The following is a 72,089-nucleotide window of genomic DNA, read 5'->3' on the forward strand; positions in this document are numbered from 1 at the left end:
CTGTTCTTCACAAGTCTCACTGTCAGCCCGAGCTATGGAAACACAACTGCACTAGATTTAACATTAACATAAAACACTGGCGACACACTGTTGTGGAGGTTGTCAAAGTTGCGTCAATTCAAATCTGGCATTAGGAACAAAAGAGGTCAACACGACTTCTAAGATATACTAGTTATTTTAATTAATGCAAAAACCTTCAATGGTAAATATGATGTTTCGTATATACGGGCTCTTCGAAATACCCCGCAGGGCACTTCAGAGAACTAAATCCATTGTTTCAGATTGTTCTTCAAATACTCTTACAGAGAGAGTTTCCCACCTCTCTGCTGGCCAATCAGAGTAGAGACTTGAGCGTGGTTTAGACTTACTCAGCCTATCCGTTGGCGCACCGGCTGTTCCCTGCCTCTTCTGTTACCAGGCATACGTTTATCATAACAACCTGTCATAGTGAGAAGAGCCAGCTCCCCTAGACACCATTCCTACGTCCAAGGATAGTTCACAGATCACAAAGAACCAGTATAGTCTAGCATTTGGAGACACAAATCCTTATCTCATTTTACCCCCGAAAACAGCTCTTCACATCAATCACAGCTTGCCAGGTGACACAACCTACATTAGCCCAGTCAAGAATGCATTCTTTCTAAGTTAGTCATCCCATCAATTAGGAGAATAATAAATCCCCAATAAGGTACAGTTGAAGTCGGAAGTTTACATACACCTTAGCCGAATACATTTAAAAACTTAGTTTTTCACAATTCCTGACATTTAATCCTAGTAAAAATTCCCTGTCTTAGGTCAGTTAGGATCACCACTTTATTTTAAGAATGTGAAATGTCAGAATAATAGTAGAGAGAATGATTTATTTCAGCTTTTATTTCTTTCATCACATTCCCGGTGGATCAGAAGTTTACATACACTCAATTAGTATTTGGTAGCATTGCCTTTAAATTGTTTAACTTGGTTAAACGTTTCGGGTAGCCTTCCACAAGCTTCCCACAATAAGTTGGGTGAATTTTGGCCCATTCCTCCTGACAGAGCTGGTGTAACTGAGTCAGGTTTGTAGGCCTCCTTGCTCGCACATGCTTTTCCAGTTCTGCCCACACATTTTCTATAGGATTGAGATCAGGGCTTTGTGATGGCCACTTCAATAACTTGACTTTGTTGTCCTGAAGTCATTTTGCCACAACTTTGGAAGTATGCTTGGGGTCATTGTCCATTTGGAAAACCCAATGTCTTGAGATGTTGCTTCAAAATATCCACACAATTTTCCTTCCTCATGATGCTATCTATTTTGTGAAGTGCACCAGTCCCTCCTACAGCAAAGCACCCCCACAGCATGATGCTGCCACCCCCTGTGCTTCACGGTTGGGATGGTGTTCTTCGGCTTGCAAGCACCCCCTTTTTCCTCCAAACATTACGATGATCATTATGGCCAGTTATTTTTCACAGTTATTTTTCATCAGACCAGAGGACATTTCTCCAAAAAGTACGATCCTTGTCCCCATGTGCAGTTGCAAACCATAGTCTGGCTTTTTTATGGCGGTTTTGGAGCAGTGGCTTCTTCCTTGCTGAGTGGCCTTTCAGGTTATGTCAATATAGGACTCGTTTTACTGTGGATATAGATACTTTTGTTCCTGTTTCCTCCAGCATCTTCACAAGGTCCTTTGCTGTTGTTCTGGGATTGATTTGCACTTTTCGCACCAAAGTACGTTCATCTCTAGGAAACAGAACACGTCTTCGACGGCTTCGTGGTCCCATGGTGTTTATACTTGTGTACTATTGTTTGTACAGATGAACGTGGTACCTTCAGGCGTTTGGAAATTGCTCCCAAGGATGAACCAGACTTGTGGAGGTCTACAATTTTTTTTCTGAGGTCTTGGCTGATTTCTTTTGATTTTCCCATGATGTCAAGCAAAGAGGCACCGAGTTTGAAGGTAGGCCTTGAAATAAATCCACAGGTACACCTCCAATTGACTCAAATGATGTCAATTAGTCTATCAGAAGCTTCTAAAGCCATTACATAATTTTCTGGAATTTTCCAAGCTGTTTAAAGGCACAGTCAACTTAGTGTATGTAAACTTCTGACCCACTGGAATTGTGATACAGTGAATTATAAGTGAAATAATCTGTCTGCAAACAATTGTTGGAAAAATGACTTGTGTCATGCACAAAGTAGATGTCCTAACCGACTTGCCAAAACTATAGTTTGTTAACAAGAAATTTGTGGAGTGGTTGAAAAACTAGTTTTAATGACTCCAACCAAAGTGTACGTAATCTTCCGACTTCAACTGTAAGTCTCCATGGAAATGCGGCATTAGAATTTGTCTACTTTCGTAGCGCAAATTAACACTTTTATAACGTCAATAAAAATGTAAACAATAATTCAACATAGAGCCTATATAAGTCTTTCCATTTCCAAGAAGGTAAAAATATCTGACTCCATGACCAAGTAAAAAACAGCTTTCATTTTTTTATTTTTTATTAAACATTTTTATTCCTCTTACTTTATGTGGATAGCTTGCTATCGAAAACACGTCTTGTAGATTTCCATTGCAGAATGTGCTATTATCAAATAAATAAGCATCACCTCAGAATGACATTCAAATAATTTATATTCAACACAAAATAGATTTATTACAAACATTTTGTAATAAAAAAAAAAAAAGTACTCCCTTTTTTTTGCACATTGTACGTCACCAACAGAGGGAAAACTTGGTGTATGGAGTCAAAGACAGGTCTGATTATAAAAAGCATGTCTGTCTTTTTACATTTTATAGGCTACAACATATACCAGGCACTATATACCAGGCACTTAACAGGATTTATTTTGCTGAAAATGAAGCACTAGTATCTTTAAATTCTACAATTACGCTGCACCATAACACAACAGAAAAACTATAACTTAGAAATTATGATATAGCTGATTTGATAAGAGCAGATTGAACACAACTTGTGTATGTTACTTGCCTTTGGGAAGTAAATAATGTATATAAATAATGTAAATGTCATTACATAGTCCCTATTCCTTATAGACTCCGTGGCCAGTTTATTAGGTGCACTACTCTGTTCACGAAAATGCTTCGCTCCTTCTGACAGTCACGTGGCCGTGGCTTGCTATATAAAGCAGGCAGACAGGCTTTGAGGCATTCAGTTACTGTTCGATTGAACGTTAGAATGGTCAAAACGAGTGACCTAAGCGACTGAGCGTGGTACGATCGTCGGTGCCAGGCGCGCCGGATCCAGTATCTCAGAAACGGCCGGCCTCCTGGGCTTTTCACGCACGACAGTGTCTAGGATTTACCGAGAATGGTGCGGCGATCAAAAAACGTCCATTGAGCGGCAGTCCTGTGGGCGAAAACAGCTCGTTGATGAGAGGTCAAAGGAGAATGGCAAGAATCGTGCAATCTAACAGGCGGGCCACAAACAAGACAATCATACCGGGTTCCAGTCCTATCAGTCCATGGTCCCATCCTGCCTGGTGTCAACGCTACAGGCTGGTGGTGGTGGTGTAATGGTGTGGGGAATGTTTTCCTGGCACGTGTTAGGTCCCTTGATACCAATTGAGAAACGTTTCCATGCTCCGAAGAATTCGGGATGTTCTGGAGGCAAAGGGGGGGTCTGACCCGGTACTAGATGGTGTACCTAATAAACTGGCCACTGAGTGTATATATATATATATTTGCCAAGATGATTGCAAAGAAAACCCTTATACTGCACAAATACAGCAGATCCAGATCCCTGAAAGTACTCATTGAATGGTAAGTGTTGCCTACTACCGTGTCTTAATGTAATGTAAACTGTAAAGTATTTTGTCTGTAATGTCTACTACCGTGTCTTAATGTAATGTAAACTGTAAAGTATTTTGTCTGTAATGTCTACTACCGTGTCTTAATGTAATGTAAACTGTAAAGTATTTTGTCTGTAATGTCTACTACCGTGTCTTAATGTAATGTAAACTGTAAAGTATTTTGTCTGTAATGTCTACTACCGTGTCTTAATGTAATGTAAACTGTAAAGTATTTTGTCTGTAATGTCTACTACCGTGTCTTAATGTAATGTAAACTGTAAAGTATTTTGTCTGTAATGTCTACTACCGTGTCTTAATGTAATGTAAAGTATTTTGTTCTGTAATGTCTACTACCGTGTCTTAATGTAATGTAAACTGTAAAGTATTTTGTCTGTAATGCCTACTACCGTGTCTTAATGTAATGTAAAGTATTTTGTCTGTAATGTCTACTACCGTGTCTTAATGTAATGTAAACTGTAAAGTATTTTGTCTGTAATGCCTACTACCGTGTCTTAATGTAATGTAAACTGTAAAGTATTTTGTCTGTAATGTCTACTACCGTGTCTTAATGTAATGTAAACTGTAAAGTATTTTGTCTGTAATGTCTACTACCGTGTCTTAATGTAATGTAAAGTATTTTGTTCTGTAATGTCTACTACCGTGTCTTAATGTAATGTAAACTGTAAAGTATTTTGTCTGTAATGCCTACTACCGTGTCTTAATGTAATGTAAAGTATTTTGTCTGTAATGTCTACTACCGTGTCTTAATGTAATGTAAACTGTAAAGTATTTTGTCTGTAATGCCTACTACCGTGTCTTAATGTAATGTAAACTGTAAAGTATTTTGTCTGTAATGTCTACTACCGTGTCTTAATGTAATGTAAACTGTAAAGTATTTTGTTCTGTAATGTCTACTACCGTGTCTTAATGTAATGTAAACTGTAAAGTATTTTGTCTGTAATGTCTACTACCGTGTCTTAATGTAAACTGTAAAGTATTTTGTCTGTAATGTCTACTACTGTGTCTTAATGTAAACTGTAAAGTAGTAGTAAGTCTTTTTAGTTATGCGTACGGACTCCAGGAAGAGTAGCTGTTGGCATGGTGATCTGAATAAAGGTAGTTAAAGTAGGTCCAATAGAGAACAGTTGAAACGACAGTAGTACTGTGGCGAGACGGAGAGATCGTCTCAAGGCGGTGTAAAGACTAAACGTTACCATGTAAAGTTTAATAAGAGTCAGCTTCTTTGGTAACAGTTCATTCAGGTGAACATAAATGTTATTCTATGTCCAAAACAGACCCCACATAATCCCGCTTGGAATTATTGAATATCAAATCGAAACCTCCTCCATCAATATGTAACAATTACTTTGCAGTTGAGCAGCAAAATGTAACAGTGAACAAATGTAAAACAATAAAAAAAATAAAGTTAACGTAACAGACAATCAGGGTTGGGGTCAATTCCAGTCAATTCAGAAAGTAAACCAAAATTGCATTGAAAAGCATTGAAGAGAATTGGAATGTCAGCGTACTTCCTGTATTGACTGGAATTAGCCCTGCAGTTAGTGCCAGTAAAACGGCAAATTGGGCCCCGGCCATTGACGCTTCTCTGGAGGTTAACGTCAGAGCTAACACATCGGCTGCTGATGGTGATAAGAGCAATCAAGCAACTTTATTAAACATGCCAAACAGACATGTGATCATACAGCAGTAAAGGCAACAGTGGTGGCGTTCCTGGAGGGATTCACATTCCTGTCAAACATATGCAGACGGACCAGGCTACCTGTCTACTGTACAGGCTACCTATCTGGCTACTGTACAGGCTACCGTACAGGCTACCTATCTGGCTACTGTACAGGCTACCTATCTGGCTACTTGTACATACAAGCACACTGCACCAATGGAGTGAGGATAAACTTAAAGTATAAAGGTGTAGTCCCACTGGACGGACGGTCTTTGGTTTAAGAGCTTAAGTCTAAGTGCTAGTCTGTCCTTGGGTAAGAGCGGTCCTTGGGTAAGAGCGGTCCTTGGGTAAGAGCGGTCCTTGGGTAAGAGCGGTCCTTGGGTAAGAGCGGTCCTTGGGTAAGAGCGGTCCTTGGGTAAGAGCGGTCCTTGGGTAAGAGCGGTCCTTGGGTAAGAGCGGTCCTTGGGTAAGAGCGGTCCTTGGGTCTTAAGCGCTAGTTTGACCTTCAGGGCCACCGTAGCCATCAGGATGGATCCAGGAGCTCCAGCAAAGCCCCAACTGATCCGAAGTAGCCCTGACGACAACAATCACGTTAGTTTAGTTTACTGCAGATCTCTCACTTCTCATGGTGTTTGATATACAAACTGAGCAGATGGGATATGTTGTTGTACTCCATCAAGGATTGACCAAGGAAGAGCTTTACCTTGTGTCTTACTTTAGTCCCTGTTCTCATGGTGTTTGATGTAGAGTTACCAGTATGTGTATCTATAATACCTCTTCTCATGGTGTTTGATGTAGTTACCAGTATGTGTATCTATAATACCTCTTCTCATGGTGTTTGATGTAGTTACCAGTATGTGCATCTACACTGCCTTCAGAAAGTATTCACACCCCTTGACTTTTTTTCCACATTTTGTTGTGTTACAGCCAGAATTTGAAATTGATTACATTGAGATTTTCTGACACTGGCCTGCACGCAATACCCCATAATGTCAAAGTGGAAATTATGCTTTTAGAATTTTTTTTAAATTAATAAAAAGCTGAAATATCTTGAGTCAATAAGTATTCAACCCCTTTGTTATGGCAAGCCTAATTACATTTCATTAACAAGTCACATAATAAGTTGTATGGACTCACTCTGTCTGCAATAAGTGTTTAACATGATTTATTAATGACTACCTCATCTCTGTATCCCACACACATACAGATAATTCCCCTGTAGCTCAGTTGGTAGAGCATGGCGTTTGCAACGCCAGGGTTGTGGGTTCGATTCCCACGGGGGGCCAGTATGAAAACATTTATGCACTCACTAACTGTAAGTCGCTCTGGATAAGAGCGTCTGCTAAATGACTAAAATGTAAATGTAATAATTGTAAGATCCCTCAGTCAACCAGTGAATTTCAAAACACAGATTCAACCACAAAGACCAGGGAGGTTTTCCAACGCCTCGCAAAGAAGGGCTCCTATTGGTAGATGGGTAAAAATGCAAAAAGCAGACATTGAATATCCCTTTGAACATGGTGAAGTTATTAATTACACTTTGGATGGTGTATCAATACACCCAGTCACTTCAAAGATACAGGCATCCTCCTAACTCAGTTGCCGGAGAAGAAGGAAACCACTCAGGGATTTCACCATGAGGCCAATGGTGGCTTTAAAACAGCTACAGAGTTTAATGGCTGTGATAGGAGAAAACTGAGGATGGATCAACAACATTGTAGTTACTCCACAATACTAACCTAAATGACAGAGTGAAAAGAAGGAAGCCTGTACAGAATAAAAATATTCCAAAACATGCATCCTGTTTGCGATAAGGCACTAAAGTAATACTGCAAAAAATGTGGCAAAGAAATGACCTTTGTGTCCTGAATACAAAGCGTTATGTTTGATGCAAATCCAACACAATATCACTTAGTACCACTCAATATTTTCAAGCATAGTGGTCGCTGCTATGAAAAGCCAACTGACATTTCCTCCTGAGGTGCTGACCTGTTGCACCCTCTACAACCACTGTGATTATTATTTGACCTTGCTGGTCATCTATGAATGTTTGAACATCTTGAAGAACGATCTGGCCTTAAATGGCCATGTACTCTTATAATCGCCACCCAGCGGCACAGCCAGAAGAGGACTGGCCACCCCTCAGAGCCTGGTTCCTCTCTAGGTTTCTTCCTAGGTTCCTGCCTTTCTAGGGAGTTTTTCTTAGCCACTGTGCTTCTACATCGCTTGCTCTTTGGGGTTTTAGGCTGGTTTCTGTATAAGCACTTTGTGACATCTGCTGATGTAAAAAGGGCTTTATAAATACATTTAATTAATTGATTATGTTATGGGTATGCTTGTCGCCGGCAAGGACTGGGGAGTTTTTCAGGATAAAAAAGAAACGGAATGGAGCTAAGCACAGGCAAAAACCCAGAGGAAAACCTGGTTCAGTCTGCTTTCCAATAGACACTGGGAGAGAAATACACCTTTCAGCAGGACAATAACCTAAAACACAAGGCCAAATATACACTGGAGTTGCTTACCAAGATGACATTGAATGTTCCTGAGTGGCCGAGTTACAGTTTTGACTTAAATCTACTTGAAAATCTATGGCAAGACCTGAAAATGGCTGTCTAGCAATGATCAACAACCAATTTTTTAAATAATAAAATGGGCAAATATTGTCCAATCCAGGTGGGCAAAGCTCTTAAGAGACTTACCTAGAAAGCCTCACAGCTGTAGTCGCTGCCAAAGGTGATTCTAACATGTATTGACTCAGGGGGTTGAATACTTATCTAATCAAGATATTAGTGTTTCATTTTGCATTAATGTTTGACAAATGTTAGTTCATTTTTCTTCCACTTTGACAGAGTATTTTGTGTAGATCGTTGACCAAAAAAATTGACAATTAAATCCATTTTAATACCACCTTGTGACACAACAAAATGTGTTTGTTAAAAGTCAAGGAGGTGTGAATACTTTCTGAAGGCACCATTCAGACTGAACCAAGCAGATACATCGTCAAGGTACATTTTAAAACATATTGTTCTACTCCATCCCATCATTGTTTTCCTCCAGGCCTCAGGGACGGACTGAACTCCTTACCTCGTGCCTGAGGAACAGGGCTTTCAGCTGGCCTTTAGACCAATAGTCCATGGCATAGGCCAGCAGCTTCATGGACAGGGTGTTCACCCTCAGGAAGTTCCCTACGAACACCACCCTCTCAATGTTCTGGCCAGAAATACAAACAGAGGGGTACGTTGACACTTTATTTCTTACATGGTTCATGGTTGTAAAAACGGATGATTACAATGGGTCATTTCAGCCTTCCATTCATTGAAATATCTTAAGATTAAGTCTAATTTCTCAAATCAATGACAACAGACATGAAACAACACGCGTTTCAATGCAGACTGGCTGAAGCAGAGCCCCGTGCCTTCAGAGCCCTGTACAATGCAGACTGGCTGAAGCAGACCCCAGTGCCTTCAGAGCCCTGTACAATGCAGACTGGCTGAAGCAGAGCCCCGTGCCTTCAGAGCCCTGTACAATGCAGACTGGCTGAAGCAGAGCCCCGTGCCTTCAGAGCCCTGTACAATGCAGACTGGCTGAAGCAGACCCCAGTGCCTTCAGAGCCCTGTACAATGCAGACTGGCTGAAGCAGAGCCCAGTGCCTTCAGATGCAGACTGGCTGAAGCAGAGCCCCGTGCCTTCAGATGCAGACTGGCTGAAGCAGAGCCCCGTGCCTTCAGAGCCCTGTACAATGCTGCTTGATCCAGATTCCACAAGGCAGCATCATAAAGAGGCTGAAGGCAAAGAGAGAACATCCAACACCACCCTGAACATCCAACACCACCCTGAACATCCAACACCACCACCCTGAACATCCAACACCACCACCCTGAACATCCAACACCACCACCCTGAACATCCAACACCACCACCCTGAACATCCAACAACACCACCCTGAACATCCAACACCACCACCCTGAACATCCAACACTACCCTGAACATATCTCTGTGTGATGTTAATCTGTCTCCACGGTCTTCAGAGCAGCACTATACCGCCACAACATGCAAACAGTGTCTGAAATTGAAGCCTATTTCCTATATTTATTATCAGTATATTTATTCACAATTTTAATAGTAGAAATACACTATGGCAGTTTAGATATAGTGCACTACGTTGGACCAGGACTCTAGTAGTGCACTATGTAGGGAATAGGGTGCCATTCTCTGGTCTAAAGTAGTGCACTATATAGGGAATAGGGTGCCATTCTCTGGTCTAAAGTAGTGCACTATGTAGGGAATAGGGTGCCATTCTCTGGTCTAAAGTAGTGCACTATATAGGGAATAGGGTGCCATTCTCTGGTCTAAAGTAGTGCACTATATAGGGAATAGGGTGCCATTCTCTGGTCTAAGGTAGTGCACTATATATGGAATAGGGTGCCATTCTCTGGTCTAAAGTAGTGCACTATATAGGGAATAGGGTGCCATTTCATAGTGAAGTACCTCGTTGAGCGCAACCATCCTGGTGATGGAGCCGATGTTATTGGTGATGGAGACCAGGGTGGCTCTGGCTAGGTCCTCTTTAGAGATGGACTCCCGCTTCTCTTTACACACCATGTTCCCAAAACTACAAGACAGAAATACATGTTCCCAAAACTACAAGACAGAAATACATGATGTTCCCAAAACTACAAGACAGAAATACATGATGTTCCCAAAACTACAAGACAGAAATACATGATGTTCCCAAAACTACAAGACAGAAATACATAATGGCCAGAGCGATTTACAGGAGCAATTAGGGTTAAGTGCCTTGCTCAACGGCACAGACAGATTTTTCAGTTAGTCGGCTCGGAGATTCGAACCAGCAACCTTTCCTTTACTGGCCCAATGCTCTTAACCGCTAGGCTACCTGTTGCAAAACATTTTGCTACTGTATGCACTAATGAATACACCCCTGGTAACGGTTTACCTGGAGGCCACACCCCTGGTAATGGTTTACCTGGAGGCCACACCCCTGGTAACGGTTTACCTGGAGGCCACACCCCTGGTAACGGTTTACCTGGAGGCCACACCCCATGTAACGGTTTACCTGGAGGCCACACCCCTGGTAACGGTTTACCTGGAGGCCACACCCCTGGTAACGGTTTACCTGGAGGCCACACCCCTGGTAACGGTTTACCTGGAGGCCACACCCCTGGTAACGGTTTACCTGGAGGCCACAACCCTGGTAACGGTTTACCTGGAGGCCACACCCCTGGTAACGGTTTACCTGGAGGCCACACCCCTGGTAACGGTTTACCTGGAGGCCACAGCCCTGGTCCTGCTAATGGTTTACCTGGAGGCCACAGCCCTGGTCCTGCTAATGGTTTACCTGGAGGCCACAGCCCTGGTCCTGCTAATGGTTTACCTGGAGGCCACAGCCCTGGTCCTGCTAATGGTTTACCTGGAGGCCACAGCCCTGGTCCTGCTAATGGTTTACCTGGAGGCCACAGCCCTGGTCCTGCTAACGGTTTACCTGGAGGCCACAGCCCTGGTCCTGCTAACGGTTTACCTGGAGGCCACAGCCCTGGTCCTGCTAATGGTTTACCTGGAGGCCACAGCCCTGGTCCTGCTAACGGTTTACCTGGAGGCCACAGCCCTGGTCCTGCTAATGGTTTACCTGGAGGCCACAGCCCAGCCAGGGAGGCCGAAGCGCTCGTAGTCCCCTCCGTAGATGTCCCGTACTAGCTTATCCACGCGTGTGCTCTCCCCCTGCGACGCCATCTGCAGAGCCTCCTCGAAGCTGGAGCAGCCAGTCAGTAAACAGCACAGCCCCAGGAACGTCCCTCCGCCCAGACTGCATGGGAAAACACAGGACACTGTTATAACCATATTATTAAAAGCACTCCAAATGTTCCAGGCTCTTCCTTCCCAGGCTCCGGGGAGACGTTTTCCCCTAGATATAGATCTAGAAACAACTTCCCCTCCCCAAATTCTAACCTTTAACCAATGGTGGTTGAAATTCAAATCTGGCCCAAAATCAGCGTCTAGGGGAAACACCACTCCACTCCAGTGGAACAACTTCCTGTCTCCTCCTCTTGACTCTAGCCATGCAGCACAGAGGACTATTATGGCAGACAGGGCCTGAGCAGCCAGACTCAGTGAAAGAGTCTCTTTCAGGGCAGGCAGACGGGGAAACCACCAGGGACAACACACAGAGACGAGGGGAGCAGCCATAGCCTGGGTACCAGTCTGTTTAGCTCCATAGCCTGGGTACCAGTCTGTTTAGCTCCATAGCCTGGGTACCAGTCTGTTTAGCTCCATAGCCTGGGTACCAGTCTGTTTAGCTCCATAGCCTGGGTACCAGTCTGTTTGGCTCCATAGCCTGGGTACCAGTCTGTTTGGCTCCATAGCCTGGGTACCAGTCTGTTTGGCTCCATAGCCTGGGTACCAGTCTGTTTAGCTCCATAGCCTGGGTACCAGTCTGTTTAGCTCCATAGCCTGGGTACCAGTCTGTTTAGCTCCATAGCCTGGGTACCAGTCTGTTTAGCTCCATAGCCTGGGTACCAGTCTGTTTAGCTCCATAGCCTGGGTACCAGTCTGTTTAGCTCCATAGCCTGGGTACCAGTCTGTTTAGCTCCATAGCCTGGGTACCAGTCTGTTTAGCTCCATAGCCTGGGTACCAGTCTGTTTAGCTCCATAGCCTGGGTACCAGTCTGTTTAGCTCCATAGCCTGGGTACCAGTCTGTTTAGCTCCATAGCCTGGGTACCAGTCTGTTTAGCTCCATAGCCTGGGTACCAGTCTGTTTAGCTCCATAGCCTGGGTACCAGTCTGTTTAGCTCCATAGCCTGGGTACCAGTCTGTTTAGCTCCATAGCCTGGGTACCAGTCTGTTTAGCTCCATAGCCTGGGTACCAGTCTGTTCGGCTCCATAGCCTGGGTACCAGTCTGTTCGGCTCCATAGCCTGGGTACCAGTCTGTTCTGCTCCATAGCCTGGGTACCAGTCTGTTCAGCTCCATAGCCTGGGTACCAGTCTGTTTAGCTCCATAGCCTGGGTACCAGTCTGTTTAGCTCCATAGCCTGGGTACCAGTCTGTTTAGCTCCATAGCCTGGGTACCAGTCTGTTTAGCTCCATAGCCTGGGTACCAGTCTGTTTAGCTCCATAGCCTGGGTACCAGTCTGTTTAGCTCCATAGCCTGGGTACCAGTCTGTTTAGCTCCATAGCCTGGGTACCAGTCTGTTTGGCTCCATAGCCTGGGTACCAGTCTGTTTAGCTCCATAGCCTGGGTACCAGTCTGTTTAGCTCCATAGCCTGGGTACCAGTCTGTTTGGCTCCATAGCCTGGGTACCAGTCTGTTTAGCTCCATAGCCTGGGTACCAGTCTGTTTAGCTCCATAGCCTGGGTACCAGTCTGTTTAGCTCCATAGCCTGGGTACCAGTCTGTTTAGCTCCATAGCCTGGGTACCAGTCTGTTTAGCTCCATAGCCTGGGTACCAGTCTGTTTAGCTCCATAGCCTGGGTACCAGTCTGTTTAGCTCCATAGCCTGGGTACCAGTCTGTTTAGCTCCATAGCCTGGGTACCAGTCTGTTTAGCTCCATAGCCTGGGTACCAGTCTGTTTAGCTCCATAGCCTGGGTACCAGTCTGTTTAGCTCCATAGCCTGGGTACCAGTCTGTTTAGCTCCATAGCCTGGGTACCAGTCTGTTTAGCTCCATAGCCTGGGTACCAGTCTGTTTGGCTCCATAGCCTGGGTACCAGTCTGTTTGGCTCCATAGCCTGGGTACCAGTCTGTTTAGCTCCATAGCCTGGGTACCAGTCTGTTTAGCTCCATAGCCTGGGTACCAGTCTGTTTAGCTCCATAGCCTGGGTACCAGTCTGTTTAGCTCCATAGCCTGGGTACCAGTCTGTTTAGCTCCATAGCCTGGGTACCCGTCTGTTTAGCTCCATAGCCTGGGTACCAGTCTGTTTAGCTCCATAGCCTGGGTACCAATCTGTTTAGCTCCATAGCCTGGGTACCAGTCTGTTTAGCTCCATAGCCTGGGTACCAGTCTGTTTAGCTCCATAGCCTGGGTACCAGTCTGTTTAGCTCCATAGCCTGGGTACCAGTCTGTTTGGCTCCATAGCCTGGGTACCAGTCTGTTTGGCTCCATAGCCTGGGTACCAGTCTGTTTGGCTCCATAGCCTGGGTACCAGTCTGTTTAGCTCCATAGCCTGGGTACCAGTCTGTTTAGCTCCATAGCCTGGGTACCAGTCTGTTTAGCTCCATAGCCTGGGTACCAGTCTGTTTAGCTCCATAGCCTGGGTACCAGTCTGTTTAGCTCCATAGCCTGGGTACCAGTCTGTTTAGCTCCATAGCCTGGGTACCAGTCTGTTTAGCTCCATAGCCTGGGTACCAGTCTGTTTAGCTCCATAGCCTGGGTACCAGTCTGTTTAGCTCCATAGCCTGGGTACCAGTCTGTTTAGCTCCATAGCCTGGGTACCAGTCTGTTTAGCTCCATAGCCTGGGTACCAGTCTGTTTAGCTCCATAGCCTGGGTACCAGTCTGTTTAGCTCCATAGCCTGGGTACCAGTCTGTTTAGCTCCATAGCCTGGGTACCAGTCTGTTTAGCTCCATAGCCTGGGTACCAGTCTGTTTAGCTCCATAGCCTGGGTACCAGTCTGTTTAGCTAGAATTCCACTCCTTGTCAGAACACAGAGTACAAGGAATGGCCTCTAAAATATATGTAAACAGACCATACATGTATCAGATTTTGTTTTCTTGGAAAGCTGTGAGTGCCATTATATGATACAATATCAGTACTTATTGCATTTAACAACTTGTCTAAGCGCCATCATCAACTGATTTCAGACAGTGTGTGGCTGTGGATTGACTGCATTGTTTGAATGGAATGTTGGCATATTGACAGTTAATTAAAACAATTAATGGAATAATTCCTCTGTCTGGCTAGTTAGCCAACACACATAAAGTGCAGAAAAATTATTCACATTCATTGATTTACACAATAAATCACAGCACTGGCAAACAATGGTTGATCATATCCCTGACCAAAATGGTTGAACTTTATCCCGTCATAAGAAGGTTCATGTCCATTCAAGTATTCTAATTCCTAATTCTATGCAGATAATATTGGTTGTTTCAATAAAAAATAAACCTTCACAATACGGTGAAAAGTGTTCGAGTTACCTGCTGGGGGGCAAGGAGACCCCAGCTCCGCTAAAACCATTGACAACTGTGTGCCGTTGTCAAGGGATTGTTAAATAAATGTTATAACTATTTGGATTTAATATAATGACCTCTTGAAGAGCAATTTTCAAATTATTCAGTGCAAAACAATTGCCCACATTTAGCTTTATCATCAGAGTTATAAAACAAGTTACCACCTGGGGTCGGCCCGTCAGGAAGTCCAGGATCCAGTTGCAGAGGGAGGTGTTTAGTCCCAGGGTCCTTAGCTTAGTGATGAGCTTTGGAGGGCACTATGGTGTTGAACGCTGAGCTGTAGTCAATGAACAGCATTCTCACATAGGTGTTCCTTTTGTCCAGGTGGGAAAGGACAGTGTGGAGTGCGATTGAGATTGCGTCATCTGTGGATCTGTTGGGGCGATATGCAAATTGGAGTGGGTCTAGGGTTTCCGGGATGATGGTGTTGATGTGAGCCATGACCAGCCTTTCAAAGCACTTCATGGCTACAGACGTGAGTGCTACGGGTCAGTAGTCATTTAGGCAGGTTATCTTAGTGTCCTTGGGCCACGGGGACTATAGTGGTCTGCTTGAAACATGTAGGTATTACAGACTCGGTCAAGGAGATGTTGAAAATGTCAGTGAAGACACTTGCCAGTTGGTCAGCACATGCTCGGAGTACACGTCCTGGTAATCCGTCTGGCCCCGCGGCCTTATGAATGTTGACCTGTTTAAAGGTCTTGCTCACATCGGCTACAGAGAGCGTGATCACACAGTCGTCCGGAACAGCTGGTGCTCTCATGCATGCTTCAGTGTTCCTTGCCTTGAAGCGAACATTAAAGACATTTAGCTCGTCTGGTAGGCTCACGTCACTGGGCAGCTCGCGGCTGGGTTTCCCTTTGTAGTCCGTAATAGTTTGCAAGCCCTGCAACATCCGACGAGCGTCAAAGCCGGTGTAGAAGGATTCAATCTTAGTCTTGTATTGACTCTTTGCCTGTTTGATGGTTCGTCTGAGGGCATAGCGGGATTTCTTATAAGCGTCCGGATTAGTGTTCCGCTCCTTGAAAGCGGCAGCTCTAGCCTTTAGCTCAGTGCAGATGTTGCCTGTAATCCATGGCTTCTGGTTGGGGTATGTACGTACGGTCACTGTGGGAACGACGTCGTCGATGCACTTATTGATGAAGCCGGTGACTGTTGTGGTATACTCCTCAATGCCATTGGATGACCCCTTTCATATTGACCGAGTCACTGGTGCTTCCTGCTTTAGTTTTTGCTTGTAAGCAGGAATCAGGAGGATAGAATTATGGTCAGATTTGCCAAATGGAGGGCGAGGGAGAGCTTTGTATGTGTCTCTGTGTGTGGAGTAAAGGTGGTCTAGAGTTGTGTGACATGCTGGTAGAAATGAGGTAAAACGGATTTAAGTTTGCCTTCATTAAAGTCCCCGGCCACTTTGAGCGCCGCTTCTGGATGAGCATTTTCTTGTTTGCTTATGGCCTTATACACCTCGTTGAGTGTGGTCTTAGTGCCAGCATCAGTTTGTGGTGGTAAATAGACGGCAACGAAAAGAATAGATGAAAACTCTCTTGGTAGATAGTGGGTCTACAGCTTATCATGAGGTACTCTACCTCAGGCGAGCAGAACCACGAGACTTCCTTAATATTAGACATCGCACACCAGCTGTTATTGACAAATAGAGACACCGCCCCGGCCCTCATCTTACCAGACGTAGCTGTTCTGTCCTGCCGATGCACGGAAAACCCAGCCAACTGTATATTATCCGTGTCGTCGTTCAGCCACGACTCGGTGAAACATAAGATATTACAGTTTTTACTGTCCCGTTGGTAGGATAGTCTCGAACGAAGATCATCCAGTTTATTTTCCAGTGATTGCATGTTGGCCAATAGAACGGATGGTAGAGGCGGGTTTTTAACAAGGCCCCCTGTATTTCAGCCTGGTCTCGGAGAAGCAGTATATCCTTCGCGTCGGACTCATTAAAGAAAAAATCTTCGTCCAGTTCGAGGTGAGTAATCGCGGTTCTGATATCCAGAAGTTATTTTCGGTCATAAGAGACGGTAGCAGCAACATTATGTACAAAATAAGTTACAAACAATGTGAAAAAACAGCACAGTTGGTTGGGAGCCCGTAAAAACGGCAGCCATCCCCTCCGGCGCCATTATAAAACAATGCCTAGTTGTCAATGGTTTTAGCGGAGCAGGGGGTTTCCAAATCGCACGCTGTGCACCTTATTGTGACGTTGTATTGACAACGACCTATAAGCTAATATACATCAGGCTAATACAGAACAAACTCAGTTCAAAACGCTAAACCACCTCATAGGTTCAAGGTACAACTTGGCCCCGTTTCAACACGTAGAGAAAAACAGGAAGTGCTTCGCTTTCATAACCTTGGATAGGCTACGTTACAAAACCAGTTAAGTGATGTAAAACAGGAATTTAAATCACAAGGATAAATATAACCCAAATGTACGTCTACAGCTTTTTGGTATAAATGTGGTTAATAGACACAGGTGACAGTGGCCAAAAGGCTTACATTTACATTTACGTCATTTAGCAGACGCTCTTATCCAGAGCGACTTACATGAGCAACTAGGGTTAAGTGCCTTGCTCAAGGGCACATCGACAGATTTTTCACCTAGTCGGCTCAGGGATTAGAACCAGCGACCTTTCGGTTACTGGCACAACGCTCTTAACCACTAAAGCTACCCGCCACACGCTAACCTTACCTGGTCCCAGTCACTCGTTTGTAGTTGTTCTTGGAGTAGACCGCCAGCATGCTGACGCCAGATCCGATGTTGACCAGCAGCACAGGGTATGGGTTCTCCAGGGGGAAGGGTTTCTGGACACAGTGTTCGGGGTCTGTAGGGTTCTCGTAGTAGTAGCACTCTGAAGGACTGGACACCACTGAGTCTATGTAGAAGACACCCCGTATCAGACAGTCCAGCTCATCTAGTTTCAGCAGCTGGAGGTCAGCCATCTGAGGAGAGGAGAGAACAGGAGGTTAGCTATCTGAGGAGAGGAGTGGTCAGGAGGTCAGCCATCTGAGGAGAGGAGAGAACAGGAGGTTAGCTATCTGAGGAGAGGAGAGGTCAGGAGGTCAGCCATCTGAGGAGAGGAGTGGTCAGGAGGTCAGCCATCTGAGAGGAGGAGAGAACAGGAGGTCAGCCATCTGAGGAGAGGAGAGGTCAGCCATCTGAGGAGAGGAGAGGTCAGGAGGTCAGCCATCTGAGAGGAGGAGAGAACAGAACAGGAGGTCAGCCATCTGAGGAGAGGAGAGGTCAGGAGGTCAGCCATCTGAGGAGAGGAGAGAACAGGAGGTCAGCCATCTGAGGAGAGGTCAGCCATCTGAGGAGAGGTCAGCCATCTGAGGAGAGGAGAGGTCAGGAGGTCAGCCATCTGAGGAGAGGAGAGGTCAGCCATCTGAGGAGAGGTCAGTCATCTGAGGAGAGGACAGGAGGTTATTTTCCCCAATTCATCATATACATAGTGGTTTCTTAAAAGATTTGCCTAATACATACACTGAGTATACCAAACATTAGAACACCTTCCTAATATTGAGTTGCACCCCCTTTTGCCTTCAGAACAGCCTCAATTCGTTGGGGCATGGACTCTACAAGGTGTCGAAAGTGTTCCACAGGAATGCTGGCCCATGTTGACTCCAATGTTTCCCACGGTTGTGTCAAGTTGGCTGGATGTCCTTTGGGTGGTGGACCATTCTTGATACACACAGGAAACTGTTGAGCGTGAAAAACCCAGCAGCGTTGCAGTTCGACACAAACCGGTGCGCCTGGCACCTACTACCATACCCCATTCAAAAGGCACTTAAATCTTTTGTCTTGCCCATTCACCCTCTGAATAGCACACATACACAATCCATGTCTTAATTGTCTCAAAGCTTAAAAATCCTTCTTTAACCTGTCTCCTCCCCTTCATCTACACTGATTGACGTGGATTTAACAGGTGACATCTATAAGGGATCATAGCGTTCACCTGGATTCAGTCTATGTCATGGAAAGAGCAGGTGTTCCTAATGTTTTGTACACTCAGTGTAACCCCCCCCCTTCTCAATGTATTAACAGGCTTCTGAGAGAGACGGGCCAATTCATTACACAGGTTGACATTTGTCATGAATCATGTCCTGGATGCAGAACTGAGCGTTTTCCCCTTAGATAGGCCAGCTGCAAAGTCAAAATTGGCTAATTTGCAAAAATTAATAAAAATAAAAATGTGCTTTTTGGTCTTAAATTAAGGTTAGGCATTAGGGTTAGCAGTGTGTTTAATTTTAGGGGTTAATGGGTTAAGGTTAAAAACAGATGAAGACTTTGTGGCTGTGCCAGCTAGTGACCACTCTGCATAGCTGCCTCCAGAACAAGATTTATGACGGAAAAAAAACCCGCTAACCTGCAAACATTACAGTAACTAGAGGGATGGTCACTCTCTTTCCCGCTAAAAATCTTCCGTTGCCTGTTTACTGGACCCACCTGGCGGAAGTCCAATTCAAACTTGTAGGCCCCCCCTCCGGTGGCACAGAGGGTGGTGTGGAGGCTGGAGAAGTGCTTGTTACGTGCCATCTGTAGGAAGGCCGGCAGATCCTGGGTGGGGAAACGGATGAAGTGGAGGTTCCCTGTGCGGCCGCACATCGTCAGGTCCTTCAGCTCTAGGTGAACATCTCTGATCCCCGTCTTACCTAGCCCCACAGATACACCGTCATAAAAGGTATACTTTCATTAGTCCATATTTTTAAATGGATTATTTTTTTTTTTACCTCAAAACCCTCAGATATACACTTACACATTAGGTTGGGGAGGCTGGAGCGGAGTAGCCTCGCAAAGCCGCCTGATCCCATGAGCTTAGGGTTAAGGTTAATGAAGAGATGGGGGGGGGGGGATATCAGTCTGGCAGGGCTGCAGTTGCACACTATTGCGGATATCAGTCTGGTAAAGCTGTGAAGGTGTGAGCTTGGAGCCCTCACCGTTTCGTAGGACCAATCAGCGTCCCCCTTGATGGTTTAGGTGGTGCCGACCACGAGAAGCGCCTGTACTGGGGCCACGGAACGAAAACAAAATCAACCTATCGAGGAGGTTAGTGTTGATGCTGCTATAGCATCAGCTATATCAGGACTGGAGGGCAGCTTGATTTTCCAGCTGGCTTCGCTGGTAGTCAAGAAAATGGGACGGATCGACAACCCAATACTGATAGTGGTGTTGCCGTTGGTCGCCCTCATGGAGGACCAGATCAGAGAGGCTGCGAAGCTATGCAGCTCTTGTGGAAATAATGATGCAGAACATCCTCCATGGACGTTGCCAGATTGTTTTCGGTGGCCCAGAGAGTCCTGGTCGCTAAACGACAAGTGGAGGAATTGGAATCAAGTGTTTTAAGAAAACCTCATGGGGAAGGGTAAGGGGGATACCTAGTCAGTTGCACAACTGAATGCATTCAACCAAAATGTTTACTCCGCAATTAACCCAACCCCTTTGAATCAGAGAGGTACGGGGGGGCTGCCTTAATCCACGTCCACGTCATCGGCGCCCGGGGAGCAGTTGTTGTTGGGGGTTAACTGCCTTGCCGGCTTGGGGATTTGAACCAGTGACCTTTCTTAAACGCTAGGCTACCTAACGCTCTTAAACGATTTTGGTTGATGAGGTTCGCGTCACATACAAATGAAATGGTAAATATAGCTAGCTACGTTAGCTAGCTAGCTAGCTAGCTAGCTAGCTAGTAGTGCATACGTAAACAACCTTCTGAAAAAGACAATAAGCTAACTAGCAAGCCAGCTATATGTCTTGCCCTTGCGCTAACATACCGTTTTAACGGCTTATGTTTGCAAGTCCGTAACTATGCATCTTATTATTACACCTTCTGATTAAGACTCATTGTTGGATCTTACTTTCTTTCAACCAGGGGAGAGGGTGCCTTCAGAGAAGGCTTTGCAAAGCTGGGAGGACTCTGATCCATTGCCAAAGAGGGGGAGTACACCAGTGCCAGTTCAAGTCATTGGCCCATATTCATCAAGGATCAAGGATCAGGTCCGACCTGTTAGTAACTTGCCAAATATGGGCCCTGGTGATTTTCAAAACCTTCCCAACCCTATCCTGTAGTAGTAAGCTTAACCCCTGCTGACTGCCCATCATTTAACAGGACAATAACTCTATGCCATGCTGGGTGGAGAGTCTCTACGTCTGTGTGAGGGACATGCAAGAACACGGTCATGTGCACTTTTGATAGTGTTTGCTAAAATGAAGGATTAAACAATATCGTATATGCTTCACATACTCCCACCCCTTTTTAAAACGCCTATTATTTACATTTTAGTCATTTATCAGACGCTCTTATCCAGAGCGACTTACAGTTAGTGAGTGCATACATCTTTTTTTTCATACTGCCCCCCCCCGGGAATCGAACCCACAACCCTGGCGTTGCAAACGCCATGCTCTACCAACTGAGCTACACGGGGCCCATCACCCTTACTCAGCTCAACCAACGTTCTTTGGCTGTTTTTCAGCCTTGGGTGAATTTTGACTCGTTCTATTGTCCAGCCTACCCTTAACAGCATTGGCAGAAAGCGGGTGTTGCCGGGTCAGGAATAAAGTATTTTCAATCCGCCTCAGGCACCTTTGTAGGTCGTCACTAGTTACCACAGCCACAAAGTCATAAACCCCGCCTCTTTCCACAATTTATCTTCTTAAAATTTTTATTTTAAACTTAACCCCACTGCTACTCTTATGCCTAACCTTAAATGAAGACCAAAAAGCTCATTTTTGTTTCCATGAATTTTTACGATACAGATTACTATGTGGCTGTGGTAGCTAGTGGAAACAGTCTTTATACGCCTGCTACGTTAGGTTAGGTTTCCAAACACTAACTTATGTCGATCCACCCACTTATTTTGCAACGCCCACTTTCAGACACACTCCACATATGCAGTACTCCAATACTTGTTTATCTGGAAACACAGCAGTATACCCCCACCCCTATTTAAAACAACTATTATCTCTGGAAACAAAGCAGTGTGTATATATAACTGCTTTTGTAGAGGCCTCCCCGAGTGGCGCAGCTGTCTAAGGCACTGCATCGCAGTGTTGCGGCGTCCTCTGGGTGGTCCTCTGTAGCTCAGCTGGTAGAGCACGGCGCTTGTAACTCCAGGGTAGTGGGTTCGATCCCCGGGACCACCCATACACAAAAATGTATGCACGCATGACTAAGTCGCTTTGGATAAAAGCGTCTGCTAAATGGCATATTATTATTACTACCGGGAGTCCCATAGGGTGGCGCACAATTGGCCTAGCGTCGTCCGGGTTAGGGGAGGGTTTGGCCCAGCGTCGTCCGGGTTAGGGGAGGGTTTGGCCGGAGGGGCTTAACTTGGTTCATTGTGCTCTAGCGACTCCTTGTGGCGGGCCCGGGCGCCTGCAAGCCGACTATGGTCGTCAGTTGAACAGTGTTTCCTCCGACACATTGGTGCGGCTGGCTTCCGGGTTCAGCGAACGGGTGTTAAGAAGCGTGGCTTTGGCGGGTCATGTTTCGCAGGACACATGACTCGACCTTCGCCTCTCCCGAGCCCGTTGGAGAGTTGCAGCGATGAGACAAGATCGTCATTGGATCGCAATTGGATATCACGAAATTGGGGAGCAACACCTTGTCAATGAACAATCATCCCCAGTCTATGTAAGTACTATACATGGAACAACTATGTCTTCTGGATAGTTATGGTTCATCTTTTCCACATGGTCACATGTGGAAAACCTGTGGAGAATCCTCAAACATACTTAATCAAGGTTATAATGTTGCCTATAAGATTTGATAATAAGACACTGTTTTTAATGAGGTTGTTTATGTTTAAATATTTCTAAAAACATGTTTTCACTATGGGGTAATGTGTGTAGATAAGTGAGATAAAAAAATTTAAAAAAATCAATTTTGAATTTAGGCTTTAACAACAAAATGAGGAATAAAATCAATGGGTATGAGTACTTTCTGAAGGCACTGTGCACTACCGGTCAAAAGTTTGGACACACCTACTCATTCAAGGGTTTTTCTTTATTTTTACTATTTCCTACATTGTAGAATAATAGTGAAGACATCAAAACTATGAAATAACACATATGGAATCATGTAGTAACCAAAGAAGTGTTAAACAAAATAAAATATTTTATATTTGAGATTCTTCAAATAGCCACCCTTTGCCTTGATGACAGCTTTGCACACTCTTGGCATTCTCTCAACCAGCTTCACCTGGAATTATTTTCTAAACCAGCTTCACCTGGAATTCTGCCTAAATGAGTACCGACCCGTAGCACTCACGTCTGTAGCCATGAAGTGCTTTGAAAGGCTGGTCATGGCTCACATCAACACCATTATCCCAGAAACCCTAGACCCACTCCAATTTGCATATCGCCCCAACAGATCCACAGATGATGCAATCTCTATTGCGCTCCACACTGCCCTTTCCCACCTGGACAAAAGGAACACCTATGTGAGAATGCTATTCATTGACTACAGCTCAGCGTTCAACACCATAGTGCCCTCAAAGCTCACCACTAAGCTAAGGACCCTGGGACTAAACACCTCCCTCTGCAACTGGATCCCGGACTTCCTGACGGGCCGCCCCCTGGTGGTTACTTGTTTTATAACTCTGATGATAAAGCTAAATGTGCGCAATTGTTTTGCACGGGGCAGTATGAAAAATGTATCCACTCACTAACTGTAAGTCGCTCTGGATAAGAGCGTCTGCTAAATGACTAAAATGTAAATGAATGCAAAGCGCTATGTCTGGAGAAAACCAGGCACAGCTCATCACCCATCTAACACTATCCCTATCGGGAATGCATGGTGGTGGCAGCATCATGCTATTTGGGATAGTTTTCAGAGGCAGGGACTGGCAAGGATAGCGGGAACAATGGATGGAGCCAAATACAGGCAAATCCTTGATGAGAACCTGCTTCAGAGTGAAAACGACCGTAGACTGGGGAGAAGATTTACATTCCAACAGGACAATGACCCCAAGCAACGCTGGAATGGCTTCAGAACTAGAATGTGAATGTCCTTGAGTGGCCCAGCCCAAAACCCAGACATGAATCCTATTTGAAAAATCTGTGGAGACTTGGAAGATTTCTGGTCACCACAACTCCCCATCTAATTTAACATAACTTAAGAAAATCTGCAAGGAATAATGGGAGAAAATCCTCAAATCTACATGTGCAAAGCTGATCCAGACGTACCCAAGACGACTCAAAGCTGTAATCGCCACCAAAGGTGCTTCTACAAAGTATTGACTTAGGGGTGTTAATACTCATGTAAATGAGCTATTTCTGTATTTAATTTAAGACATTTGCTTAAATGTCTAAAAACATGTTTTCTCTTTGTCATTATGGGATATTATGTGTTGCTGTGGAATAAGTCAAGGGGTATGAATACTTTCTGAAGTCTTAACTCATTATATTTTGTTATGCAGAGACACATGATGTAAATGTTGGGCTCTTTCTCATTATGGGGTACGTACCAGTTGGATTTGTACATATGCTTTGTTATAGGATTTAGTGAACCTTCTAGATGGACTGTCTGTAAACCTTATAATGTAAACCTCATCTATAGGATCTTCTCTCCAGAGGTTCCAATGGAAATGAATGTACTTCCGGTGTACCAAAATGCAATGACGCTGTCGGTGTGATCGAGGTCTATAGTCTGGGCCAGGTGAGGTCTTACCGTAGGCTGTTGGAGGTCTATAGTCTGGGCCAGGTGAGGTCTTACCGTAAGCTTTGTTGGAGGTCTATAGTCTGGGCCAGGTGAAGTCTTACCGTAAGCTGTGTTGGAGGTCAGGTAGCGCCGGATGCTCTTCAGGTTCTCTACCTCCTCCTGCTCCTCCTCGGCTGTGATGTCTTTGGGCTCAAAGTAGACCAGCTTCACCAGGGTGCCACCGATGTCCATCCCAAACCAGGGGAAGGCTGTACAGACACAGAGACCAAACAGAATGAGAGGAGGAACACATCTTTGTTAATAAAATGTCAGCAACAGTACATACAAATGGTTGCAAAATGTTGCTGCATAGAGACAGCTCTGGAAGTGATTAGGAGGGAGGGTGAACAGCAAATCAAACGTCAACTACACATTACAGTACACAACGAGTTATCATTGACAATGACAGTGTTGGTTACTGCACAATCCAACACCCATTTTTACATATGGGTGGTCCTCTGTAGCTCAGCTGGTAGAGCATGGCTCTTGTAACGCCAGGGTAGTGGGTTCGATCCCCGGGACCACCCATACGTAAAAATGTATGCACACGTGACTGTAAGTCGCTTTGGATAAAAGCGTCTGCTAAATGGCATATTATTATATGTAAGGTTTGGCATCAAATAAAACTACAATATATATATTACATGTCAACTGTTTCTAAAAAATGTCAGGTAATCGTGACACAAAGCTTGTAGAACGATCTTCTTCAATACAACGCTAAGAAATATGGCAATAATAGTAGACCGCTATGTATGCAGTGTCCTCCCCCTGAGCAGTGTTTACTGAGACGCCATCTTGTCTGCCTGCTGCTGCAAAACATTCACGATGCGCAAACAAGAGGGACGGTTTTCCTGATGGACACACGAACTAAAATATTTTGACTGGAAAGCCAACAGCTTGTTCACATTGTAGAACTGAAAAATGACATGGCAAACAGAGAAGACGGCCGTTAGCTCGCTAGTTAGCTATTATGCTGCCGTTTGTTAGCCAACATTAGCTACATTAGGTCAAGTTAGTGTTCCAACGTACGTGGCCTGATCTTTCTCAGGGAGTCCATCCTTTGCCTTGATGAATAGTTGGATGTGCGTCGTTCATCGGCGGCACTTCCCCCGGCCGTAGTTGTCTCCATGTTGCTACCGTCTAATCCTAAATGATTCCACACGTCACTCCTTGAACGGGACCGCTTCAGTGGAGGCTGCGCCGCGTCTTCGTTTCCCCCCCCGGTCTCTGGTTCATTCTCGCCGTGGTGCCGCGCCGCGTCTTCGTTTCCCCCCCCGGTCTCTGGTTCATTCTCGCCGTGGTGCCGCGCCGCGTCTTCGTTTCCCCCCCCGGTCTCTGGTTCATTCTCGCCGTGGTGCCGCGCCGCGTCTTCGTTTCCCCCCCCGGTCTCTGGTTCATTCTCGCCGTGGTGCCGCGCCGCGTCTTCGTTTCCCCCCCCGGTCTCTGGTTCATTCTCGCCGTGGTGCCGCGCCGCGTCTTCGTTTCCCCCCCCGGTCTCCGGTTCATTCTCGCCGTGGTGGCCATTCGGCTGTTCCATTGGATACAACTGAAGAATGACGTCTTGATATACAATTAGTAATAGCTTCTGCGTTCCGGACTGCGGTATCTCAAACTGCCAAGCTAGCTAGATTATTTTTCCACCAGTGTTTTGATGTGTCAATTCGCTTTCACAACAAGATGATGCTGAAGAGCGGCAGGAGCTCTGAGCCAATTCGTTCTAACCTAACGTCCCTTCAAGAATGTTCTAGTCGGTCAAAGGGATCCAGTTTTTGTCAAATAAACGTCAAAAGTAGATACTTTTTTTTGCATTTAAGCTAACCCTAAGCCTTTTCATAACCTTAACCTAATTCTCCTGCTACGATAATTCTCACAATATGCTACGAAAAGTCAAATCGGACGTTATTTTTGTTTTGTACAAAAGCTGGATCCCTTCTAGCCACGACTGTTCTAGTCATTTCATTGGACAATATTGGTTCCGCGTCCAATAGAAGGCGGGGGATACAGCACCGAGAGTTTACATTTTGGGAATTTAGCACCGTGGTTCCCAAGCGTTTTCGGTTACTGTACCGCCAACTGAATTATGCTTTCCCCTCATGTGCATTTTACCAGAAGGGCTACGGTGTCATCAGTCTTCTCAAGTACCCCATATGGATAGGCCAAGTACCCCATATGGATAGGCCAAGTACCCCATATGGATAGGCCAAGTACCCCATATGGATAGGCCAAGTACCCCATATGGATAGGCCAAGTACCCCATATGGATAGGCCAAGTTTCGGTTATTGGCCCAACGCTCTCAACCGCAAGGCTATCTGCAACCCTCTTTGCTCTTTAGCATACATTTACAATGTACACTTATTTTCACAACCTATTGAGAGGAAATTGGTGAATTGCTCACTGTTTAGACATCATTTATAGAATAGATAATTAAACTCCCATATCTATTGGGTGACATATCACAGCAGCAAGATTTCAGACCTTGTTGCCACAAAAAAAGGGCAACCAGTGAAGAACAAACACCATTGTAAATGCAACCCATATTTATGTTTATTTATTTTCCCTTTTGTACTTTAACTATTTGCACATCATTATAACACTGCATATAGACAATGACATTTGAAATGTCTCTATTCCATTGGAACTTTTGGGAGTGTAATGTTTACTGTTCATTTTTTGTTTATTATCTATTTCACTTGCTTTGGAAATGTAAACATATGTTTCCCATGCCAATAAAGCTCTTCGAATTGAAATAATCATGTGTGAGCAGCAGAATTGTATTGATTGTCCATTACAGATGTACACAGGGAACATGTATAGCCTACAGAAGGTTAAAACACCTCTGGAGAGAAGATCCTATAGATGAGGTTTACATTATAAGGTTTACAGACAGTCCATCTAGAAGGTTCACTAAATCCTATAACAAAGCATATGTACAAATCCAACTGGTACGTACCCCATAATGAGAAAGAGCCCAACATTTACATCATGTGTCTCTGCATAACAAAATATAATGAGTTTAATTACAAGCCTTCAGAAAGTATTCATACCCCTTGACTTATTACACATCAACACATAATACCCCATAATGACAAATTGAAAACATGTTTTTAGAAATGTTAGCACATTTTCAGGCTGTCACACAACAAAATGTGGAATAAGTCAAGGGGTATGAATACTTTCTGAAGGCGCTGTATACAGTTGATTTCATGGTATTCCTCTCACTAGGATGTGCAGCATGTCCACACTTAGGGCGTTTTCACATACCACACCACCACCACCATGCTTCACATACCACACTACCACACCACCACCACCATGCTTGACATACCACACTACCACCACCATGCTTGACATACCACCATGCTTGACATACCACACCACCACCACCATGCTTCACATACCACACTACCACCACCATGCTTCACATACCACACCACCACCACCATGCTTGACCGTTGGGTTGAGGTTCTTACTGTGGAAGGCAGTGTTATACTTTGACTCATCTGTCCATAGAACATTCTTCCATGTGTCTTGATGATCATCCAGGTGCTTTTTGGCAAACTTGAGTCAACTTTTTTGGACGAGATGGGTCCCATTATGTCTGGCGAAAACAAAACACTGCCTTCCACAGTAAGAACCTCATACCAACGGTCAAGCATGGTGGTGGTGGTGTGATGGTTTGGGGATGCTTTGCTGCCTCAGGACCTGGACGACTTGCCTTAATAGAAGGAACCATGAATTCTGCTCTGCATCAGAGAATTCTACAGGAAAATGTCAGACCATCCGTCTTGTGAGCTGAAGCTGAAGCGCAGCTTGATGATCATGCAGCAAGACAATGATCCAAAACACACAATCAAGTCTACATGAAAATTGCTAAAAAGCAACACATTTGAAGTTTTGGAATGGCCTAGTCAAAGTCCAGACCTAATCCCAATTGAGATGTTGTGGCAGGACTTGAAATGAGCAGTTCATGCTTGAAAACCCACAAATGTTGCTGAGTTAAAGCAGTTCTGCATGGACGAGTGGGCCAACATTCCTCAATAGTGACATGAGAGACTGATCAACAACTACAGGAAGCGTTTGGTTGGAGTCATTGCAGCTAAAGGTGGCACAATCAGTTATTGAGTTTAAGGGGGCAATTACTTTTTCACACAGGGAAATTGTGTGTTGCGTGACTTTGTTAATAAAAAAAATAAAAAAAGTATATATATATATTTTTGGTGTTATTTGTAAACTCAGGTTCCCTTGATCTAATATTAGGTTTTGGTTGAAGATCTGATAACATTCAGTATCAAAAATATAGTACATGTACGTATCGTCAAGTGAACATATATTTACAGTCAGCATAGATAGGGCCTGAGATCCTAGTGAATATATATTTATAGTAAGGATAGATAGGGCCTGAGATCCTAGTGAATATATATTTACAGTAAGGATAGATAGGGCCTGAGATCCTAGTGAATATATATTTACAGTAAGGATAGGGCCTGAGATCCTAGTGAATATATATTTACAGTAAGGATAGATAGGGCCTGAGATCCTAGTGAATATATATTTACAGTAAGGATAGGGCCTGAGATCCTAGTGAATATATATTTACAGTAAGGATAGATAGGGCCTGAGATCCTAGTGAATATATATTTACAGTAAGGATAGGGCCTGAGATCCTAGTGAATATATATTTACAGTAAGGATAGGGCCTGAGATCCTAGTGAATATATATTTACAGTAAGGATAGGGCCTGAGATCCTAGTGAATATATATTTACAGTAAGGATAGATAGGGCCTGAGATCCTAGTGAATATATATTTACAGTAAGGATAGGGCCTGAGATCCTAGTGAATATATATTTACAGTAAGGATAGATAGGGCCTGAGATCCTAGTGAATATATATTTACAGTAAGGATAGGGCCTGAGATCCTAGTGAATATATATTTACAGTAAGGATAGATAGGGCCTGAGATCCTAGTGAATATATATTTACAGTAAGGATAGGGCCTGAGATCAGAATGAAGGACTTGAGATCATAGTGAACGTGTTCTTTAAGAGTACACAATATACACTAGTATGGGCAGGTTTCCTGGACACAGATTAATCATAGTCCTATAGTTCAGGTTAATCATATTCCTATAGTTCAGGTTAATCTGTGTCCTATAGTTCAGATTAATCATAGTCCTATAGTTCAGATTAATCATATTCCTATAGTTCAGGTTAATCTGTGTCCTATAGTTCAGATGAATCATAGTCCTATAGTTCAGATTAATCATAGTCCTATAGTTCAGGTTAATCATAGTCCTATAGTTCAGGTTAATCATAGTCCTATAGTTCAGATTAATCATAGTCCTATAGTTCAGGTTAATCATAGTCCTATAGTTCAGGTTAATCATAGTCCTATAGTTCAGATTAATCATAGTCCTATAGTTCAGGTTAATCATATTCCTATAGTTCAGGTTAATCATAGTCCTATAGTTCAGGTTAATCATAGTCCTATAGTTCAGATTAATCATAGTCCTATAGTTCAGATTAATCATAGTCCTATAGTTCAGATTAATCATAGTCCTATAGTTCAGGTTAATCATAGTCCTATAGTTCAGATTAATCATAGTCCTATAGTTCAGATTAATCATAGTCCTATAGTTCAGATTAATCATAGTCCTATAGTTCAGGTTAATCATAGTCCTATAGTTCAGATTAATCATAGTCCTATAGTTCAGATTAATCATAGTCCTATAGTTCAGATTAATCATAGTCCTATAGTTCAGATTAATCATAGTCCTATAGTTCAGATTAATCATAGTCCTATAGTTCAGATTAATCATAGTCCTATAGTTCAGATTAATCATAGTCCTATAGTTCAGGTTAATCATAGTCCTATAGTTCAGGTTAATCATAGTCCTATAGTTCAGGTTAATCATAGTCCTATAGTTCAGGTTAATCATAGTCCTATAGTTCAGGTTAATCATAGTCCTATAGTTCAGGTTAATCATAGTCCTATAGTTCAGGTTAATCTGTGTCCGGGAAAACGGGCCTGTAAGTATATGGTCTACTAATAACAATCTGTGTTGCTGTAAGTCATCATGACAGGGAAAGGTACCTCAACTTGGATAGAGACATACTATATCATGCTACTAATGACTCATTGATTTAGACCAGGGGGTAGGAGACCCTGGTACCGCAGGATATTGTTCCAACTAGGCACCACACCTGACCAACTGAGCTAATGGATCAGGTACAGCCTAAATTCAACACACCTGGTCTTCATGCTGCACTCCATGACCAGGTTTGCCAGCCCCTGATTTAGACTGTCGATCAAAGTCCTGGATAAGCGCTGCTATTGGTCACCTATAAATAATTCATTTTGGCACCTTCACTACTATCAACACAATAAATAAAGCATAATAATATCTTAAAATCTTGAACCACAATCTTCCCTTCTTTTCACAGCAATTCAGCTCTTTCGCAATTCATCTTTCTTTGACATCCTCTCTTCTCACCTCCTTCTCAAATCTCACAAGAAAATCAGAGGAGAGCGACTCTTCCAATAAGGAGGCAAGGAGAAGGAACGCAAGGAATCACGGAAAGACAAATTGAGAGACAACCTCCTTCTTTCCTAAACCCTTATTTCTTCATCCTCCAGGCCACGAACAGGGCTGAGACGCCCAGGGCAGCAGTCCACAGGAGGAAGTAGCCCCCTCCCCGTCTGGCTCCCTCCTCCTCCTGTTTCTGCTTCAGTTCAGGGACAGCGCTAGCCATCATGGCCTTGAGCATGACCTCTGCCTCCACAGCCTCCGGGAGATGACAGTTATCAGTGGAGGAGCCGTTGACGACGGTGACAGAAGGAGAAATGGCTGGAGGAGGAGGAGGATCAAGCTGTTTGGTTGAGGGGCTGGTGTCTTGGTCGTTAACAATCATAATCAGACCCTGAGATTCTTCAGACTTACTGACTGCTTTCCCCAGACCGTCCTCAGTTTGGCCGTCCTGATTTGGACCAGACGACAGGTCAAGGTCTGTGGAGCCAGAGAGAGGTGTGATCTGGGATTGGCTGTTGTGGTTCTGAACTGGTGGGGGAGTTTCAGACACACACATATCATTATTACCCAGCATTCTTGGCGTTTGGCCTTCCTGATTCTGGGGGGACGGGTCCTCCTCGGACACGTGGTCTACATTACCCAGCATGCTCGGGGAGTCTGGCTGTCGTTGTTCTGGATGGACGCGTCCTCAGACACATGAACTACATTGACCAGCACCTCCTGGTCCCCCAGGGAGCTCAGACAGGGGGAATGGTACGTGTTCTCCTCAGGCTCGTTGTGGGACAGGGGTTCCTCTAGCTCCTCGGGGACTCCGTTCTCCTGACACGGCAGAGGCCTTGCACCTGGAACACTAGACAAGGGCTCTGGGGCGGGTTCTGGGACCACATCAGGACTGGTCACAGGCGTGGTAGAAGCAGTTACAGCAGCAAGCTCAGGTTCTGGGCCAGACACTGACCCGCTATCCATCTGCAGACGCCATGAGCCCCCTGAATATGGCTGGTTCTCACTGAGGAGGACTTCAGGCTTGCTGAGCTCCCAGTTCTCCTCACCCATGGAGGGGCAGACCTGCCCGGGGGTGGTATCCACCGGGGCCGGGGCCGTGGCCGGGCGGCTCTGGTCATCTTCAGTCACCTGGAGGAGAAGTCGCTTTTAGTTCATGCTTCTCATCACTGACATTTCAGAAATGTAGATGTGATCAACAGATTTCATTTCATTAGCAAGATAAATTCAGTTTAACTCTATCTAGTCAGCAAACATGTAACATCTCACATGAAATACTATTTACCTGAGTTGCAGTTGGATCAGAGTCCTCTACTGGCTTCTGGTGGAAGGTGGTCACTTTAGCTGTTGGTGGGGTGGTGTCCTGAACCGGACGTCTCTCAGGGGCCTGGACCAAGGCGGGGGCAGCAGCGGTGGGGGTGTATTCAGTTTGGGACAGGGCTGGGTTTAGGTCTGACACAGGCAAGGTGAGAGCGGTTTCAGACTGGACTATATGAGATGGGTTATCCTCCAGAGATCCAGTTTCTACAGGACCAGGCTGGGATGAGGCAGCGTTATCAGAGTGAGAGACCGGAGGCTCTGGTTCAGAGACCACTGTGGGCTCCTCCTCCGCTGAGACAGGGGAAGGTGCTGCCTGGGGGGCTGAGACAGGGGAAGGTGCTGCCTGGGGGGCTGAGACAGGGGAAGGTGCTGCCTGGGGGGCTGAGACAGGGGAAGGTGCTGCCTGGGGGGCTGAGACAGGGGAAGGTGCTGCCTGGGGGGCTGAGACAGGGCTCACTACTGCTTCGGGAGCCTGTGAGGCTGGCTCTGGGGAGGTGCCAGCGATGGGAGCCTCAGCAACTGAGCTTGTGGGGGCTACTGGCTGGGCACCGTCCTCCGGACGGGCAGCAATCTCAGGGCCGGGTGACTCTGGAGGTGGTGCTGGCCGAGCTGGGAGAACCAGAGAAGATGTAGGGTCATCAGAGCTCTCTGAGATGGGCAGAGACGGGCTGGTAGGAGGAGCTGGATGGACATGGGCCCTGACTACAGTGGTGGCAGCAGGAGAAGGATCTGGGGAACCAAGAGCAGACTTTAAAAAGGAAATGAGTTGATGCATTTAAGAATAAAGGCACATCCCTAACATCCCTAACATCCCCAACATCCCCAACAGATTTACCCTCCATGTTCTGTTTTAGATTGATTGTAAAAGGTGAACCAGGTGGAAAATACATTGTCCTTGGATGAATAAAGTAGTCCAGCCATATACAGCATTCAATCAATCAAATGCATTTCATAAAGCTCTTTTTACATCAGCAGATGTCACTAAGTGCTATACAGAAACCCAGCCTAAAACCCCAAAACAGCAAGCAATGCAGATGTAGAAGCACGGTGGCTAGGAAAAACTCCCTAGAAAGGCAGGAACCTAGGAAGAAACCTAGAGAGGAACCAAGCTCCGAAGGGGTTGAACAATACCAACAAAAATAACTACTTTTCCCCTCTTGTCATATACACAATATTGAACTGAGTCACAAACAAAGGTCCTATTGTCCAATGAGGTTCCACTGTAAAGTCTGTTTTTAAACTTTAAATAAAGTTTGATTTGATTTGATGGTGACGTACTGTTCTGGTTGTGCCTGTTCCACTCTGCCCTCAGTTCATCAGCCAGGTCCTGATGCTCCAACGCCTCCAGGGCTGATATCAACTCTTCTGGCCAGTTCATTCTCTTCTGCACATAGTCCAGCAGGAGTTGCATCGCAACTCCGTTACTAATAAAGTCCTTCTTGGCCTGGATTTCCTCCTAAGAATATGATGAATGAGAATATTGTACTTTGTTACAAAATACAGCACTGAAGCAGAGAACATTAAAATATTCATTAAAAATAATTGGGGAATCATCCAAAGTGATACACTACTAAGCCAAGTCTTCCCAGAGCCACCAGTCATGAGCTTTAAGAGATGTCCAACCCTAAATGACAAATGAGTCCACAGTTATCTTCCTGGTGACTCTCAAAACCCTTGGCTAGACCACAAACCCAAGGGCTCTTTTAAACGCAACCAGAGCAACCGTTGCAGAAATATTGCACTGAAAAAGTTTTTTGTTGACACAGCTTCTAAAAATGGAGTATCAAGTCAAGCATTTAATTAACTGCAAAACCACTCATGTCATCTACAGATTGGAATGTCCACAGTGCAAGGTGTTCTACATTGGACGGACAAAGACAGGCCTTCAAGACCGCTTAGCGGAACACAAGTACCCCATTCGGGTAGGCAAAGAAGACTACCCCATAGCAAGGCACTACACCATGGCAACCCTGCCAAAACACTACAAGTCATTACACCATGGCAACCCTGCCAAGACACTACAAGTCATTACACCATGGCAACCCTGCCAAGACACTACAAGTCATTACACCATGGCAACCCTGCCAAAGCACTACAAGTCATTACACCATGGCAACCCTGCCAAAGCACTACAAGTCATTACACCATGGCAACCCTGCCAAGACACTACAAGTCATTACACCATGGCAACCCTGCCAAGACACTACAAGTCATTACACCATGGCAACCCTGCCAAAACACTACAAGTCATTACACCATGGCGACCCTGCCAAGGCACTACAAGTCATTACACCATGGCAACCCTGCCAAGACACCACAAGTCATTACACCATGGCAACCCTGCCAAGACACTACAAGTCATTACACCATGGCAACCCTGCCAAGACACCACAAGTCATTACACCATGGCAACCCTGCCAAGACACCACAAGGCATTACACCATGGCAACCCTGCCAAGGCACTACAAGTCCTTACACCATGGCAACCCTGCCAAGACACTACAAGTCATTACACCATGGCAACCCTGCCAAGACACCACAAGTCATTACACCATGGCAACCCTGCCAAGACACTACAAGTCATTACACCATGGCAACCCTGCCAAAGCACTACAAGTCCTTACACCATGGCAACCCTGCCAAGACACCACAAGTCATTACACCATGGCAACCCTGCCAAAGCACTACAAGTCATTACACCATGGCAACCCTGCCAAGACACTACAAGTCATTACACCATGGCAACCCTGCCAAAGCACTACAAGTCATTACACCATGGCAACCCTGCCAAAGCACTACAAGTCATTACACCATGGCAACCCTGCCAAGACACCACAAGTCATTACACCATGGCAACCCTGCCAAAGCACTACAAGTCATTACACCATGGCAACCCTGCCAAGACACTACAAGTCATTACACCATGGCAACCCTGCCAAAGCACTACAAGTCATTACACCATGGCAACCCTGCCAAAGCACTACAAGTCATTACACCATGGCAACCCTGCCAAAGCACTACAAGTCATTACACCATGGCAACCCTGCCAAAGCACTACAAGTCATTACACCATGGCAACCCTGCCAAGACACTACAAGTCATTACACCATGGCAACCCTGCCAAGACACTACAAGTCATTACACCATGGCAACCCTGCCAAGACACTACAAGTCATTACACCATGGCAACCCTGCCAAGACACTACAAGTCATTACACCATGGCAACCCTGCCAAGACACTACAAGTCATTACACCATGGCAACCCTGCCAAGACACTACAAGTCATTACACCATGGCAACCCTGCCAAGACACTACAAGTCATTACACCATGGCAACCCTGCCAAGACACTACAAGTCATTACACCATGGCAACCCTGCCAAAACACTACAAGTCATTACACCATGGCAACCCTGCCAAAGCACTACAAGTCATTACACCATGGCAACCCTGCCAAAGCACTACAAGTCATTACACCATGGCAACCCTGCCAAGACACTACAAGTCATTACACCATGGCAACCCTGCCAAGACACTACAAGTCATTACACCATGGCAACCCTGCCAAGACACTACAAGTCATTACACCATGGCAACCCTGCCAAAGCACTACAAGTCATTACACCATGGCAACCCTGCCAAGACACTACAAGTCATTACACCATGGCAACCCTGCCAAGACACTACAAGTCATTACACCATGGCAACCCTGCCAAGACACTACAAGTCATTACACCATGGCAACCCTGCCAAAGCACTACAAGTCATTACACCATGGCAACCCTGCCAAGACACTACAAGTCATTACACCATGGCAACCCTGCCAAGACACCACAAGTCATTACACCATGGCAACCCTGCCAAAGCACTACAAGTCATTACACCATGGCAACCCTGCCAAGACACCACAAGTCATTACACCATGGCAACCCTGCCAAGACACCACAAGTCATTACACCATGGCAACCCTGCCAAAGCACTACAAGTCATTACACCATGGCAACCCTGCCAAAGCACTACAAGTCATTACACCATGGCAACCCTGCCAAGACACCACAAGTCATTACACCATGGCAACCCTGCCAAGACACCACAAGTCATTACACCATGGCAACCCTGCCAAAGCACTACAAGTCATTACACCATGGCAACCCTGCCAAAGCACTACAAGTCATTACACCATGGCAACCCTGCCAAGACACTACAAGTCATTACACCATGGCAACCCTGCCAAGACACTACAAGTCATTACACCATGGCAACCCTGCCAAGACACTACAAGTCATTACACCATGGCAACCCTGCCAAGACACCACAAGTCATTACACCATGGCAACCCTGCCAAAGCACTACAAGTCATTACACCATGGCAACCCTGCCAAAGCACTACAAGTCATTACACCATGGCAACCCTGCCAAGACACCACAAGTCATTACACCATGGCAACCCTGCCAAGACACCACAAGTCATTACACCATGGCAACCCTGCCAAAGCACTACAAGTCATTACACCATGGCAACCCTGCCAAAGCACTACAAGTCATTACACCATGGCAACCCTGCCAAGACACTACAAGTCATTACACCATGGCAACCCTGCCAAGACACTACAAGTCATTACACCATGGCAACCCTGCCAAGACACTACAAGTCATTACACCATGGCAACCCTGCCAAGACACCACAAGTCATTACACCATGGCAACCCTGCCAAAGCACTACAAGTCATTACACCATGGCAACCCTGCCAAAGCACTACAAGTCATTACACCATGGCAACCCTGCCAAGACACCACAAGTCATTACACCATGGCGACCCTGCCAAGGCACTACAAGTCCTTACACCATGGCAACCCTGCCAAGACACTACAAGTCATTACACCATGGCGACCCTGCCAAGGCACTACAAGTCATTACACCATGGCGACCCTGCCAAGGCACTACAAGTCCTTACACCATGGCGACCCTGCCAAGGCACTACAAGTCCTTACACCATGGCGACCCTGCCTCCCTATAAGCTAAGGGTATTGATCATGTTCCGGCCTCAGTTAGAAAAGGGGACCGTCTTCAACAGCTAAACCAAAGGGAACGTTTTGGGATTTACAAACTACAGGCCACTAACCCTAACCCTAACCCTGGTTTAAATGAAGATATGGATTTCCCACCTTTCCTGTAGGGTGGTGAGAGGTGCCTTTGCTGGTATCTAGTGGATGTTTTCCTCTTTTTGCTCTGTTGCCCTCAGCTATGTTTGGATTGTTTTGGTCCATATTTGCTGTGATCTAGTGTCCTATAGAATGGATGGCTCTCCTGTTCATAACACCTGGTCCATGTTTGCTGTGATCTAGTGTCCTATATTCGTTTGTTAAGTCTAATGACACTGCTGGTCCTGCTCACACTGCCCTACCCTATGCTTTGACTTCTTTCTCCCCTCTCTCTCCAGATAAAATCCTGCGACTTGTGACTGCAGGCCGCCCAACAACCTGCCCGCTTGACCCCATCCCCTCCTCCCTTCTCCAGACCATCTCCGGTGACCTTCTCCCCTACCTCACCTCGCTGATCAACTCATCCTTGACCGCTGGCCATGTCCCTTCCGTCTTCAAGAGAGCGAGAGTTGCTCCCCTTCTCAAAAAACCAACACTCGACCCCACTGATGTCAACAACTACAGACCAGTATCCCTTCTTTCTTTTCTTTCCAAAACTATTGAGCGTGCCGTCTTTAGCCAACTCTCTTGCTATCTCTCTCAGAATGACCTTCTTGATCCAAACCAATCAGGTTTCAGGACTGGTCATTCAACTGAGACTGCTCTTCTCTGTGTCACGGAGACTCTCCGCACTGCTAAAGCTAACTCTCTCTCCTCTGCTCTTGTCCTTCTAGACCTGTCTGCTGCCTTTGATACTGTGAACCATCAGATCCTCCTCTCCACCCTCTCCGAGCTGGGCATCTCCGGCGCGGCTCACTCCTGGATTGCGTCCTACCTGACCGGTCGCTCCTACCAAGTGGCGTGGCGAGAAGCTGTCTCCGCACCACGTGCTCTCACCACTGGTGTCCCCCAGGGCTCAGTTCTAGGCCCTCTCCTTTTCTCCCTATACACCAAGTCACTTGGCTCTGTCATATCCTCACATGGCCTTTCCTATCATTGCTACGCTGACGATACACAACTAATCTTCTCCTTTCCCCCTTCTGATAACCAGGTGGCGAATCGCATCTCTGCATGTCTGGCAGACATATCAGTATGGATGACGGATCACCACCTCAAGCTGAACCCTGGCAAGACGGAGCTGCTCTTCCTCCCGGGGAAGGACTGCCCGTTCCATGATCTCGCCATCACGGTTGACAACTCCGCTGTGTCCTCCTCCCAGAGTGCAAAGAGCCTAGGCGTGACCCTGGACAACACCCTGTCGTTCTCCGCCAACATCAAGGCGGTGACCCGCTCCTGCAGGTTCATGCTCTACAACATTCGGAGAGTACGACCCTGCCTTACACAGGAAGCGGCACAGGTCCTAATCCAGGCACTTGTCATCTCCCGTCTGGACTACTGCAACTCGCTGTTGGCTGGCCTCCCTGCCTGTGCCATTAAACCCCTACAACTCATCCAGAATGCCGCAGCCCGTCTGGTGTTCAACCTTCCCAAGTTCTCTCACGTCACCCCCCTCCTCCGCACACTCCACTGGCTTCCAGTTGAAGCTCGCATCCGCTACAAGACCATGGTGCTTGCCTATGGAGCAGTGAGGGGAACGGCACCTCTGTACCTTCAGGCTCTGATCAGTCCCTACACCCAAACGAGGGCATTGCGTTCATCCACCTCTGGCCTGCTGGCTCCCCTTCCTCTGCGGAAGCATAGCTCCCGCTCAGCCCAGTCAAAACTGTTCGCTGCTCTGGCACCCCAATGGTGGAACAAGCTCCCTCACGACGCCAGGACAGCGGAGTCACTCACCACCTTCCGGAGACATTTGAAACCCCACCTCTTTAAGGAATACCTGGGATAGGATAAAGTGTTCCTTCTAACCCCCCCCCCAAATTGTAAAGTGGTTATCCCACTGGCTATAGGGTGAACGCACCAATTTGCGAGTCGCTCTGGCTAAGAGCGTCTGCTAAATGACGTTAATGTGCCGTTGAGCAAGGCACTTAACCCTAATTGCTCCTGTAAGTCGCTCTGGATAAGAGCGTCTGCTAAATGACTAAAATGTAAATGTAAATGTCTATAGAATGGATGGCTCTCCTGTTCATAACACCTGGTCCATGTTTGCTGTGATCTAGTGTCCTATAGAATGGATGGCTCTCCTGTTCATAACACCTGGTCCATGTTTGCTGTGATCTAGTGTCCTATAGAATGGATGGCTCTCCTGTTCATAACACCTGGTCCATGTTTGCTGTGATCTAGTGTCCTATAGAATGGATGGCTCTCCTGTTCATAACACCTGGTCCATGTTTGCTGTGATCTAGTGTCCTATAGAATGGATGGCTCTCCTGTTCATAACACCTGGTCCATGTTTGCTGTGATCTAGTGTCCTATAGAATGGATGGCTCTCCTGTTCATAACACCTGGTCCATGTTTGCTGTGATCTAGTGTCCTATAGAATGGATGGCTCTCCTGTTCATAACACCTGGTCCATGTTTGCTGTGATCTAGTGTCCTATAGAATGGATGGCTCTCCTGTTCTTAACACTTTGCCATGTTCAAGAGTAGAACTACCTTTCTGGGTACTTTCCCCTTTTTAATGGATATAGTATTGCTTACTAGGTGTTGTCCAATGAATTCTGTACCCACTCCCTCTTCTAAAGAGGTAATTGTATTATCAAGTGTTTTTAAAACGTTGTTTCCATTGAACATGCAAATAAAGGCATTTTAATGAATTATATGAAGAAGCCTTGATCCTCCTTTCTTTATGAATGAGAATATTTGTTTAAAACACATTTGCAACTGTTGGACTAATGATTACACCCTAGATCAGCTAGATGCAGGCCAGAGTGTGCAAGGCATTATTGATTACTCAAATTTCTCTCGACCTGTGCACCTACGTTGTAAACTTTCATTCATAGGCTAGGTTGTAGCAACCTCATGATGGGTATAGGGAACATTAGAGTATCACGTATTATCCTAAACCTATCGATGTTACATTGAACTGGGTGAATGGAATATGAATGACAGTCATCCAATATGCTGTAATAGAAATAAGGCCATGCTCATGAAAATTAAAAGGTGTCCTACCTCATCTTAAACTGTATCGACCGCCACTGGCCCATACCATAACCCCACCACCACCACCATGGGGCACTCTGTTCACAACGTTGACGCCAGACCATGGGGCACTCTGTCCACAACGTTGACGCCAGACCATGGGGCACACTGTTCACAACGTTGACGCCAGCAAATCGCTCGCCCACACAACGCCATACACATGGTCTGCAGTTGTGAGGGTGGTTGGATGTACTGCCAAATTCTCTAAAGCTTACGGTAGAGAAATGAACATTCAATTCTCTGCCAACAGCTCTGGTGGACATTCCTGCAGCCAGAATGCCAATTGCACGCTCCCTCAAAACTTGAGACATCTGTGGCATTGTGTTGTGTGACAAAATTGCACATTTTACAGTGGCCTTTTATTGTCCCCAGCACAAGGTGCACCTGTGTAATGATTATCTTGGCAAAGGAGAAATGCTCACTAACAGGGATGTAAACACATTTGTGCAGAACATTTGAGAGAAATAACCTTTTTGTGCGTATGGAACATTTCTGGGATCTTTTATGTCAGCTCATGAAACCTGGGACCAAAACTTTACATGTTGCGTTTATATCTTTGTTCAGTGTATGAGCAAACTGTTTCGACTGGGAAGCATACGGTAAGTTTCGGGCCCCTCTAATTCAACTCTGGACCTCGAAGCCAGTTCCACTGCGTATTTTCAATGTTCCTCCTCTAATCAGGGACTGATTTAGACCTGGGACACCAGGTGGGAGCAATTACTCATCAGGTAGAACAGAAAACCAGCAGGCTCCGGACCTCGTAGGGTCAGAGTTGAAGACCCCTGCTTTAGGCGATCCCCCCACCAAAACACTCACGTACAACCAGACATTGATTGATTGGAGACAGCTTGTGTCAATTAAAGAACATTTCCTATAATTTTCGACCTGCAGCAAACCTAGTGGATAATGCTGGATATAGCGGTCAAGGAAAATCCCCACAAAAAACAACTGGCCCTAATCATGACATCCAAAACATCTGGCCCTAATCATGACATCCAAAACAACTGGCCCTAATCATGACATCCAAAACATCTGGCCCTAATCATGACATCCAAAACAACTGGCCCTAATCATGACATCCAAAACAACTGGCCTTAATCATGACATCCAAAACAACTGGCCCTAATCATGACATCCAAAACATCTGGCCCTAATCATGACATCCAAAACATCTGGCCCTAATCATGACATCCAAAACATCTGGCCCTAATCATGACATCCAAAACATCTGGCCCTAATCATGACATCCAAAACAACTGGCCCTAATCATGACATCCAAAACAACTGGCCCTAATCATGACATCCAAAACAACTGGCCTTAATCATGACATCCAAAACATCTGGCCCTAATCATGACATCCAAAACAACTGGCCCTAATCATGACATCCAAAACAACTGGCCCTAATCATGACATCCAAAACAACTGGCCCTAATCATGACATCCAAAACAACTGGCCTTAATCATGACATCCAAAACATCTGGCCCTAATCATGACATCCAAAACAACTGGCCCTAATCATGACATCCAAAACAACTGGCCCTAATCATGACATCCAAAACAACTGGCCCTAATCATGACATCCAAAACATCTGGCCCTAATCATGACATCCAAAACAACTGGCCCTAATCATGACATCCAAAACAACTGGCCCTAATCATGACAAGGGATAAGGATAAGGTTACGGTTTAGGGTAGGGTCGTCCCAAGGATCCCACTTAGCATCCACCTTGAAGAAACATAATCCCACAGAATAAGCCAATGACCAACATCCAAACAGCTACCCACCCTGTCAGATGGTGTAAGGCAGGGGAGGTTGGGCATGAGGTCTGTGGCTTTCACTCTCCTCACGTACACCATCATTCTGCTGCGCAGGTGCAAAGACAGTTTATCACGTGCAAACGACATCTCTATGCTGTTGAGAGAGTTGGAGAGAGCAGAGAGTAGGAGAGAGCAGAGAGTTGGAGAGAGCAGAGAGTAGGAGAGAGCAGAGAGTTGGAGAGAGCAGAGAGTAGGAGAGAGCAGAGAGTAGGAGAGAGCAGAGAGTTGGAGAGAGCAGAGAGTAGGAGAGAGCAGAGAGTTGGAGAGAGCAGAGAGCAGAGAGTAGGAGAGAGCAGAGTTGGAGAGCAGAGAGTTGGAGAGAGCAGAGAGTTGGAGAGAGCAGAGAGTAGGAGAGAGCAGAGAGTTGGAGAGAGCAGAGAGCAGAGAGTAGGAGAGAGCAGAGAGTTGGAGAGAGCAGAGAGTTGGAGAGAGCAGAGAGTTGGAGAGAGCAGAGAGTTGGAGAGAGCAGAGAGTTGGAGAGAGCAGAGAGTTGGAGAGAGCAGAGAGAGCAGAGAGCAGAGAGTTGGAGAGAGCAGAGAGTTGGAGAGAGCAGAGAGTTGGAGAGAGCAGAGAGTTGGAGAGAGCAGAGAGAGCAGAGAGCAGAGAGTTGGAGAGAGCAGAGAGTTGGAGAGAGCAGAGAGTTGGAGAGAGCAGAGAGTTGGAGAGAGCAGAGAGAGCAGAGAGCAGAGAGTTGGAGAGAGCAGAGAGTTGGAGAGAGCAGAGAGAGCAGAGAGCAGAGAGTTGGAGAGAGCAGAGAGAGCAGAGAGCAGAGAGTTGGAGAGAGCAGAGAGTTGGAGAGAGCAGAGAGAGCAGAGAGCAGAGAGTTGGAGAGAGCAGAGAGTAGGAGAGAGCAGAGAGTAGGAGAGAGCAGAGAGTTGGAGAGAGCAGAAGAGAGCAGAGAAGAAATGTACATTTTTATTTAAATTAGATTTGACCATTTAAAAACACAATTCAACCACAAATGTGGATACAATGAATTTAAAAGCGTTGAGGATAACACTTAAGCAACTTATTCCCCATTGTGGTCCTCTCGGTCTAAAGGTACTGACCCAGCACTATGACCCAGCACTATGACCCAGCACTATGACCCAGCACTATGACCCAGCACTATGAAGGATGTGGGTTGCATTGTTAAGCTGAATCCTTACCTGGTCTCTCAGATGGTAAATTCTACTTCAGTATGTACCTCAGACTGATCCAGTTGGTAAAACAACATGAAATGAAAGAGGGAAAAATATAGTAAAATCAGATTATGTAAGAATCATGTTTCATTATCAGTAGGGGTGAAATAACTGCTGAAAATGAAACAGAACACAGGATAACCACTACTGCTCTGTCTGGGGGAATCTCCCACTTCTATTGTTCAGGAAAATGAAAGGGAAAGTAAGTGAATAATGATGCAATGGCCCAAATTTGGTTTCAGTGTCTGAGGGTTTAAGGGGATTTCCTGCTTTTTGAACAGGGGCTAAATGCTGCACACACAGGCCTTGCAGTATTATTCAGTCTCAGTCTAACCTGCCCTAATCTGGGCATTTAGAGAACCGCAGACGCACTAGTCTAACTGTGACCCGTTACACCTAGGCGGCAGGTAGCTGCCAGTAACCGAAAGGTTGCTGGTTCTAATCCCCAAGCCGACTAGATGGAAAATATGTCGATGTGCCCTTGAGCAAGGCACTTAACCATAATTGCTCCTGTAAGTCGCTCTGGATAAGAGCGTCTGCTAAATGACGTAAAATGTACAACATTGAAAAAAGGTTGAAGATCTGTCCCAAGTGGCAGTCTATTCCCTATATAGTGCACTACTTTAGACCAGAGAATGGCCCCCTATTCCCTATATAGTGCACTACTTTAGACCAGAGAATGACACCCTATTCCCATTATAGTGCACTACTTTAGACCAGAGAATGGCACCCTATTCCCTATATAGTGCACTACTTTAGACCAGAGAATGGCACCCTATTCCCTATATAGTGCACTACTTTAGACCAGAGAATGGCACCCTATTCCCTATATAGTGCACTATTTTAGACCAGAGAATGACACCCTATTCCCTATATAGTGCACTACTTTAGACCAGAGAATGGCACCCTATTCCCTATATAGTGCACTACTTTAGACCAGAGAATGGCACCCTATTCCCTATATAGTGCACTACTTTAGACCAGAGAATGGCACCCTTTTCCCTATATAGTGCACTACTTTAGACCAGAGAATGGCACCCTATTCCCTATATAGTGCACTACTTTAGACCAGAGAATGGCACCCTATTCCCTATATAGTGCACTACTTTAGACCAGAGAATGGCACCCTATTCCCTATATAGTGCACTACTTTAGACCAGGGGCCCTCTTCATAAAGCGTCTCAGAGTGCTGATCTAGGTGCTCATTATGATCTAAAAGGAGTCCTGAGCAGCACATTGAGGAGACAAGGGCAATTATGCAGACCTCTGCCAGGTGAATGTCCTCTATTCTAAAACACGTGGTCATCACAACCCTGGATCACCTAGTTACCTGCTCAGGTGTGTAAGGGACATTACTGTTTAGAAGAGCCAAAATACATTATTGATAAGGCCTACAATTTTGTCTGAGTAAATAGTAATTATATGCCAAGTAAGCCTACAAACAGTAGGCTACAATCTTATTGAAGGGTAACAGTCAGAGAGAGAGAGGTAATTAATTAATTGCAGCCTGAATAGTGTAAATGATGTTATATTTTCGATATATCCCAGATTAAATAACATAGATTTGAAGGATAATAATTAGTCCATGTTCACAGTGAGTTCATTGAAAAGATCAAAGGTGGGCCGACAGTTGGTGTATTGGCTATTGTTAGCATTTTGTTAACTGTGGAGCTGAAGAAAAAAAGAAAAAAAAAAGGAAGGAACTACATTTTATAAGTGACGTAAAGACCGAAGTGTCTGAAGATGCGCACTTCAGAAGAGAATATATCTAAAAAAGGAACCTTCTGGGCTAAGTAAAGACTAAATTCAGATCGGCTAAATTTCCCGGGTACAATGTATCATTTAGAGGTAACACTGTTTTTAGCAGTACGCATCCTAGTGAGTGACTGCTATGGCGTTCTTTTCCTTATTCAGTTTTCTGACCAAATGCAGGACATACTGTGTCGACAATTGCGCTCCATTCAACGATGGAGAAATGTAGTAACAACGCTGGATATAGTGACCGTCAGAAATACACAATTGTCTTACCTTTCGGTGGCAGTAGTTCCGCATCTGTGGAATACTTCTTCTTCAGTGGGGTTTATCGGCGGTTTGCATCCAACGTTATGGTGCATTACCGCCACCTACTGTATTGGAGTGTGGGCCAGAGACAGGGAGAAACTAAATCCTACCTGCCAGCCCCGTTTCTCTTTAAAAAATATAACAAAAATATTTGAGACTATATCTAATGACGTTCTACTCAATATAGTCTTTAAACTAATTTCCTGTATCCCCTTCTCCCTCATACTGGATATCATCCTCTCTCCTTCCCTCTGATACTGCCCACACTGTACTGCCCACATGCTCCACGATCTCTGTTTCCTGACAATAATCACACTTTCCTGTTGGATGCTTTCCTATCACATTTAAGGTCTTATTCAACTGGCTGTGTCCCACCCTTAATCTAGTAAAAATAGCCTCCTCTCTTCTGTCCCTTCCTGCCGTCCTCCCCGACTTTCCTCTGTACTTGAAATAAATGCCTTCCCTTATTATCTCTATTCCACTGCTCCTGCCATCTCTGCACCATCACTGTCCATATCAGTCTTTTTGCCTCTGCCTTGCTCATTGAAACTACAACATCAACGTCCCCACTACTAAGTGCTTGTTTAGACAGTACATCAACTGCCTCGTTCCCCTCCACCACCACATGGGCTGTGTCGTAGTAAATATAAAATGTTATAACGTGAAGAGGGGGATTTGTCATGTGTCTGGTATTAACAGTGGGCTGTTGTGTTGGTTGTCGAACAAAGGACAGTAGAAGAGCAGCCATATCTTGTCACCGGATGGCCTAGTCAGGAGTGTAATAACAGGACAACACCCACGCCCAAGGCCACAATCACCAGATGCTCCTCACCCAGTTCCCTGGACACACACAAATATTTCATTTGCACGCACACTCATTCTCATGCCTCACGAGTTCTTTGACACACACAGACATTTCACTGTGGACGCACACTCAAACTCCACTTCCTTCTACTGGTCGGGTGCCAAGGGCAGAGGACTCTGCCGTGCACCAATGGGGCTTCTACTCTGGACAGAGCAGACCCGCCTCCTACGCCTCGGGAACCAATCAAGGGACTAGAAGAAGGACCCCTTCCTTTATGTTACATTGTATAAAATAATGCTGTAACTCTGTTTATCCATCCTTCTCAACTGTCTCCATAAGAGGCAATTGATTGGGTCCATGCATTGGGCCCATGCATGTAGCTTGAGCAGTACCAGCTATCTCTGTTTTAATAAACTGCCTTTTGCTTAAAGCAAATTCCTCTCTGTCTAGCGTCGTTGGTTTTGTACTTCCTCTCCAATTATGTGTTCACCAACAGCTGGAACCCAAGTAAATCTTATCTGTATACCCATCTGTCTAATCCTGCCATGGGTTTGTAGTACCTCATAAAGCAGGTCTTGTCTGCTACGTGAGCTAAAGGACTGGAGACTCATTAACACTGCACATGAATCAGAACAAATAACTACTCTGTCTGGCTTGACTTCCTCCACCCACTGCAAGGCCAACAGTATGGCCACCAGCTCCACCCACTGCAAGGCCAACAGTATGGCCACCAGCTCCACCCACTGCAAGGCCAACAGTATGGCCATCAGCTCCACCCACTGCAAGGCCAACAGTATGGCCATCAGCTCCACCCACTGCAAGGCCAACAGTATGGCCACCAGCTCCACCCACTGCAAGGCCAACAGGATGGCCATCAGCTCCACCCACTGCAAGGCCAACAGGATGGCCATCAGCTCCACCCACTGCAAGGCCAACAGTATGGCCATCAGCTCCGCCCACTGCAAGGCCAACAGTATGGCCATCAGCTCCACCCACTGCAAGGCCAACAGTATGGCCATCAACTCCGCCATATATACAGCCAGACGATCTGTACATCAGAGGAATATCGCACTCCTGTGCGCTGAAGTATCTACCTTCTTCTTCTTCGTCTTTAAGGTTTTATTGGCGGACTACATCCAAAAAAGGTGTATTGTCGCCACCTACTGGGTGGGGTAAAAACTGAGATACTTTAACAAAAAAAGTAAAATAATAATACACATATTATAATAAAAAAAAAGTTTTAAAAAAGTCAATGCACTTGGTCCCTACACAGATTCTGAGGCCTGATCTCTACACAGGTTCTGAGGCCTGATCCCTACACAGATTCTGGGGCCTGATCCCTACACAGATTCTGGGGCCTGATCCCTACACAGGCTCTGGGGCCTGAGAGGGGGAAGCATCTTCAGACAGTATTCCCTGCAATGTTTCAGCCGTGAAATCCTGGAGATCCAAGAACCTTTTAGCCGTTTTTCACAATGATTTCCAGTTTCTTCTATGTTTTGGTAGTTTGTCCTGTACAATCAATCACCTGCACAATAAACGGAACAAAATCAACCTTCTTTACGATGAGTATTTCAGGATCTCTCAACTGACTGACATCCACAGACTGTTGGGCGTCCACTGCCATGGCTTCATCATCTCTACTCACTGCTTCGACAACTTTCACCACCTCTCCATAGGAAACCTTCTCGAACAGCCCTGATCCTTCATCCTAACAGGGCACTCAGAGAACTCAGAGAACGTGATTGAAGTAGCTACCTACAACAGGTTACACCCCTCCCTCTGGTTGGTTGATCCTTCATCCTAACAGGGCACTCAGAGAACTCAGGGAACGTGATTGAAGTAGCTACCTACAACAGGTTACACCCCTCCCTCTGGTTGGTTTAGATCCGCTATCTCTCACTGATCATTGGAGGACAGCGGCAAGCGTGACATTAACAGCAAATAGAAAAGCTTCCCTGCTAAAATGCAAATTAATTACTTAAAAATCATACAATGTGATTTTCTGGATTTTTGTTTTAGATGAAGTGTACCTATGATAAAAATTACAGACCTCTACATGCTTTGTAAGTAGGAAAACCTGCAAAATCGGCAGTGTATCAAATACTTGTTCTCCCCACTGTATGTTGAACTGCCCTACAAATCAAGCTATTGCCAGTCTACAATCACTGACTGCACCCTATTCCCTATGTAGTGCCCTACATTTAACCATGACCCATATAGGGCTCTGGCCAAAAGTAGTGTACTATATCAAATCACACCTGTGCCGAATACAACAGGTGTAGACCTTACTGTGAAATGCTTACTTACGAGCCCTTAACCAACAATGCAGAGTTCTTAAAAAATAAGGAAGAAAAATGTGCTAAATACAGTTTTTTACAATCACTTTGGCACTAATTTCAGAACCTTGACGTCATTTTTCAAAACTCTAGACACAAAACTCACAACCAATGATCAAAATGCACATTTTTCAAAACTCTAACACTTTTTTCAATTGCTTGGATACAATACACATAAAACTAAGATCATTTGTTCATTTAACAAAAATCACCTGTTCAATATGACACAACTTAACATCAAAGTACTACCATTTCAAAAGGCAATTCACACATTACATTTCAGATGAGTGTCTATTCATTTCATTACAATTATCCAACTATCAATTGATACAACTGCTCAAAATGATAAGTAACTGTTGCATTACTCTTAATGCATAGTTATATGGAAACAGACAAACAATATTCCATGTTTAGATCATGAAAGTTTCAAGATAACGAGATTCATGTCACCAATTAGCGTGGAGCATGAACCAATTAGACTACATTATCTATGGATGTAATATTTCATCATAATTCTTTATCAGACACTGTTTCTATGGTCCCATGTACCACCTTTTCAGACTATTTACAGTATTGACAGTACTGCACTGTATGGATGAAGGCCCTTGTAATTGCTTGTTCAATTCTGCCAACTCATTACTGATGATTGAGTTCACATTGTGGAACGAGTATATCAAGAATTGATTGGGATCCACTGGCAACAACATAGCGATATGTACTGTAACATGGAGCCGGCAGGTGATCCAGGTCACAATAGAGGTCAAGCAGTGGTGGGAGGAAGACGAGGAAGACGTGTTGGTCAAAGGAATGGCAGGGGACAAGCACCCCTTCTGAGAGGTGGTCGTGGGCCTCGTTTGAGAGGTGTGGAGGGAACGTGGTAGAGGACAAGGCCACGGACCAAGACAGCGGCAGCAACAGCAAAGAGTGTCCAATGAAATCTGAGCAATAGTTGTAGACCATGTCATAAATCATGGCATGACAATGACTGAGGCGGCTACAATGATACAACCAAACCTCAGAAGGTCAACCTTGGCCTCAATAATCAGAACTTTCCGCAATGAGAACCGGTAAGTCGTCAGCATGCACTAAACATTGTGCTACTCTCAATTGTCAAATGACTGCATACCAATGTGTATCACAGAGTAGGTGATGTGACCAAGTGTCTTCTTACTGTAATGTTCCCTGTAGAATTGAGACTAGGCCAAATAGGAGAGGCAGAGGCAAAATTCTGACTGACCAACAAGAGCAGGCTGTGGTCGATTTGGTTCGGGCCAGAAATGATATTCGCCTTACAGAAATTCGCCAGCATATCTTGGACAATGAAGACATGTTTAACAATGTGGAATCCGTAAGTTTGCCGACTATTGCACGCATGCTGAAAAGGCACCAGGTGTCTTTAAAACAACTATACTGTGTGCCTTTTGAAAGAAATGCAGACAGAGTGAAGCAAATGAGGACTGAGAATGTTCAGGTATGTTCAGTTTCAAGATGGCTGTTGTAATACAATTCCCTAATAATTCTACATTGTACAGTAATCAGTAAATATTTTTCCAAAATGTATTTTTAGAGGGTGATAGAGCTGGATGCTGATGACAACCAGCACAAATTCATATATTTGGATGAGGCAGGCTTTAACCTGGCCAAGACAAGGAGGAGAGGTCGGAATTTCAACCATCCAAGTACCTGGACAACGTGGGGCCAACATTACCATGTGTGCGGTTATATCAGAAGATGGTGTGGTGGGACGCAGACCTCATATTGGGTCATATAATGCAGCTCTCCTTGTAACCTTCCTTGATGAGCTCGATCAGGTCTGTAGAGCTGATGGCGTGACCTATGTCATTGTGTGGGATAATGTCAGGTTCCACCATGCTCATATGGTGCAAGCATGGTTTCAGGCCCATGCACAATTTACCACCCTGGATTTACCCCCATACTCTCCTTTCCTTAACCCGATTGAGGAATTTTTCTCCACATGGAGATGGAAGGTTTATGATAGGCACCCTCATGAACAAGTCACTCTTCTCCAGGCCATGGATGACGCATGCAATGACATCACGGCAGACCAGTGTCAGGCCTGGATTCGCCATGCCCAAAGGTTTTTTCCAAGATGTTTGGCTAATGAAAACATCCATTGTGATGTAGATGAGAACCTGTGGCGAAATCCACAAGACAGAGGATGAAAATGTAGAAGTACAGTAATCACTCCTATGTTTTGCTTTTTACAATAGAAGCAAGCAAGTTTAGGAACACTGCATTTGATGTTTTACAGTACTGTATTGTTTTTCATCAATATATTTCAGATTTTGTTCAATGATTTCACTCTGTCTGTAGTATTCTCTCTACTACTGCAGTACTTTTACAGGGATATATTTACATGTAGTACCATAATGAAACATGTATCACCTATTTTGTACTACAATATTTAATGATTGTACGAACAATGACACAATGAAACTATCGGTTGCTTGTGTGTGGGTGATCTAAATTAACGTTTCATTGGTATTTCACAATAAATGTGTTTTTTGAACCAATGATTGTGCAAGTGCAAGATTTCTTTAAAGATATGAATGCACAATGCAATGTTTTGAACATCGGACAGCCTGTGTTACAAGTAATGACCGTTTTGAGTTTTGTGTCTAGAGTTTTGAAAAATGACGTCAAGGTTCTGAAATTAGTGCCAAAGTGATTGTAAAAAACTGTAAACTAAAGGAAAAATAGTAACACAATAAAATAATGATAACGAGGCTATGTACAGGGGGTACCGGTACCGAGTCAATGTCCGGGGGTAGTGGAGGTAGTTGAGGTAATATGTACACGTAGGTGGTGGTAAAGTGACTATGCATACATAATAAACAGAGATAGCAGCAGCGTGTGTGAAGAGTGTGAAGGAATGTGAATGTGTGTGTGTGTGTGTGTGTGTGTGTGTGTGTGTGTGTGTGTGTTAGCGTGTCACTCTAGTATGTGTGTGTGTGTGTGTGTGTGTGAATGTGTGTGTGTGTGTGTTAGCGTGTCACTCTAGTATGTGTGTGTGTGTGTGTGTGTGTGTGCGTGCGTGCGTGCGTGCGTGTGTGTGAATGTGTGTGTGTGTGTGTTAGCGTGTCACTCTAGTATGTGTGTGTGTGTGTGTGTGTGTGTGTGTGTGTGTGTGTGTGTGCGTGCGTGCGTGCGTGTGTGTGTGTGTGAATGTGTGTGTGTGTGTGTTAGCGTGTCACTCTAGTATGTGTGTGTGTGTGTGTGTGTGTGTGTGTGTGTGTGTGTGTGTGTGTGTGTGTGTGTGTGTTAGCGTGTCACTCTAGTATGTGTGTGTGTGTGTGTGTGTGTGTGTGTGTGCGTGCGTGCGTGTGTGTGTGAATGTGTGTGTGTGTGTGTTAGCGTGTCACTCTAGTATGTGTGTGTGTGTGTGTGTGTGTGTGTGTGGGTAGAGTCCAGTGAGTGTACATGGAGCCTGTGCAAAACATAATAATAGATCATAATAAAATAAGGGGGTCAATGTAAATAGTCCGGGTAGCCATTTGATTTGCTGTTCAGCAGTCTTATGGCTTCGGGGGTAGAAGCTGTTAAGGAGCCTTTTGGTCCCAGACTTGGCACGCCGGTACCGCTTGCCGTGCGGTAGCAGAGAGCACAGTCTATGACTTGGGTGGCTGGAGTCTTTGACAATTTTTAGGGCCTTCCTCTGACACCGCCTGGTATAGTGGTCCGGATGGCAGGGAGCTCGGTCCCAGGGATGTACTGGGGCGAACGCACTACCCTCTGTAATGCCTTGCGGTCAGATGCCGAGCAGTTGCCATACCTAGCGAAGATGCAACCAGTCAGGATGCTCTCGGTGGTGCAGCTGTAGAACTTTTTGAGGATCTGAGGACCCATGCCAAATCTTTTCAGCCTCCTGAGGGGGAATAGGAATTGTCGTGCCCTCATCACGACTGTGTTGGTGTGTTTGGACCATGATAGGTCCTTACTGATGTGGACAAAGCTCTCGACCTTCTCCACTTCTCCATCACCGTGCTCTGCCCTCCTTTTGCTGTAGTCGATCAGCTCCCTTTTCTTGCTGACGTTGAAGAAGAGGTTGTTGTCCTGGCTCCACACTGCCAGGCCCAGGTTTCTGACCTCCTGGTCATCGGTGATCAGGCCTATCACCATTGTGTCGTCAGCAAACTTAATGATGGAGTTGGAGTTGTACGTGGCCACACAGTAGTGGGTGAACAGGGCGTACAGTAGGGGACTAAGCACGCACCCCTGTGGGGCCCCTGTGTTGAGGATAAGCGTGGTGGAGGTGTTGTTTCCTACCTTCACCACCTGGGGTCGGCCCGTCAGGAAGTCTAGGACCCAGTTGCACAGGGCAGGGTTCAGACCCAGGGCCCCGAGCTTGGTGATGAGCTTGGAGGGCAGTATAGTGTTGAAGGCTGAGCTGTAGTCAATGAACAGCATTCTCACATAGGTACAGTATTCCTCTTGTCCAGGTGGGATAGGGAAATATTCAGGGCAATGGCAATTGCGTTGTCCGTGGATCTGTTGGGTGGTATGCAAATTGTAGTGGGTCTAGGGCAGGGGTGTTAAACGTCCGGCCCGCGGGCCGGATCAGGCCCGCAAACGGGTTTAATCCGGCCCGTGAGATGATTTAAATTTTTTTTGTAAAGTATAAAAATGCACTGCAATTTTTCTATAAAATAAACTGCTGTTCCAATTGCGTCCACTGGAAAGCGCAATAGCAATTGTGTTAAGCAAGCAAACTGTTTATACCGGGGCAGAGCAAGTAGGTCAAGCACGTGCAGCCAATGAGCTACTTTGTTTTGCCCGCGATATTTATTACGGCTTCTACTTTTAACATTATGTGCTTTGGCACCCTCATTGCCCCAATATGTCTCTGTCAAAAAAGAGAAAAGTGGACGCAGAGTGCAGAGTGTTCCAAGAAAAATGGTCATCCTATTTATTCACGGAATTTAATGGGAAAGCTGTATGTTTGGTGTGTTCAGAGCATGTTGCAGTGCTGAAAGAATATAACCTTCGTCGCCACTATGTGAGTCTTCATGCCGACAAATATGACAACTTTCAAGGACAGCGGAGATGAGAGAAGGTGAATGAACTGTTGGCGGGTCTGAAGAAACAGCAGTCTGTGTTTACTCACAGCCGAGACATCAGTGACGCTGCAGTGAAAGCTAGCTACCTCATTGCTAATGAAATCGCAGTGGCATCAAAACCATTTAGTGAGGGTGTTCTTTGTCCTCAGAACTTTCAAATAACTTGAGGTGTTTCATGATTAATAGTGATGTTGTGCTTTTGGACACTGTCCTCAGGCTCCAGCTTTATGTTTATATGTTTTTATGTTGATGTGCTATTGTTTTTAATTGATTTTATTTTATTTGTATATTTAACCTATTCTTGACTCTGTGGTTCTTGCACTTGTTTGGGGAACAGGATTTCATTATTTTTATCTACATTTCTGCCTGAGAAATGACACCCTGATATAGTTCTGTGATCTGTGAAACAGTTCTGTTAATCACTGAGGCATTGTGTGTTTGTGTGTTCTTTGTCCTCAGAACTTTCAAATAACTTGAGGTGTTTTATGATTAATAGTGATGTTGTGCTTTTGGACACTGTCCTCAGGCTCCAGCTTTATGTTTATATGTTTTTATGTTGATGTGCTATTGTTTTTAATTGATTTTATTTTATTTGTATATTTAACCTCTTCTTGACTCTGTGGTTCTTGCACTTGTTTGGGGAACAGGATTTAATTATTTTTATCTACATTTCTGCCTGAGAAATGACACCCTGATATAGTTCTGTGATCTGTGAAACAGTTCTGTTAATCACTGAGGCATTGTGTGTTTGTGTGTTCTTTTTCTTTAGAATTTTCAAATAAACTTGACGTGTTTTATGATTAATAGTGATGTTGTGCTTGTACTATTTTGGACACACTGTCCTCATGCTCCAGCTTTATGTTGTATGTTGATCGTATTAAAACAAAGAAAACAATCTGAAGTTGTTGTTTTTAAGTTATATATACCATGATTTTTCCGGTCCGGCCCACTTGGGAATAGATTTTCCTCCATGTGGCCCCTGAGCTAAAATGAGTTTGACACACCTGGTCTAGGGTGTCGGGTAAGGTGGAGGTGATATGATCCTTAACTAGCCTCTCAAAGCACTTCATGATGACAGAGATGAGTGCTATGGGGCGATAGTCATTTAGTTCAGTTACCTTTTGCTTTCTTGGGTACAGGAACAGTGGTGGACATCTTGGAGCAAGTGGAGACAACAGAATGGGATAGGGAGAGATTAAATATGTCCGTAAACACTTCAGCTAGCTGGTCTGCACATGCTCCGAGGACTCTGCATGGGATGCCTTCTGGGCAGGCAGCCTAGCGAGGGTTAAAACGCTTGAATGTCTTACTCACGTCGGACATGGAGATCGGGAGCGCAAAGTCTTCGTTGGCGGCTCAGTGTAGTTTTCCTGGAAGCGAAGGGTGTTTAGCTTGTGAGGCGTCAATGCCTGCGACGTGGCTGGTTTTCCCTTTATAATCTGATTGTCTGGAGTCCCTGCCACATAAGTCTCATGTCTGAGCCGTTGAATTGCGACTCCACTTTGTCCCCGTGCACACCACACGTCTCTACGGCCTTTCTACCTTTAAGGTATGGAAACTATACATTAACTAACCGTACACACCACACGTCTCTACGGCCTTTCTACCTTTTAAGGTATGGAAACTACACATTAACTAACCGTACACACCACACGTCTCTACGGCCTTTCTACCTTTAAGGTATGGAAACTATACATTAACTAACCGTACACACCACACGTCTCTACGGCCTTTCTACCTTTAAGGTATGGAAACTATACATTAACTAACCGTACACACCACACGTCTCTACGGCCTTTCTACCTTTTAAGGTATGGAAACTATACATTAACTAACCGTACACACCACACGTCTCTACGGCCTTTCTACCTTTAAGGTATGGAAACTATACATTAACTAACCGTACACACCACACGTCTCTACGGCCTTTCTACCTTTAAGGTATGGAAACTATACATTAACTAACCGTACACACCACACGTCTCTACGGCCTTTCTACCTTTAAGGTATGGAAACTATACATTAACTAACCGTACACACCACACGTCTCTACGGCCTTTCTACCTTTAAGGTATGGAAACTATACATTAACTAACCGTACACACCACACGTCTCTACGGCCTTTCTACCTTTAAGGTATGGAAACTATACATTAACTAACCGTACACACCACACGTCTCTACGGCCTTTCTACCTTTAAGGTATGGAAACTATACATTAACTAACCGTACACACCACACGTCTCTACGGCCTTTCTACCTTTAAGGTATGGAAACTATACATTAACTAACCGTACACACCACACGTCTCTACGGCCTTTCTACCTTTAAGGTATGGAAACTATACATTAACTAACCGTACACACCACACGTCTCTACGGCCTTTCTACCTTTAAGGTATGGAAACTATACATTAACTAACCGTACACACCACACGTCTCTACGGCCTTTCTACCTTTAAGGTATGGAAACTATACATTAACTAACCGTACACACCACACGTCTCTACGGCCTTTCTACCTTTTAAGGTATGGAAACTATACATTAACTAACCGTACACACCACACGTCTCTACGGCCTTTCTACCTTTAAGGTATGGAAACTATACATTAACTAACCGTACACACCACACGTCTCTACGGCCTTTCTACCTTTAAGGTATGGAAACTATACATTAACTAACCGTACACACCACACGTCTCTACGGCCTTTCTACCTTTAAGGTATGGAAACTATACATTAACTAACCGTACACACCACACGTCTCTACGGCCTTTCTACCTTTTAAGGTATGGAAACTATACATTAACTAACCGTACACACCACACGTCTCTACGGCCTTTCTACCTTTAAGGTATGGAAACTATACATTAACTAACCGTACACACCACACGTCTCTACGGCCTTTCTACCTTTAAGGTATGGAAACTATACATTAACTAACCGTACACACCACACGTCTCTACGGCCTTTCTACCTTTAAGGTATGGAAACTATACATTAACTAACCGAACACACCACACATCTCTACGGCCTTTCTACCTTTAAGGTATGGAAACTATACATTAACTAACCGTACACACCACACGTCTCTACGGCCTTTCTACCTTTAAGGTATGGAAACTATACATTAACTAACCGTACACACCACACGTCTCTACGGCCTTTCTACCTTTAAGGTATGGAAACTATACATTAACTAACCGTACACACCTCACGTCTCTACGGTCTTTCTACCTTTAAGGTATGGAAACTATACATTAACTAACCGTACACACCACACGTCTCTACGGCCTTTCTACCTTTAAGGTATGGAAACTATACATTAACTAACCGTACACACCACACGTCTCTACGGCCTTTCTACCTTTTAAGGTATGGAAACTATACATTAACTATCCGTACACACCACACGTCTCTACGGCCTTTCTACCTTTTAAGGTATGGAAACTATACATTAACTAACCGTACACACCACACGTCTCTACGGCCTTTCTACCTTTAAGGTATGGAAACTATACATTAACTAACCGTACACACCACACGTCTCTACGGCCTTTCTACCTTTTAAGGTATGGAAACTATACATTAACTAACCGTACACACCACACGTCTCTACGGCCTTTCTACCTTTTAAGGTATGGAAACTATACATTAACTAACCGTACACACCACACGTCTCTACGGCCTTTCTACCTTTAAGGTATGGAAAGTATACATTAACTAACCGTACACACCACACGTCTCTACGGCCTTTCTACCTTTAAGGTATGGAAAGTATACATTAACTAACCGTACACACCACACGTCTCTACGGCCTTTCTACCTTTAAGGTATGGAAACTATACATTAACTAACCGTACACACCACACGTCTCTACGGCCTTTCTACCTTTAAGGTATGGAAACTATACATTAACTAACCGTACACACCACACGTCTCTACGGCCTTTCTACCTTTAAGGTATGGAAACTATACATTAACTAACCGTACACACCACACGTCTCTACGGCCTTTCTACCTTTAAGGTATGGAAACTATACATTAACTAACCGTACACACCCCACGTCTCTACGGCCTTTCTACCTTTAAGGTATGGAAACTATACATTAACTAACCGTACACACCACACGTCTCTACGGCCTTTCTACCTTTAAGGTATGGAAACTATACATTAACTAACCGTACACACCACACGTCTCTACGGCCTTTCTACCTTTAAGGTATGGAAACTATACATTAACTAACCGTACACACCACACGTCTCTACGGCCTTTCTACCTTTTAAGGTATGGAAACTATACATTAACTAACCGTACACACCACACGTCTCTACGGCCTTTCTACCTTTAAGGTATGGAAACTATACATTAACTAACCGTACACACCACACGTCTCTACGGCCTTTCTACCTTTAAGGTATGGAAACTATACATTAACTAACCGTACACACCACACGTCTCTACGGCCTTTCTACCTTTAAGGTATGGAAACTATACATTAACTAACCGTACACACCACACGTCTCTACGGCCTTTCTACCTTTAAGGTATGGAAACTATACATTAACTAACCGTACACACCTCACGTCTCTACGGCCTTTCTACCTTTAAGGTATGGAAACTATACATTAACTAACCGTACACACCACACGTCTCTACGGCCTTTCTACCTTTTAAGGTATGGAAACTATACATTAACTAACCGTACACACCACACGTCTCTACGGCCTTTCTACCTTTAAGGTATGGAAACTATACATTAACTAACCGTACACACCACACGTCTCTACGGCCTTTCTACCTTTAAGGTATGGAAACTATACATTAACTAACCGTACACACCACACGTCTCTACGGCCTTTCTACCTTTAAGGTATGGAAACTATACATTAACTAACCGTACACACCACACGTCTCTACGGCCTTTCTACCTTTAAGGTATGGAAACTATACATTAACTAACCGTACACACCACACGTCTCTACGGCCTTTCTACCTTTTAAGGTATGGAAACTATACATTAACTAACCGTACACACCACACGTCTCTACGGCCTTTCTACCTTTAAGGTATGGAAACTATACATTAACTAACCGTACACACCACACGTCTCTACGGCCTTTCTACCTTTAAGGTATGGAAACTATACATTAACTAACCGTACACACCACGCGTCTCTACGGCCTTTCTACCTTTAAGGTATGGAAACTATACATTAACTAACCGTACACACCACACGTCTCTACGGCCTTTCTACCTTTAAGGTATGGAAACTATACATTAACTAACCGTACACACCACACGTCTCTACGGCCTTTCTACCTTTAAGGTATGGAAACTATACATTAACTAACCGTACACACCACACGTCTCTACGGCCTTTCTACCTTTTAAGGTATGGAAACTATACATTAACTAACCGTACACACCACACGTCGCTACGACCTTTCTACCTTTAAGGTATGGAAACTATACATTAACTAACCGTACACACCACACGTCTCTACGACCTTTCTACCTTTTAAGGTATGGAAACTATACATTAACTAACCGTACACACCACACGTCTCTACGGCCTTTCTACCTTTAAGGTATGGAAACTATACATTAACTAACCGTACACACCACACGTCTCTACGGCCTTTCTACCTTTAAGGTATGGAAACTATACATTAACTAACCGTACACACCACACGTCTCTACGGCCTTTCTACCTTTAAGGTATGGAAACTATACATTAACTAACCGTACACACCACACGTCTCTACGGCCTTTCTACCTTTAAGGTATGGAAACTATACATTAACTAACCGTACACACCACACATCTCTACGGCCTTTCTACCTTTAAGGTATGGAAACTATACATTAACTAACCGTACACACCACACGTCTCTACGGCCTTTCTACCTTCAAGGTATGGAAACTATACATTAACTAACCGTACACACCACACGTCTCTACGGCCTTTCTACCTTTTAAGGTATGGAAACTATACATTAACTAACCGTACACACCACACGTCTCTACGGCCTTTCTACCTTTTAAGGTATGGAAACTATACATTAACTAACCGTACACACCACACGTCTCTACGGCCTTTCTACCTTTAAGGTATGGAAACTATACATTAACTAACCGTACACACCACACGTCTCTACGGCCTTTCTACCTTCAAGGTATGGAAACTATACATTAACTAACCGTACACACCACACGTCTCTATGGCCTTTCTACCTTTAAGGTATGGAAACTATACATTAACTAACCGTACACACCACACGTCTCTACGGCCTTTCTACCTTTTAAGGTATGGAAACTATACATTAACTAACCGTACACACCACACGTCTCTACGGCCTTTCTACATTTTAAGGTATTAGGGTGTCTGCTGCTCCTGGGCACGTTGCTTGGTCTTTTGGTGGTGGGATCTTCTGTCACAATCGTTGAGAGACGGGTCAGACCAAGGTGCAGCGTGGTATGCGTACATATTTATTAAATGAAGATAATCACTTGACAAAACAACAAAAGCAACGTAACGTGAACTCCTATGGGTTATACACACAACAAGCCTAACAGGAACACAACCACGAGTCAAGATCCCACAACTAAGGTAGGCAACCAGGCTACCTAAGTATGATCCCCACGAGCGACAGCTGCCTCACCCGACCAAACACAGAAAGATCAACCTAGATCTACAACATAGAAATACACTATCATAGATCTCAACAGAAAACTCACACCCTGACCCAACCAACAAGAGTTCTCTCGATCAGGGCATGACAGTACCCCCCCCCCCCCAAAGGTGCGTACTCCGGCCGCACCAACCTGACTCATTAGGGGAGGGTCCGGGTGGGCATTCAGCCTCGGAGGTGGTTCCGGATCCGGGCATGACGACCTCTCCCTCTCTGCCTCCCCGTTGCGCCCCTGGTCTGGTCTGGACCTCGGCGCGATGCTTCCCCTCTCCTTCCTCCCACGATGCACCGAGCCCTGTCTGGACCCTGGTGTGGGAGGCCCCGACCCTGGAGAGGGGCTGACGTCTGGGCCTGGAGTAGAGCCGCTGCCCGGAGCTGAACTGGACACCGGTGGAGCGGACTGCTCTGGCTCCGGAGTGGAGCCGCTGACCGGAGCTGGACTGGGCACCGGTGGAGCGGACTACTCTGGCTCCGGAGTGGATCCGCTGACCGGAGCTGAACTAGGCACCGGTGGAGCGGACTGCTCTGGCTCCGGAGTGGAGCCGCTGTCCGGAGCTGGACTAGGCACCGGTGGAGCGGACTGCTCTGGCTCCGGAGTGGAGTAGCTGACCGGAGCTGGACTGGGAACACGCACCACTGGTCTGGTGCGAGGAGCAGGCACGGGCCGTGCCGGACTGGATACACGCACCACTGGTTTGGTGCGGGGAGCAGGTATGGGGCGTACCGGCTGGCGACACGCACCACAGGTTTGGTGCGAGGAGCTGGCACAGGCCGTACCGAACTGTGGAGGCGCACTGGAGGTCTGGAGCTTAGGGCTGGCACAACCCATCCTGGCTGGATGCCCACTTTCGCACCCGTTGAGAGACGGGTCAGACCAAGGTGCAGCGTGGTATGCGTACATATTTATTAAATGAAGATAATCACTTGACAAAACAACAAAAGCAACGTAACGTGAAGTCCTATGGGCTATACACACAACAAGCCTAACAGGAACACAAACATGAGTCAAGATCCCACAACTAAGGTAGGCAACCAGGCTACCTAAGTATGATCCCCAATCAGAGACAATGAGCGACAGGTGCCTCTGATTGGGAATCACACCCGGCCAAACATAGAAAGATCAACCTAGATCTACAACATAGAAATACACTAACATAGATCTCAACAGAAAACTCACACCCTGACCCAACCAACCAGAGTTCTCTCGATCACCCGTACTGTCGTTTTTTTCTCTTTGATTGCATTACGGAGGTCATAGCTGGTCTGTTTGTACACATCCATGTTCCCAGTCACCTTGCCGTGGTTAAATGCGGTGGTTCGCGCTTTCAGTTTTGCGGGAATGCTGCCATCTATCTGTGGGTTTTTGGTTTGGATAAGATCTAATCGTCACAGTGGGAACAACATCCTCTATGCACTTCATGATGAACCCAGTCACCGAGTCAGTGTATACGTCGACACTATTACCAGAGGCGACCCAGAACATTTCCTGCGTAATCAAAACAATCTTGAAGCATAAATTCTGATTGGTCCTTACTGCAGGTGCTTCCTTCTTAAGTTTCTGCAAAAGTATTTGATACTTATTTCCCTCATTAAAATGCAAATCAATTTATAACATTTTTGACATGCGTTTTTCTGGATTTTTGTTGTTGTTATTCTGTCTCTCACTGTTCAAATAAACCTACCATTAAAATGATGGACTGATCATGTCTTTGTCAGTGGGCAAACGTACAAAATCAGCAGGGGATCAAATACTTTTTTCCCTCACTGTAGATGGGAGGAGCAGGATGGAGGCGTGATCTGATTTGCTGAAGGGAGGGCGGGAGAGGGCCTTGTAGCCGTCCCGGAAGGGAGAGTAACAATGGCCAAGCGTGTTTTCTCTGCATGTAGCACAGGAAAGGTGTTTAATAGAATTTCAGGAGCGTTTTCCTCAGATTTCCTTTATTAAAGTCCCCAGCTACAGTAATTGCGGCTCCAGGATATGCGGTTTCCAGTTTACACAAAGTCCAGTGTAGTTCGATGAGAGCCGTTGTGATGGGGGCTTGGGGGGGAATATACACGGCACTGACAATGATCAAAGAAAATTATCTTGAGAGGTAATGTGGTCGGCATTTGATGGTTAGTTATTGCAGATGGAGTTGGAGTGAGTAGTCATGCTGTACTTCGCTCCGCAGGTAATATGACAGACATTACATTACAATGGAATGATTTGATTAGTGTAATGTTGGCTAGCTACATAGTTGTCTTTGTATCAAAGATAAAGGTGTAGTATAGAGAAACTATCGAGGTTAGCTAGCCAGCTACATTTGTTCGCAGCGACGCCGTTTTTCAAACAAAGTCAACACCGCAGCCATTGCTAGCTAGCCAACACTACCAGCTAGCAGTACTGTAGCAACTAAATACAATATCATTTTAGTCCATGTGTATTTTGCAACGTAAAGCTTCACTTTCTGAACATTCGAGATGTGTAGTCCACTTGTGTAGCTAGCATGACTGACTTTGTGCTAGCTAGCTAACGTTGAATTATTTCTGCATTATGAAAGGAACTAGACACAGACACAAATGATCTGTTTAGTGTGTTAACACACTATTGGTGGTTTGTTGTAACCAATTATTGGTGCTAAACCGTGTGTTATTGGATGCTAGCATGCTAGTTAGCTACGGCGTCATAGGATACGGTGCCCTGGGTGGTTTTCATGGAAGAATACTGTACCAAGTTAGCTGAATAAACTAAGTTAGAGTCTAGAAAACATTGAACCGCTGTTATAATTATAGTTTCTAAAGTGGAAGTTGGGAGAGTTATATTTGAGTGTTTCAGTGAAAGGTAAGTGAGGGAGGCCCCGCTCTCTCGCTTCCCCAGATGTTTAGTTAATTTTATTCTGATCTCTTTTGCATTATTGTAGCCTTTTCTGTAGCCTGTCAACTATGTGTCTGTCTATCCCTGTTCTCTCCTCTCTGCACAGGCCATACAAACGCTTCACACCGCGTGGCTGCTGCCACTCTAATCTGGTGGTCCCTGCGCGCACGACCCACGTGGATTTCCAGGTCTCCGGCAGCCTCAGGAACTGCCGTTCTGCGGCCAACAAGGCAGAGTTCATCTCAGCCTATGCTACCCTCCAGTCCCTCGACTTCTTGGCGCTGACGGAAACATGGATTACCACAGAAAACACTGCTACTCCTACTGCTCTCTCCTCATCTGATCATGTGTTCTCGCATACCCCGAGAGCATCTGGTCAGCGGGGTGGTGGCACATGAATCCTCATCTCTCCCAAGTGGACATTCTCTCTTTTTCCCCTGACCCATCTGTCTATCTCCTCATTTGAATTCCATGCTGTCACAGTCACTAGCCCATTCAAGCTTAACATCCTTATCATTTATCGCCCTACAGGTTCCCTTGGAGAGTTCATCAATGAGCTTGATGCCTTGATAAGTTCATTTCCTGAGGATGGCTCATCCCTCACAGTTCTGGGTGACTTTAACCTCCCTACATCTGCCTTTGACTAATTTCTCTCTGCCTCCTTTCCACTCCTTTCCTCTTTTGACCTCACCCTCACACCGTCCCCCATACTCACAAGGCAGGCAATACGCTTGACCTCATCTTTACTAGATGCTGTTCTTCTACTAATCTCACTGCAACTCCCTTCCAAGTCTCCGACCACTACTTTGTATACTTTTCTCTCTAACTCTCCTCCAACACTACTCATTCTGCCCCTACTCAGATGGTAATGTGCCGTCGCAACCTTCGCTCTCTCTCTCCCGCTACTCTCCTCTTCCATCCTATCATCTCTTCCCTCTGCTAAATCCTCCTCCCTCCGATCTCCTGATTCTGCCTCCTCAACCCTCCTCTCCTCCCTTTCTGCATCTTTTGACTCTCTATGTCCCCTATCCTCCCGGCCGGCTCGGTCCTCCCCTCCTGCTCCGTGGCTTGACGACTCATTGCGAGCTCACAGAACAGGGCTCCGGGCAGCCAAGCGGAAATGGAGGAAAACTAGACTCCCTGCGGACCTGTCATCTTTTCACTCCCTCCTCTCTACATTTTCTTCTTCTGTTTCTGCTGCTAAAGCCACTTTCTACCACTCTAAATTCCAAGCATCTGCCTCTAACCCTAGGAAGCTCTTTGCCACCTTCTCCTCCCCGCTGAATCCTCCTCCTCCTCCCCCTCCCTCCTCCCTCTCTGTGGATGACTCCGTCAACCATTTTGAAAAGAAGGTTGACGACATCCGATCCTAATTTATTAAGTCAAATGACACCGCTGGTCCTGCTCACACTGCCCTACCCTATGCTTTGACTTCTTTCTCCCCTCTCTCTCCAGATGAAATCTTGCGACTTGTGACGGCCGGCCGCCCAACAACCTGCACGCTTGACCCTATCCCCTCCTCTCTTCTCCAGACTATTTCCAGAGACCTTCTCCCTTACCTCACCTCGCTCATCAACTCATCCTTGACCGCTGGCTATGTCCCTTCCGTCTTCAAGAGAGCGAGAGTTGCACCCCTCCTCAAAAAAACTACACTCGATCCCTCCGATGTCAACAACTACTGACCAGTATCCCTTCTTTCTTTTCTCTCCAAAACTCTTGAGTGTGCCGTCTCTAGCCAACTCTCCTGCTATCTCTCTCAGAATGACCTTCTTGATCCAAACCAGTCAGGTTTCAAGACTGGTCAAGACTGGTCATTCAACTGAGACTGCTCTTCTCTGTGTCACGGAGGCTCTCCACACTGCTAAAGCTAACTCTCTCTCCTCTGCTCTTATCCTTCTAGACCTATCTGCTGCCTTTGATACTGTGAACCATCAGATCCTCCTCTCCACCCTCTCCGAGTTGGGCATCTCCGGCGCTGCTCACTCTTGGATTGCGTCCTCCTACCAGGTGGCGTGGCGAGAATCTGTCTCGGCACCACGTGCTCTCACCACTGGTATCCCCCAGGGCTCAGTTCTAGGCCCTCTCCTATTCTCTCTATACACCAAGTCACTTGGCTCTGTCATATCCTCACATGGTCTCTCTTATCATTGCTACGCAGACGACACACAATTAATCACCTCAAGCTGAACCTCGGCAAGATGGAGCTGCTCTTCCTCCCGGGGAAGGACTGCCCGCTCCATGATCTCGCCATCACGGTTGACAACTCCATTGTATCCTCCTCCCAGAGTGCAAGGAACCTTGGCGTGACCCTGGACAATACCCTGTCGTTCTCCGCTAACATCAAAGCGGTGCCCCGATCCTGCAGGTTCATGCTCTACAACATTCGCAGAGTACGACCCTACCTTACACAGAAAGCGGCACAGGTCCTAATCCAGGTACTTGTCATCTCCCGTCTGGATTACTGCAACTCGCTGTTGGCTGGACTCCCTTCCTGTGCCATTAAACCCCTACAACTTATCGAGAACGCTGCAGCCTGTCTGGTGTTCAACCTTCCCAAGTTCTCTCATGTCACCCCGCTCCTTCGCACACTCCACTGGCTTCCAGTTGAAGCTCGCATCTACTACAAAACCATGGTGCTTGCCAACGGAGCTGTGAGGGTAATGGCACCTCCTTACCTTCAGGCTCTGATCCTACACCCAAACGAGTGCACTACGTTCATCCACCTCTGGCTTGCTAGCCCCCCTACCTCTACGTAAGCACAGTTCCCGCTCAGCCCAGTCAAAGCTATTCGCTGCTCTGGCACCCCAATGGTGGAACAAGCTCCCCCACGACGCCAGGACAGCGGAGTCACTGGCCACCTTCCGGAGACACTTGAAACCCTACCTCTTTAAGGAATACCTGGAATAGTATAACAGTAATCCTTCTACCCCCCATTAAAAAAAGGGTGGTTGTCCCACTGGCTATCCTAAGTTGAATGCACCAATTTGTAAGTCGCTCTGGATAAGAGCGTCTGCTAAATGACTTAAATGTAAATGTAAAAACAAAAGGACTTGAGTTCCTGTACGTCACAATCACACCACGAGTTGTTAATACCCTCCACCTTTGTTTTTCCCAGATAGTTCTTTCTTCCTGTCCGTCCGATGGACGGAGATGGCTGAATGGACGGGGACAATATATAAGGAGAGAGCCACGATTCCGGAAAACAGAGTATGTTACAGTCCCTGATGTCTCTCTGGAAGGAGATCCTCGCCCTGAGCTCGTCTACTTTATTGTCCAGGGACTGAACATTAGCCAGTAATATACTCGAAAGCAGTGGCTGGTTTGCTCACCACCTGACTAGAACCCCACTTCTCCTCCTTCTCCACTGGTGTCAATGTTTTTGTGTAGCACCTGGGAAGAATGGAACTGCATGATATACTGAATCAAGTGCTCTCAGGGTAGTGGTTGAGGCCTGCATATAACATCACTAAAATCTAAAGCCGCCATCGTACCAGCTCCTTCCTGGCCTCCAGAGAAAAACAAGCCTCATGCCGGTAATAAAAACCTATTCTCAGCTTGAGCTTCCTTATCATGTTCTCCAGATGAACAGTGAAGCTCAGCTTGTCATCCACCCACACTCCCAAATATTTGTACACTTTAACTTGCTCTATAGTATGTCCATCCAATGTAGCAATGACATGATTAGTAACATGCGTGGCATTTGAAAACACCATGCATTGTGTTTTACCTGAATTCAGAACCAACTTAAAATCATACATATTCTATTGTATGGTGTTAAATGCTCTTTGGGCATTTTCAAAAGCTAATGATAAACCACTTGAATAAAGAACAGGAACATCTGCATAATAATTAACATCTGCTGTTTCAATATGATCCCCAACGTTGTTGATGAACAAAATGAACAATAGTGGGCCCAAAATAGAACCTTGCGGAACGCCTGAGCACAACTCTATGGACTCAGATTTACAACCATCCACCATTGTGTACGATTTGATAGGTCATTTACATTTTAGTCATTTAGCAGACGCTCTTATCCAGAGCGACTTACAGTTAGCGCATACATTATTTTATCGAACCCACAACCCTGGCGTTGCAAACGCCATGCTCTACCAACTGAGCTACATCCCCTGCCGGCCATTCCCTCCCCTACCCTGGACGACGCTGGGCCAATTGTGCGCCGCCCCATGGGTCTCCCGGTCGCGGCCGGCTACGACAGAGCCTGGATTCGAACCAGGATCTCTAGTGGCACAGCTAGCACTGCGATGCAGTGCCTTAGACCACTGCGCCACTCGGGATTTATAAACCAATCTAGAGCATGACCAGTAATTCCACAACATTTTAACCTTTTGCACCAACACAGAATGGTCCACGGTGTCAAACGCCTTCGACAAATCAGTAAAGACAAGAGCACAGTGATGTCATTTAAAAACCTTCAGTGTTGCTGAAACAGTGCTGTGGCCAGACCTAAAACCTGATTCCATCTGCTGAAACAGTGCTGTGGCCAGACCTAAAACCTGATTCCATTTGCTGAAACAGTGCTGTGGCCAGACCTAAAACCTGATTCCATTTGCTGAAACAGTGCTGTGGCCAGACCTAAAACCTGATTCCATTTGCTGAAACAGTGCTGTGGCCAGACCTAAAACCTGATTCCATCTGCTGAAACAGTGCTGTGGCCAGACCTAAAACCTGATTCCATCTGCTGAAACAGTGCTGTGGCCAGACCTAAAACCTGATTCCATTTGCTGAAACAGTGCTGTGGCCAGACCTAAAACCTGATTCCATCTGCTGAAACAGTGCTGTGGCCAGACCTAAAACCTGATTCCATTTGCTGAAACAGTGCTGTGGCCAGACCTAAAACCTGATTCCATTTGCTGAAACAGTGCTGTGGCCAGACCTAAAACCTGATTCCATTTGCTGAAACAGTGCTGTGGCCAGACCTAAAACCTGATTCCATTTGCTGAAACAGTGCTGTGGCCAGACCTAAAACCTGATTCCATTTGCTGAAACAGTGCTGTGGCCAGACCTAAAACCTGATTCCATTTGCTGAAACAGTGCTGTGGCCAGACCTAAAACCTGATTCCATTTGCTGAAACAGTGCTGTGGCCAGACCTAAAACCTGATTCCATTTGCTGAAACAGTGCTGTGGCCAGACCTAAAACCTGATTCCATCTGCTGAAACAGTGCTGTGGCCAGACCTAAAACCTGATTCCATTTGCTGAAACAGTGCTGTGGCCAGACCTAAAACCTGATTCCATTTGCTGAAACAGTGCTGTGGCCAGACCTAAAACCTGATTCCATTTGCTGAAACAGTGCTGTGGCCAGACCTAAAACCTGATTCCATTTGCTGAAACAGTGCTGTGGCCAGACCTAAAACCTGATTCCATTTGCTGAAACAGTGCTGTGGCCAGACCTAAAACCTGATTCCATTTGCTGAAACAGTGCTGTGGCCAGACCTAAAACCTGATTCCATTTGCTGAAACAGTGCTGTGGCCAGACCTAAAACCTGATTCCATTTGCTGAAACAGTGCTGTGGCCAGACCTAAAACCTGATTCCATTTGCTGAAACAGTGCTGTGGCCAGACCTAAAACCTGATTCCATTTGCTGAAACAGTGCTGTGGCCAGACCTAAAACCTGATTCCATTTGCTGAAACAGTGCTGTGGCCAGACCTAAAACCTGATTCCATTTGCTGAAACAGTGCTGTGGCCAGACCTAAAACCTGATTCCATTTGCTGAAACAGTGCTGTGGCCAGACCTAAAACCTGATTCCATTTGCTGAAACAGTGCTGTGGCCAGACCTAAAACCTGATTCCATTTGCTGAAACAGTGCTGTGGCCAGACCTAAAACCTGATTCCATTTGCTGAAACAGTGCTGTGGCCAGACCTAAAACCTGACTGCATTCCACTGAAGATGTTTTCTTGGAGGTAGGCCTTCAGCTGCCTGCTAACTAAGGACTCCAGTACCTTAGACGGTACAGACAGTTTTGATATGGGTCGATAGTTGTCAAGTAGTGAAGGATCTCCACCTTTCAGGAGACGCAGTACAAAAGCAGATTTCCATAACTTTGGGATTTCCTTAACGTCAAGCGTGAGGTTAAAACTACATGTTAAGGATGTCTGCAGCTATCTTTAACATGTAGTTTTAACCTCACGCTTGACGTTAGGGAGGCGGGGGTCTAGATCATCAGGGGATTTCTTTCTACCTTTCAGGGCTTTATGCAAACAGAGAACGATGAGATGGAGAACCTGGCGAAGGAGGGCACCGGGGTGTCTGGGAAATTCACAGGGGGGCTCATTGTTATGTGAATTATGAAACAAACTATTTCAGTGTCTCTTTGCGTCTCCCAAAAGGTTGTAAGTCTTTTGGGATTTAAGTAACGGACAGAGTCCCGCCGGTCTGCATAGTCAGAGACAGGGGCGGCCTGTTCAATAGGGCGATATGGGCGACGCACTGCCAAACGGGAAAAGGAAGGGATTTTTTTTCTAATCAATTATATCACGGCAACAGTAGTTATCAGTGTTGTAATCTATACGTCTGATCTGCCACAGTGCCACACTGCCACTAAATGTCGAATCAGGCTAAAGTCGTGCTTCAAATGGCTCCCCCCCCTTTTGGGGCGATTTCAGTCAGGTTGAAAATCGCCCAGAAGTCTGTAATAGACTCCCATGTAAAATCTATTTTTTTCAAATTTCAGAGCCTTCAATACAATCTCAATGGGTGTCTGTGGGCTTGCACTTACGCGCTTTCGTCATACGTTACGTAACCATGAACGTAACTGAGAAAAGAGTGGATTGTTTGAAAGAAGTTCCTTTTTGTCGGCGAACAAATGGAGATAAATTGGCAACGAAACAATTAGGACCTCCCAGACCAAATTTAATAATTCAACAGGTTTCTACTAAAGGCGGAAAGTCCTACACCCGAGGATTTTCCAAAAATTGGTACGAACGAAAAAAGACATTGCCACTCACTCAACTGGATGACGAGGGATACAGGCTAGCTGTCCGCCGCCACAACGATGAGGTTAGTGTTGATAATCACAAGTTTACTGGATGTGGATATGGTGTAATAAAGGCAGTTTATTCAGAGGTAAATATATCTGGAATCGCGTTCACGGACCCGTTCGTCAAACTCTTAGGGAGCTATAAATTAAGCCCCATTACTTACCATATCAGATAAGAGAAATTGCTGCAGCTACATATATTTTACATCCTGGCCCTACATAGTTCACTATTTGCATCACTTACCAAAATATTACATGTGGTCATATATGCTTGGAAAGTGGAGATGCCATAGAACGTCAAAAAAGTAAACATTGCTGGAGACACATTGCCGTTTTGGAGAAGACATCGCGTTTGCTAGCGAAGAGATTTGTTGTGGCAAATGAACTTGGGCTGGGAATTGCCAGGAACCTCACGATAAGATATATGCATCAGCATTGCGAGTCTCATGATTCTATACGTATTGCGATTCGATACTGTGATTTTATTGCGCACCATATGTCTGTTGCAGAGGGATCAGAAAGCCATGAGAACGAGTTTTGATCAGTCATGGAAATAAAAGTGCTGAAAACAAATTTGCTCCCAATGTGAAAAGATTGAGAACAAGCTATGAAGGAACAATAATGGTGTTTTGGTGCAGGTACAGCCAACTAGCGCTAAAATATTGCGATATTGTCAATACAGTATATCGTAAAGTATCACTATGTAACTCGATTTCTTTCACCCCAATCCCTCAAATTAACGGTAAATAACTGAATTGTTTGCCCCACATTTAGCTAAGATGATTAGCTAGCCAGCTAAAATGTTTTATTTAGTTAGCAGTCGCATCTACAATAGTTTACTGTCAATAACATGTCTCCAAAAATGACGTGGTGTCTCCAATTGTGTTGACATTTTACAATTGCAATGCGCATCCATGAGTATCCACTTTCTGTAGCTCAGCTGGTAGAGCATGGTGCTTGTAACGCCAAGGTAGTGGGTTCGATCCCCGGGACCACCCATACACAAAAATGTATGCACGCATGACTGTAAGTCGCTTTGGATAAAAGCGTCTGCTAAATGGCATATTATTATTATTATTATTATTATTATTATCTGAAGAGAGCCCCGAAACATTGTGTGCAGACATTTTATGCAATAAATGAAGTAGGTTCAATCTAGTAGTTCTGATCTTCTGATTGGTCCTGATGAGTTGGGCGAGGTCCCCTGCAGGCTACTGTCACTGTTGCATTGGCTCTGAGTCGGGTTCTCTGTCTTCAAATGTTCAGCCTAAGAGAGGGGATTTTTGTGTGTGTGTGTGTGTGTGTGTGTTTAACAGTGATGATGTGTGTGTGTGTGTGTGTGTTTAACAGTGATGATCTGTGTGTGTGTGTGTGTGTGTCCTCAGAGCAAGAACTCGTGAGTTGGAAGAACTGAGAGGCCTATGGCGTGGGTGTTGTCCTTGGCCACCTGCTGACAAGGCTGACAAGATAGGACCCTTTTGTCCATTGTTATTGGATAGGAACATAACTTATAACCAGCTCCTGACCTAAATAGATCTTAGCACAACATTTTACTCAACATATCATATTCCATATTCACTATAACAAATATATTTACTACGACATTAGCAAGAACCGCCACATCCTCAGCCGGCTAATCCAGTGTGTGAAGTTTTGCGGAGTGTTTGAGTTAGCTTTGCGAGGCAAAGATGAAACTGAGGGCTCCACCAACCCTGGTAAGCCAACACTTTTGAGATCAGTCAATAAATGCTTCTGGTATTGACTTATATGCTGCCCCTGTCTTCATGTTGTTGCTGGACATATC

At 45.3% G+C, this 72,089-nt stretch overlaps 2 protein-coding genes across 5 annotated transcripts; both read right to left on the reverse strand.

The window, feature by feature from the left end:
• Nucleotides 1–2,594: 2,594 nt before the first annotated feature.
• On the reverse strand, nt 2,595–26,509 carry LOC311102967 (pantothenate kinase 3-like). 4 transcript variants are annotated; one of them, XM_084144471.1, is made up of 8 exons: nt 25,392–26,509; nt 24,425–24,571; nt 19,115–19,320; nt 17,360–17,610; nt 11,118–11,294; nt 9,959–10,082; nt 8,553–8,678; nt 2,595–6,042 (listed from the first exon to the last, which is right to left on the reverse strand). In XM_084144471.1, the coding sequence occupies exons 1-8, from the start codon at nt 25,897–25,899 to the stop codon at nt 5,992–5,994; spliced, it is 1,590 nt and encodes a 529-aa protein (XP_084000597.1). In that variant the 5' UTR covers nt 25,900–26,509; the 3' UTR covers nt 2,595–5,991. The 4 variants fall into 4 exon arrangements, with proteins under 4 accessions (XP_084000597.1, XP_084000600.1, XP_084000598.1 ...); XM_084144474.1 differs by lacking the exons at nt 24,425–24,571; nt 25,392–26,509 and adding an exon at nt 19,425–19,495; XM_084144472.1 differs by lacking the exons at nt 8,553–8,678; nt 9,959–10,082.
• A 3,752-nt stretch (nt 26,510–30,261) lies between these two features.
• On the reverse strand, nt 30,262–43,483 carry LOC311103032 (uncharacterized protein). The gene is made up of 5 exons (XM_084144524.1): nt 43,421–43,483; nt 42,240–42,366; nt 33,490–33,667; nt 32,177–32,940; nt 30,262–32,022 (listed from the first exon to the last, which is right to left on the reverse strand). Exons 2-5 carry the CDS (start codon nt 42,357–42,359, stop codon nt 31,522–31,524), a joined length of 1,563 nt encoding a protein of 520 aa, XP_084000650.1. The 5' UTR covers nt 42,360–42,366; nt 43,421–43,483; the 3' UTR covers nt 30,262–31,521.
• Between the last annotated feature and the right edge of the window lie 28,606 nt (nt 43,484–72,089).

The sequence above is a fragment of the Coregonus lavaretus genome (assembly GCF_964263955.1).
Source record: "Coregonus lavaretus genome assembly, chromosome: 27".
In the NCBI taxonomy this organism is placed as follows: domain Eukaryota; kingdom Metazoa; phylum Chordata; class Actinopteri; order Salmoniformes; family Salmonidae; genus Coregonus; species Coregonus lavaretus.

Excerpts from the sequence above, each read along its gene's own strand:
- LOC311103032 (XM_084144524.1), bottom strand. The coding sequence starts at position 42,359 with ATGTCGTTTGCACGTGATAAACTGTCTTTGCACCTGCGCAGCAGAATG. Across the intron at positions 33,668-42,239 it reads GCCTTACACCATCTGACAGG|GAGGAAATCCAGGCCAAGAA; the intron begins GTGGGTAGCTGT and ends TCATATTCTTAG. Across the intron at positions 32,941-33,489 it reads GAACAGGCACAACCAGAACA|ATCCTTCTCCTGCTGCCACC; the intron begins GTACGTCACCAT and ends TTGGTTCCCCAG.
- LOC311102967 (XM_084144471.1), bottom strand. The coding sequence starts at position 25,899 with ATGGAACAGCCGAATGGCCACCACGGCGAGAATGAACCGGAGACCGGG. Across the intron at positions 19,321-24,424 it reads GACCTCCAACACAGCTTACG|GTAAGACGGGGATCAGAGAT; the intron begins GTAAGACTTCAC and ends CTGTGGGGCTAG. Across the intron at positions 8,679-9,958 it reads GGATGGTTGCGCTCAACGAG|AACATTGAGAGGGTGGTGTT; the intron begins GTACTTCACTAT and ends ATTTCTGGCCAG.